This window comes from Monodelphis domestica, chromosome 2 (assembly GCF_027887165.1).
Source record: "Monodelphis domestica isolate mMonDom1 chromosome 2, mMonDom1.pri, whole genome shotgun sequence".
NCBI classification, from domain to species: Eukaryota; Metazoa; Chordata; class Mammalia; order Didelphimorphia; family Didelphidae; genus Monodelphis; species Monodelphis domestica.
The window spans coordinates 292,169,656-292,241,744 of NC_077228.1; the positions used below are offsets into that span (position 1 = coordinate 292,169,656).

General features: G+C 36.8%; 1 protein-coding gene across 1 annotated transcript; it reads right to left on the minus strand.

Moving 5' to 3' along the window:
- Positions 1 to 1,187: 1,187 nt before the first annotated feature.
- ADGRF1 (adhesion G protein-coupled receptor F1) lies at positions 1,188 to 45,898 on the minus strand. Its single transcript, XM_056814716.1, has 12 exons — positions 45,790 to 45,898; positions 45,315 to 45,464; positions 42,967 to 43,140; positions 34,038 to 34,138; positions 25,707 to 25,765; positions 22,171 to 22,322; positions 19,628 to 19,791; positions 16,180 to 16,368; positions 10,534 to 11,907; positions 7,138 to 7,179; positions 4,328 to 4,390; positions 1,188 to 1,265 (listed from the first exon to the last, which is right to left on the minus strand). The coding sequence occupies exons 1-12, from the start codon at positions 45,896 to 45,898 to the stop codon at positions 1,188 to 1,190; spliced, it is 2,655 nt and encodes an 884-aa protein (XP_056670694.1).
- Positions 45,899 to 72,089: the final 26,191 nt, after the last annotated feature.

Consider the following 72,089-nt stretch of genomic DNA (forward strand, 5'->3'; position numbering starts at 1 on the left):
TCCACTGAGCTACCCCCTTCCCCAAGTCAATTAGTTTTGTACAACTGATTTCCCCCCATATTTATTTATTCTTTATTATAAGTGATGGTATTCTGGGAGCAAGTTTAGAGAAGGATATAATAGAAAATATAGGTAATCTTCAAATAAAATGTATGAATAGAATTATTTTTTAAAATAAAAATATTTCCTCTATGGAGTCCTAAATCTTACAAAATAGTCATCATAATGTAGAAGCCAAAAAAACCCTTTTTTAGTAAGTTATTCCTATATCACCTGTCTTCTATCCTATCTCTCTCTCTCTCTCTCTCTCTGTAATTGCATATGTGTGTATGCACATAAACACATGAACACACACATATAATATTTATGGGATAGTTTGGTGTCACAGTAGATAAGGTACCAGACCTGAAGTCAGGAATACTCATCTTCCTGAGTTCAAATCTGTCCTCAAACACTTCCTAGCTGTTTGAACTTGGTCACTTAACTCTGTTTGCCTCAGTTTCCTCATCTGTCAAATGAGATGGAGAAAGAAATGGTAAACCACTCCAGCATGCATGCCAGGAAAACCCCAAATGGGAGCATAAAAGATCAGACATCTGAACTACAACATACAAACATATATGTGAATATACTATATGCATATATGTATACATAACCTCATACTTGTGCGTTTATCAAGACATCCAGCTGAATCATATTTAGGAAGTGATATTGTGCCTTCAGCTGGGATGCTCTCTACCTTATAAGGAGTAGACAGTTGGCATTCTGTACCTAGTCACTAAGTTCAATGAGAGAAGAGACTGACTTTTACCTTGCTTAGAATTACCAGAATTTAACCAAGTGATTAGAAAACAGGTATTTAATAACTGTCCATTTGACTGACAGTCAGGAAAAATGAACATCCACAAAACTGGTCTTTCTAAAAATGAAATGGACTGCCTTGAGAAGTAAATGACAGATTTTCCCTTCCTTGGAGTTTTTCATGCAAAGGTTGAATGAGCACTTGTCAGTTTTGTTATGGGATGCGATAGAGATTTCTTTTGGCAATGGGTAAGCAAGATGGTCACTAAAGTCCTTCCAACTCTCAAATTCTATGATTGTATACATTCTAGGGTAGTTTATTTAAAATTTTCTTCACAGAATACTATTGATGTCTAGTCTCCCCCTAGCATAGCATAGCCTTGGGGTTATGTGAACTCACCTGTTTTATTTAATGGACTAAATGTGTTCAGGAATTTAGGTCCCACTGCTAAATCTGATGTACTCTGAAAAAGAAAAAGAAAACAATATTTGAAAAAATATTTTCCTTCTTTTCTTATCGTCCTTCTCTTTCTATTTCTCTCTTGCCTCCTTTATTTTTTCTCTTCTTTTTCCTCTTTTCCTCCTTTCCATTTTCCTTCTTTTCCTTGACCTTCCTTTTCTTCTTTGAAAGAGGAAGAAGAAAAGGAGGAGGAAGAGAAGAAAGAAGATGGCTTGTTAATGACACTATGCTAGTGGAATTCTACTTATCCTAAATATTTGTAACAATGACTTTATCACATTTCTACTGTACACTAATCTCTTCTTTTTGAGACACCAAATTGTAAAAATCTTTTCCTGGGTGTGCCCTTGAGGTTTTCTGATCACTAGAAGGAGGCTGTAAAAGGATCAAATTATTGTTTTCTTTCTTATGAGTATCATATCAATGAATAAACCCATTTATTATTTGTCTTCTATATTAATTAGTTCTAGAGAACACTGGAAGAGATCTTTTTTCATACCAAAATCTTGCTTCACTGCATTCCCAGAATACTTGGACAGTATTGATACAGCTTTCAGACAAATTAAATGCTCTTGTACTTTTTTATATTTTATTCTTATTTGCTAGAGACAACTTTTTAGAGCTATTGTTTTGGATTCTGAACCTAGTCAATTGACTCTCTGTGCATCTGTTGTCAGACAATCATGAAAACATATTAAGAGAAGGCATGAAAATGTCTTGATCTCATGTGCTCTGATTGTTTTCTCAGTTATTGAGTAGTAGGTACATTTTAAGTATTTTGTTATTACTAATATAATCAGTGGGCTACAAACTAATTAGAGTTGCACAGCCTTTTATGCCTAGAGATAAAAGAGATAGAGATAAAAATGAAACGACTCTCCTTCAAGATCTCTAGGAGTAATCTAAACACATCATTCAAACTGAGGTCTTTTGATGCTAAAGCTGTGCTCTTTCTACAATACTATATTTTCTTTCTACAAGATAAATCACAAATTAATTTGCTAATGATATCCTACTTAGAAAAATCTAATCCTTCTATATTAGGAATATGCATTTTGACATCAAAATGATGCAGTGGATAGAGGGTCACCTAAAGTTAGGAAGATTCAACTTCTTGAGTTCAAATCTGGTCTTAGACACTTACTAGCTGTGTAACTCTAAGCAAGTTATTTAACCCTAGTTGCCTCAGTTTCCTTATCTATAAAGTGAGTTGGAGATGGAAATGGCAAATGACTTTAGTATCTTTGACAAAAAAAAAACCTAAATGGAGTCACAAAGAGTTGGATACAACTGAAATAACTCAAAAACAACAGCAATTTTGACATGGCCAGGACAAGAATTCATCTTTCTTGACTACACGTTTGTAGCAGGGGATTTTGTTTTTCTCCCTTTCTTAATGGGAATGCGAGAAAATATAGAACTTCACTGAAAAAAATAATTTCTAAAAAAGTGAAATTATTTTATTTGATTGCAATTAAAAAAAAAACAACTCTTTGTGTCTCAGAACGAACTCTAGGACAAAGGGACAAGGGCTAGGCAAATAAAATTAATTGACCTGTCTAAGGTCACATAACTAGGAAGTGTCTGAGGCCAGATTTGAACCTTGGTCCTCCCATTTCTAGGCCTGGAACTATATCTACTGTGCTGTCTAGGTGTCCCTTGGTTTCAGTTTCATAGATGCCAATATAAATAATGTTAGACCCTTAGAGTCATAATAGAATAATCCCAATAATAATAGATTACAATAACAAAGAACTTGTAAGAGCTAAAAGGAATCTTGGAAACCATCTGTTCCAACTATTTCTTTTAAGGATGAAGTAATTGGAATGCAGTTTGATGAAGGCTTTTACCCCAAGTCATATAAATGGTGACAGAGCTAGGACTAGAGATAGGGTGGTGCCATGGAGAACACAGTGGATTTTGATCCAGAGAACCTTAGTTCAAATCCTGCCTCTGCCACTTGTTTAATTTATGACCATAACTAGATCTCTAAACATGTTTGCACTCTGGTTATTTCTTCTATAAAAGAAAAGGGTTCAACTAGATGGTCCCTAAAGTAGCATCTCTAAATCTATGGCCCTATAATCTTGGCACCTAATCCTTTGTTCTTCTTACTCTACAATTCTCCTTCCTATGCTGAATAAGGGATTTGAGAATGATAACTAAGTTAAAAGCAATTTTTAAAAAAACTGACATTTAATAAGTATGAAATAGGAATTTAAAAAAATTTTCTAAAAGCAACAACAAAACTACAAAGATTTAAGTAGCTTTCCATGCAACTGAGATCATTGATTTATGGGAAATACTGGGAATTTCTCACTTTAGCAATCAGGCTCAAGGGCAGGAGAGACTGGGCCTAATTAATTTCCCCAAGGCCAAATTTCAAAGCCAGAGTACAAAACCCCAAAACCAAAACAAATATATTTGTTTCTAACTATTGTGTTTAGCTGACACTCTTTTGGCAAAGAAAGAAATTAGAACCTTGTGTTTCTATAAAGAACTTTCAGTCTTCAGTAATAAGAAAAAAAATCTGTCAGAGCTGAAGTTAAGTGGGACCAGTACCAGTCAGGAACCCTAGTTAGCTTTTTCTTTTGAGATTTCAGATAGTCAAGACCATCTCTTGACATTTCTTCCTTTTTTTAACCCTTTGTCTTCTATTCTAACATCATTTCTAAGATAGAAGAAATGTTAAGGGCCAGGCAAGTAAGTTTAGTGACTTGCCCAGGGTCACCCAGCTAGGAAGTGTCTAAGGTCAGATTTGAAGCCAGGTCCTCCTGATTCCAGGACCTGATTGCCTTATATTTCTGGGAAAGGAAAATGGACTATGGAGAATAGAGGAAGAAAAAAGTAAGGGGAAAAAAAGTCTACACTGAATCCTGGACAATAGGCATTAAGTCAGCTGGTAATGAGTGACATTGATGTTGTTCAAACCACTAAACTTAAGACTTTTCATAACTCCATACTAGACTCTCATCTTCAAAAATGTTTCTGGGACTGTATAAGAAGGGTCCCTATTATACTCCATGAAGACCCTTCCTGCAATTCTACATCATTATCACAAGTTACCTTCATTGGCTGCATTGATGATGAGCTTATTGGAAACAGCTTCTTGAAAAGAAGTTGGCGAACCTATAAGGACAACAAAGAATATTTAAGATAATATATGCACACTTAAGTGTTTTTTAGTCCTTGTTGATTACTCCCCCACTTTCATAGTCTTTGAGCAGAAATTTAGGAGCGTAACTCTACAGATAGAAAGAACCTTAGAAGTCATTTCATAGATGAAAAAACTAAGACCTATACAAGTTGTAATATACCCAAAGAGTACCCTAAAGAGACCCTAAGGAGTAACGGGCAGAATTGGGACAAAGAGGTGGACACAATTTCTCTGCTTAAAGATAGACTGGTCTTTAGGGGCAGTCATTATCTTATCTTTTATAAATGTTTATAGATATCTTTTGGTTTTATATCATCTTCCCAAAATGTCTCTCTCCTTTGCCCTTCCAGAGTGTCTTTTCTTAATACAACATATACAAAAGTTAGAAGGAGAGGAGGAAGAAGCTCAGGAAACTAAGGAATGTAATATATTTATCAAGTCTAACATTTTATGCAGAGTAGTACCTACCACCTGTGCAAACCAGGAAAGGAGTTATAGTCTCGGGAAGGGAGAGAGTAATGAACTGGGAATAGGAAAGAGCTGATTTCAAATTCTTCAGTTGTCTTTTACTTATTGTGTGATCCTGAATGAGTCATTTGCTATTTCTGAGCCTCAGTTTCTTTATCTGTAATTTTGAGGAATTAGACCAATAAATCCTTTTCTACTGTAAACCTATGCATCTACAATGCACATCTCTTCAGAGGGGAACAAACCTGGTCACTTTAATTAGTTTTCATTTTTGTTTGTTGCTATATTGTTGTAGGCATTATATTTAAGTCTTTGTGATTTGAGCATTTTCAAAAATTGTATTATAGGAGGTAGCTCAATGGTTAAGTAGATAGAGAGTCAAGCCCAGAGATGGGAGGTCCTCAGTTTAGATTTGGCCTCAGACACTTTCTGACTGTGTGACCCTGAGCAAATCACTTGAACCCTCATTGACTAGTCCTTATTGCTCTTTTGTCTTAGAACTTAGAATATACAGTATTGATTGTAAGATGGAAGATAAGGGTTTGTTTTAAAAATTGTAATATAAGTGATTCAGCATGGTATTATAATCAGTGGTTATTGTTGGGTTCAATTGAGTTTTGTCTTTTCCCCTTTTTAGAGCTTAGTAGTGTGAGATTTAAAATAGTGAAGCCCATAAACTGTAGTGAGCTAAAATGGTGGAAGATATAAATTGTGATAGATATAAGAGAGGGTGAGTAAATTTGACCACAGAAAATATGTTTCACTACAGTGTCTTGGTTTTTAAATCAAATATAAGGTGGTCGCCAGGGAAATATTCCCAATTATTCAAATACCCAAGTCAACTGGGTTTTATAGAGATTTTAATTAATACAAATGTGGAATTAAAGAAAAGAGAGAAAGAGAGGAAAAGGAAATAAGTATGAAGGGCCTTAAGCCAACATGGCCTAGACCTGAGTCTTAAGAGAGAGAGATCAGTCAGTCAGTCTTTTAACACTCACCACAAGGTCTGCCTAAGCAAGGATTCTAGTGACACCAGCCCAGCTCCATCTCAGCTGACTTCACCAGAGAGCCTTCCAGGCAGAGACTGATCCAAAGGGCCTCTCTCCAGAGCCTCCAGAGGGACAGAGTCCCCTTAGAGGAGCTCCAGCGAGACCTCCTTAGAGATTGTCCTCTAAGAGCTTCCCTTCTCCAGAGCCTCTCTCAAGAGATTCTTCCCAAGCGATCCTCATCAGAGATCCTCCAAAAGGATTTCTCCAAAAGGATATATCTCCTCAAGAGATTCTGCTTTTTCTTATATAGGGGTTTTTCTCCCATGTCACCTCCCCTAAGTCCCTACATCTACCAATCACTGTAGACACTTTCCAAAGGACTGCCCATCTGAATTCTTGCCAAGTTGACCAATCTCCTCAGTAAGTCTGAATCAGAAAAAATGCTGCTGTGTCAACCAATTTCCTCAGTAAGTCTGAACGAGAGAAAACATAGCTGAGTCAACTAATCTCATCAAGAGAAAACTTGCCCGACCCTTTTAGGTACCTAGCATCCCATTGTATCAATTCTAAAAACAGGCCTGGCTCAAAGAACTCCTTGCTTTATTATAAGCATGGGTCCAAGTACTTTCATTGTTTAGCAAGGAGTTTTCTCTCCTAAAGCAGTCTTAAGTACGGTTGGAGTAGAGGTCCTCCCATAGCAAGGAGTTTTCTCCCCTAAAGCAGTCTTAAGTACGGTTGGAGTAGAGGCCCTCCCATTTCTGATCCTGGCAAGTTCTCACATCAAAATGGGGAATGTTTCTCAGTAGGGAATTTGTTCCAATTAAGAATTCCCCATGGGGAAATTTTTAACATTCACAAGTCTGAGAGATTTCAAGATTTACAGTAGAGCAGTTGGGTAGTGCAATGGATAGAGTGTCAGGCCTAGAGTCAGGAAGATTCATCTTCCTGAGTTCAAATCTGGTCTCAGATGCTTACTAGCTATGCGACCCTGAGCAAGTTCCTTAGACTTGTTTGCTTCAGTTTCCTCATCTGTCAAATGAGCTGGAGAATGAAATGGCAAACCACTCTGGTATCTCTGCCAAGAATAACTCAAATGAGGTCATAAAGAGTTGTACGCAACTGAAATGACTGATAAACAAAAGAGCTATTGGAGCTGGGAGAGGCTAATCCTGTCATTTTTCTAGATAAGGAACCTGAGACTTGGGTGACTTTGGATGATAATGGAGAAGAGTGACCAAGGATGGAGTAAAGAATTCACGTACCTTGCTATCAAAAAGTATTCCAAAACATAAGATGAAAAACCCCTAGAAGATAAAAAGATAATAAATCATATCTTTCATTTTCCTTTTTCTAAAGAGACTTTTAAAGACCTATAAAACTTGATTCTCCTTCTAGTCACTTGGATCTATCTAAAGTTCTTCTATCTGTCTGTCATCTATCTATCTATCTATCTATCTATCTATCTATCTATCTATCTATCTATCTATCTATCTAAAGTTCTTCCATCATCTAGGTGTTCTGCTAACAGAGAGAAATGTTAGATCTCACAGAGCACTCTGTTTTCATTAGTTTTATCATTTTTTTTACTTCTTTTATGCCATATTCTGGTTGGTTCATTCTAATTATTTGTGCATGTAATCTTTCCCTGCTGGATTGTAAGCTTCATGATTCTCTCTTTTTTTTTTCTCCAAATAAAAGCTGGGTATTTCTTTATTAGGGAAATTGTTAAGTGAATTCAAGTTGGGGTCTGGGTTGGGAGAAATAACTCCTTTTTTATAGAGTCTTCATGATTCTATCTTATTTATCTTTACATTAACCTGATATCCCTCCTATGCCCTGACATAATGTTATGAACATAGAATAGAAACTGACTGAGACTGACATTTCTTTGATATTGAGAACACCAACAACCCATTTGATCCTCACTACAACCCAGTGTGGTAGATACAGATAAGAAGCTAGTTGGCACAGGGGATAGACTACCAAGCATGGAGTTAGGAAAATCCGAGTTTAAATCCAAATCCAGTCTCAGACACTTACTATACTAGCTATGAAACTCTGAGCAATTTGCTTAACACTGTTTAACTCAGTTTCCCCTTCTGTAAAATAATCTGGAGAAGGAAATGGTGAATAACACTTTGCTCAAAAAAAAATGGTGTCATGAAGAGTCAGACGTAACTGGAAAAAAAAAAGACTGAAGAACAAAAGCCTTAGAATTCTGATGCGCTCATACCAGGAAATACCATGTAGAAATACTATCTGGCAACTACTTTGCAAATGTTCTGCAAGTCTGCACCCTACTGCTTCACCTCAACCCACCCCCTTCAAGTTCCTTTTCCCTTTGACTTCCCCTCACTATAGTTTACAGGTGAATAATCACCTCCCAAATATATGCTGATATATTGAAAAAGAAAGGAAAAGAGGGATTTTTTTAAAATTATGGTCTAGCTAGAGTGATAGAAGACATCCCAGAAATGGAATAGTAGGCACTTAAGAAAAGCTGAATTATTGAAGTATATTTTTAGGGCTCTCAGTAATTGCTCTGATTTAAGTCTAACTCTGTCTATGCCCCATTCATTCGAATCCATTTAGTTGACTGCTTAACAATCTTACATTATACTCTAGGAATCCCAAAGTTCTTCTCACCCCTAAATTCCACAATTCACACTTCCTTTCTATTCTGTTGCCTTGTTTCCATGACAAAGATTTTATGAATAGGGAATCTCTTCATTTTACTCCTCAATTATCAATGCCTTCATTTCCTCTTCAGCTCTGTGTTCCACGATTTAAATGAGATAAAGAAAATTTGGAGAATGTGTTGAGAGTGGAAAATAATACTGATGTTAAAATTCAACTCAATGGATACTTATTCATTGCATTTAAATGAAATTTGTATACAACAATTTAGAAAAAAATATCATATGCATTTCTTTTAACAAGGACAATGCTCAGGGAAAAGAAGGCATAACAAGTGAAATAGACAAAAAAGTCTTTTTCAAAAGAGAAAAATCAAGCAAATCAAGCAAACTGTCCTTAATCATCAGAAGGCAGAATTTAGATGAGTTATATAGAACTCCCTCAAAATGATGGGGTTCTTGCAATGGATTACTAAGGAAGGTGATGGAATTTCTTATTTGGGAGTAAGGGCAAGCACCAATCTTAAGTGTTTTGCCATCAATTTCTCCTTTTAAAAAATCATCTTTCTGGATAATCTGAGGTACAGAAAAATGGACTGGGTAGCACTTGAAGTTATATTTTGACCTCTATGTCTTTAAACTTCTCTCCATGCCTTTGGCCTTATTACCCTGGAACATCCTTCTATCCCTGAAGCCTCTTTCAGCCATTGTTGAGTTCCTTCTAGGGTTTCCACTGGGGTATGGGTCCAGGCTTTTCCTGATTGCTTCTGACTCTAGACTTTGCCACGAGGGACTCCTCACACAGCTTCTTCATCATGGCCCCAGGAACATCATCACCTTGTAAAACTAAATTAGCCCCTTAGACTAATAACTCATAACTCAACTGTACCTTCTGCCCTTGGGACTCCTCTGATTAGAAATAAGCTCCCACTAAATGTTCATTTAAGGTGGGACAGCCACCCATTCATTTTCCACTGGCTACATTCCCTTGGATTCTTCCAACCCTGAACTAGATACTTTCTCTCTCCCATTCACTTTTTAGCTTTCTTTTGTGTGTTGTCTTCCTTTCCCCACCTCATTAGATCATAAAGTCCTCAAAGTAAATGACTATCTCTTTTTCTTATTTGCCTTCCAGTGCCTGGAAAATAGTGGGTAATTAATAAATGTTTGTTTACTGACTGACCTTCACCCCTACTCCCACCTCTGTTTTTATTTTTTTAGCTCCCTTTTATTCCCAGTCTCTCATTCATTAGAATGGAAGCTTCTTGTGGTCAGGGACTGTCAATCTTTCTATTTCTATTTGTATCTTCAATGCACAGTATGTGTCTGGAACATAGTAATTGCTTGGCAAATATTTATTTACTTTATACAGACTGTCTGGAATTTACTCCTTCCTCACCTCAACCTTTTGGAATCCTTGGGTTCCTACAAAGCACAATCTAGGTGCTTGTTTCTTTTATTGGAGTCCTTTTCTGATTCCCTCTACACACACATCAAAGCTTCCTACCTCCTAAAATCTCTTTGTGTTACTTTATATATGCTCTGTATTTAAATAATAATAATAATAATAGATAGCATTTTTACAGTACCTCTTATGTTCCAGGTAATACGCAAAGAGTTTTACAGATATTCTCTCATTTGTTCAAGAACTCAAGGAGGTAAATGCTATTATTATCTCCATTTCATAATTGAAGAAATGAGGTAAATAGATGTTAAGTAACTGGCCCAAGGTCACAGAGCTAGTATGTGTCTGAGGCCAGATTTGAATTTAGGTCTTCTTCACTCCAGGCCTAACAATCTATCCACTGCACCTTGAGGTCAAGAACTCTTTTCTTTCTTTGTCTTTTTGTTTTGTCTTTTTTTTTCCATCTTGATATTCCTAGAAACTAGCACAGGACCTTGTACAAAGCAGACACAATAAATGTGTTGAGTGGAAATTAATTCCTTGAAACCCTATGATTTCTATTATGCTATGATTATAAAAAGATTATTAAATCTGAACTGTACTATTGTTGTTCTTACCTGGAATGCATTGAGCAGGGCAAATATAACATGCCAAGTCAGAGAGTGGCTGTCAACCATTGTTCCTATGCCAAATCCCCAAGTGAGCCCTAGCAAGGGCGTTAGAATGACTAATGTCTTTCCAATGCGAATGGCAGTGACCTTGTCTTCTCGGTTCAGTCTTTCTCCAATGGTAGGTCTGCGCAGTTTAAGTAAGACCACCAGGACAACTATCAGATTCACAGCCACAATAGTCAGGGCTGGAACCACAAATGCTAAAAGTGGTTTGGCACCCTCTGACCAATTGAGCCAGCACACATCTCTCCTTTGGTAGCTATTGCTTGGTTGGCTGGCAGCAATGGTGATGATAGTTATAAGGAGAGGACAACCATAGCCAAGGGAGAAGCCAATGGCCATCATGGTGGGTAGAGTCATGTGATGAAAAACCAGAACTATTCGATAGACCATCAAGATGCCTAATGTCAACATCCAAAAAAATAAGGACAGATAGAAAAAATGAGTAAAAAAGATAGCCGCTACACAAACCCCTGATCCATTTCCCTGGGTATCAGAAGTAGCTGCAATGATAAACCAAATATCAGCTATCAAAAGGGACAGGGCTACATTCACCATGCAGATGTGGCGGGTATGGGAGGTTTGGTTTTTCTTGACCTGCTTCCAGAACAGAGCCTCTATCACAAGACATAGGATCAAGCTTACAATGGAGACACTAAGGCCCAAATAAGTGATCCATTTTACCACAGGGATGATGGTAGGAGGAACAAAGGGTGACATAAGCATGGAAAAGGAGGTCAAGTGGGTACATCTACATTTCACAGTATCATGAGTTTCTTTCAATAGGTGGCAACCAGCCTCATTCCATTCCAAGTGTCTGAAATCCCAGAACACACAGTATGGCTTGCTCAGGTTGGAGTCTATCTTGGAAAAAATGAGAAAAATTTCCTCTAATGAATAGTTTGGAATAATGGTTGATATCACTGGCCCATTCACTATAGCATTTTGCTTTGAGATGCTGGGTAGTATGCTTCCCAGAGTTAAAGAGGCCATACTGATGATAGTTTGGGGAAGAGATTTCTGGAATTGGTCTTTGCCTATTGACAATGTCCCTCTGATGGGCACAGAATTATTTTCCTGTAAGAGTTCCATGTGATAGTTGTAACCCTTCTGTTTCTGGTTTTCTGTTGCTTGAATTCCATCCCAATTAATAAATTTTCCTGAAAATGTCAGAGGCATAATTTCAGAAGAAACCAGAATGCTAATGTCTTCCAGTGTCTCCAGCAATTGTGAGCTGGCATTCCGTTCTTCCTGTAGCAACATTGTCCAGTTACTTATAGTTGTAGAATTAAGGAGGTGGTCTACTATATTTAGGAAATTCTGAAATACAAAGTGAGAATTTAATTAGTATTTTGGACCAACAAGGAGAACTCTTACAAGTACATGAAAAAATGAAAAAAAAATTCCAAAGCCAAAATAAGAAATTTTGTGCCCAGGGCAAGAACCACAAATTATGCCTGGAGCAAGCTTCTCAAAACCTTTCTCCATTTGACCCCAATTTGATGCTATTTGGGGGAAACAGTTGAGTGAGAACAGGACAGAGTAGAGGAAGAGCTCACTTTGGACTTGCTATCTTGTACCTTCCTATTTTAACTAATAATTCTGGTTAACTGAATGCTAAAATTTGTTGTTTCTATGGCTAATGAAGGACTGGAAGTGCTATTTTAATCTTCTATATTTGGGGTCCTGGGGAAAATCCCAATTGCATAGTTTTGTTTCTGATAATAATACTCATTCAGAAAAAAGGCATAGACAAGAAGGAAGCCAGTGGCCATCATGATGGGAACAGTCATGTATAGAAAACCAGAGTTATTTTATAGGCCTTAAAATTCATGACATAAAATTTACCAGCTCAAATTAGCCTCATTGATGCAGACAACAAGAACTCTGAACTTAGTGGCTGACATCAGCAGAATTAAGGGATTGAATGACATATGACTCTGGGTCTCTTATGAGGACACTGGAGAAAGAGAGAATATGTATATGGAGGAGACATGCACCCAGTGAGTAGTGTCTATGTGTGAGCATCACGTTGAAGTGGCAGTGGTGACTGGTGACTGCTGTATTACTCACACCATAACTGAATGATTAAGGTAGGTCTTGAAATCCTTTTCCCATATTGGACTCATTTTACTAACAACCGGCAGGATGAATCCATGACCTCTTTATTCATGTTTCAGTTTGTGTTTATTCATGTTTCCATGTTTACTGCAATAAGATAGCAAAATTCCATGCTAACTAGGAATGCATGCTGTGCACATTCTGGATTTTCCTGAAGAAAAGGGATTGGATCAAAATATCTGATTTTTGCAAACTCGCTCTCTGTTCTTTTAATTCCCATATGTTTTCCTTTCCTGCAAACATTTCTCCTTATAGCCACTGCTCCTGAATTGCCCCCATTCTTTGTTGTTAGTTTGGCTCTTTGATTCCAGTTCTGAGGGCACACTCCTTCCATAATCCCCTTGACACCATTCTATGAAGTTAACATAAATTGTACAATTTAGAGTTTGGGAATTTGAGGAGTGGGGGAAAAAACAGGCATGGGGTTTTGTTTCTCTTTCATCCTTTGCCTTTCATGCATTCATCTATATTAGGGTTGCACAAATCATCTGTTATATAATTTTTAAGTTCTAGAAACTGGGGATACAAATACAAAGAATGAATCAATCTCTTCTTGCCAAGAATTTACACATAGATGTGGGAGCCAGTAAGAATAGAATATGAATCTATTTAACAAATGTAATATGAGTAACACAAATATCTACAAAGTAGTTGAATATATAAATTTTCTGTTTCTTGGCAATAGTTTCTTATACAATTACTTTTACTACCAATGTTTCCCCTCAGCTGTCTGCCCCAATACAGTAGGAGGTATGTGTGCACTTTAATCTCAATTTAGAGGCCTGGTCAAGGGTGTGCTAGAACCAGCTCAAACTGACTTGTGAGAGCTGATAGCTAGCTTTTCCCTGTGAGCAATTCCACCTCAGAAATTAGAAAATTCTACAATTAGGGCTTGACGTTGTTTTGTTGATTGTCTAGATTTAAGAAAGTGACAGGAAAAATGTTAATAATTTAGATTAAACTTAAAAGTGGGGCAGGCATATACTTAGTTTTAAGATACTAATTGTATAACATTCATGAGTCTAGCTAATTACAAAGTCAAAAGTCTAAATATCTATTTAGGTAATTATAAGGAGGAATTATAATTACATAGATACATACATATATAAACATATATATATATATATAATTATTGGAAGGGGCAGCTAATTGGCACAGTGGATAGAATACTGGGTCTAAAACCAGGAAAACATCTTCCTGAATTCAAATTCATCTTCAGACAGTGACCCTAGACTAGTCACTAAACTCCATTTGTCTCAGTTCCTCATGTGTAAAATGAGCTGGAGAAGGAGATGATAAGCTTATGTCTTTGCCAAGGAAACCCCAAATGGGGCCAGGATAAGTTGGACACTACTAAAATAACTAACAACAAACAACAACAACAACAAGACAAGGAGGAACAAATAGCAAGATGCAGTTTGGGTAGAAGTAAGAGATAAGGCTTAAATAAGACTCATATGTGTTTCCCATCCTCCTCAATTCTAAGTTGGAAGAGGATTTCTAGTGTAGACAGGGATTATGTGGAGTATAAAAAGGAGGACCTGGACAACTTAATAGGGCTAAAAGATTAGGCTTTTAGTTTGTCTCCTTAGAACATCCCCATTGATCACCATCCCTGAATAGGATGATCCATTTGATTATATATCCTTGATGGTTGAGGACTCTGGTTATATATGGTCCTTGAAGGCAGTATCTGTCTCATTTTTGTCTTCCAATCCCTAGCTCATCACTGATCATTAATATATATTAAGTATTTATTAAAATCCTGATGAATATTCATCAGTATAAAATACCTCACTGACAATAGTAGAAGTGTATTAGCATAATCCTCCTTCTCCCTCTTTCCCAAAAAATCCACTCTCAAGGCTCTGGTCTCTGCACAATTTAAATCTCTAACCAGTAGACCTTTATTGATACAGATCCAAGCTCCACAATGCATTTCATAGATAGAGTCTTGAAAGGGACTTTAGAGGCTGTCTAGTCCAACACATTCATTCCACAGATGAGGCTAAGAGAGATAAAATTAAAAAATCATATTTAGAGTGAGGAGGAGCCTTAAAGACAATATAGTCCAGCATATTTATTTTACAGATGAGATTTTATAGGTTAAGTAACTGAAACCCAGAGAAGTCTTGTAAAGTCATATGGGTAGTACCAGAAGTGAGAATTCAACCTAGCCTTCTATCTCTAGGTCAGTGCTTTTTCCATTATATTATGGAGCCTTTTAATGATTTGCTCAAGACTGAATTAGTACAGTTATCCTTTCCATCTCACAATTTTTCCCATTGTGGTTTCAATGTGTCATGAGTCAATATAAGAAATTTAATGGTAATTCTTGTTGAGTTTTGCCAAAGCCACAGATAAAACATGAAGGCCAACAGATGACAAAAGAAGTTTAGAAGCTATATAGCCTATGACCAAATAATTAACCCATTTTTATGACAAGATAGTGTAAACACTCCATAAAAGAAAAAGAAAAAATTCAGACTTCTTCTCTGGTATGAAGGGAGGATCAAATCACAGGGGTGCCACACAGTATGGAAGGAATACCGATAGTGACAGTATGCAGATTTGAACTCATATCATACCATTCCAAGTTCAGTGTTCTTTTCAGAAAGCTATACTCCTTCCTAGTAGCTTGACCCAAATCAAATCATCCCACCTCCAAAGCTCAACCAATCCATGGGGATGTTCACACTAATCAAAGTAACTAAGTAACAAAGTAACTAATCAAAGAATCAAAATTCAAATGAAGGCCTCATCCTTTAACTTCAACAAGTTCCAGGGTCTCCTGGAAATATTTCCTATATAAGTATGCTTTATCCAAGTCAGAGGTCATAGCTCAGTTCACAGTCTAACAGGATTATACATGAGACCTAGAAGGGACCTTAAAAGTCGTCAAATCTAACTCTCTCATTTTATTGATGTGGAAATTGAGACCCAGGGAGATTAACAGACTTATCCAGAAAGGGACAGATCCTCAATCTGATTGCAAAATCAAACATCTTTCCCATTATGCCATTAGGCATTAGAATGAAAATTAAAAGATTAGAAGGGACCTTAGTGACCATCTAGTCAACCCACTCATTTTATAAATTGGGACAATGAAGCTTAAAATTGTTAAATAATTTGTTCAAATTTACAAAAATAGTAAATGTCAGGGACAAGATTTGAACTCAGGTCTTTCTGACTTCTAGCACTCTGTCCAGCTAAACAAGCTTGCATTGAATATGCAGTTGTAACTCTAATTCTCTTTCTCATGTGTCTTATAGACAAACAACTTAAAGCTACTTCTAACTCATTTCCAAGTGCCAGAGTTTAGTTCCTGAATTCTTTCTCCATGTTGAAGAAAGTGGTTAGCTTCACTGTGGTTCCTTTAGGTGCTTGTTACAGTCTTGCCAAATAGTTCTCAACTGTTGCTACTCAAATGATCACTTGGAATGAGTACAGTCAGGCACCAGGGCAAGATACCTTTGTTGTTGGGGTTGACAGCTTGACATGGCTGGATAATGACAGAGATGAAACACTCCTCAGAATTGAGACCATGGATCCCAAGCTCCCAGCTGTGGTGGATGGGTTTTGTTGAAGGATGGTAGAAAGTTCTTGCATCACAGTAAACACAGCTGCCTCGGTGATGTTGCCTTCAATGGCATTGAGATTCTAAAAAAAAGGATAGACAAAGTTTTAGAAAACAAGAAAATGATTACCCAACATCCAGAGTCCATGAGATTTGTTGACTGTCTTCCAATAACTTAAAATTCAAGTGAATTCTTTGGGATAAGCATAGATTAAATACCTTCTAAGAACAAGTTACAGGGAATAGAAACACACACAGAGACATACAGTTAAGAAATAGTCTCTTTGATCACACTAATGCACATATTAATAATGTGGAGATAGGTCTTGATCAATGATACATGTAAAACTCAGTGGAATTGCTCATTGGCTATGAGAGGGGGGGTGTGAAGAGGGGAGAAAAAGAATATAAATCATTTAACCATGGAAAAATATTATTAATTAATTAATTAAATAAAATTTTTCAAACAAAGAATAGTCTCTTCCCTCAATGAGTTTATATTCTATTTAGTTGCAAAGACAGTGTTTTATATACTTTCTTTTTTAAATCTTACCTTCTGTCTTAGTATCAATTCTAAGGCAGAGAAGCACCAAGGGCTAGGCAATGAGGATTAAGTGACTTGCCCAGGGTCACACAACTAGGAAGTGTCCAAGGCCAAGCAGGTCCTCCTGCTCCAGGCCTGAATCTCTTATCTGCACAGTACTACCTAGCTGTTCTATATGCTTTCAAAAACTATATATATATGAATTCATTTTTATTGTTGTCCTGCTTTTAGGTTTTCTTGTTGAGAACTAAGCAACCTAATTCAGGTCAACTTAGTTCAATATCACAATCTGTCACATAGTTATTTAACACCTACTGTGGGTAGAAGATGGTGAAAGAAAAGAAAAAAATGTAGCTAATATATAGTCTCTGTCCTCGTTGAGCTCACAGTCTAGTAAGAGAACATATAAAAAAGTAGGAGTAAAACAAATTGTTATGTGGGTCTGTTTGTATCTTCCATCCTTAGTCAGGTTTAATTTGTTTCACTAGTTTCTCAGTTTTGCTTGCTACCCAAGGCCCATGTCTTTGGCCACTGAGTCATGTTCTCTTGGTTAGCTGGTATGAGGAAATAACTCATTTCCAACCTATTAGAATCATCCAAGGGAACTCAGCTCTTGCACTGACCCATTTCCTCTTCCCTTTAGATAACAGTAACATTATTTCCCATTAAACATTAAACACTGAACTGTGTCAAGATCATTTCTTACCACTGCCATTCACCCTTTCTAGTCTAACCAAGTATACTACTTTATTTAAATATACTTGTAGGCTTCACCACATAAATGGCTTCAGTCAATTTATTTATTTATTTTTAAACCCTTACCTTCTGTCTTAAATGTCATGCTCAAGTGTTGGTTCCAAGACAGAGGATCAGTAAGGGCTAGGCAATGGGGTTTAAGTAGCCTGCCCAGGGTTACACAGCTACAGAGTATCTGAGGCCATATTGGAACCCAGGATCTCTCATCTCCAGGTCTAGAACTCTATCCACTGTGTCACCCACTTTCCCCTTCAGTCAATTTATAAAGAAATTCTCACAAAGAATGAGGTTTGCCTCATTATCAAGGCCTCTGTAGCCTTAATGCCCTAAGCCTATTGCCATATTGGGTTTCTTCTGTACCTTAAGTTATTTTAATTACTTTTTTAAAGTATCAAGAATTTATTTATTTTTTATTTCCTACTTCTCTCTTTCCCAAATGGGCGTGGGGGTACAGAAGGAAAAGTAGAGGGAGAAGAAAAAGAAAACCTTTGTTTTCCCTTCAATTATTTTTTGGTTTCCTGGTTCTTGACTATTATCTCAACCTACTCATTCATTCATTCAACCATTCATAAAGCCTTTATTTTGTACAAAAGCTTCTGGGCATAGAGATAAAGTGACAATTAAGACAGTCATCTGAAGCTCTCTGTCTTTGACCATGGTAATACCAATATAGAAGAGTGACAAGGTTGATGGAAGGGACAGGTAAGTGGTTCAGTGGATAGAGTGCCAGTCCTGAACTTGAGAAGACTCATCTTTCTGAAGGACAGCTAGTTCAATGGATTGAGAGCTAGCCTAGAGGTGACAGATACTGGTTCAAATCTGATCTCTGATACTTCCTAGCTGTGTGACCTTGGGCAAATTACTTAACCCCAATTGCCTAACCCGTACCATTCTTCTGCCTTGGAACCAATATATAGCATTAATTCTAAGATAGAAGGTAAGGGTTAAAAAAAAAAAGACATCTTCCTGAGTTCAAATCAGTTTTCAGTCACATATCAGCAATGTGACCCTGGGCAAATCAATTAAGTAATTAACCCCATCATCCTCAGTTTCTCATCTGTGAGATGAGCTGGAGAAGGAAATGGCAAGCCACTCTAGTGCCTTTGCTAAGAAAACCCCAAATAGAGTCAGTCGGGCATGATTAAAATGACTCAATAGCAACAAGAAGATTGATGAAGCTGAGGCACACATCAGTTAAGAGACCTTCTTAGGATCAGTCTCATAGCTAGTAACTTTCTGAGACTGAATTTTCAATCAGATGTTCCTGACTGCAGGCTCAATGCTCTATCCAATGTACCACCTAGCAACCTGGAACACTGCATGCCACAACCATGCTTTGTCTGAACTTCAGTTAGTATGTGATTCTAATTTCTAATTATCAACTTTATTGGAGATGTCCTACCTGGCTTAGACTCTTTTACCTCAGGAATTCCAAATCCAAAATTCTAGCCTTGACTCTGAGGCTGCCAACCCTGAACTAGGCACTGATAAGAGGAAAGGAATAAGCATTTATATAGTGCCTACCATATTCCAGCCACTATGTTCAGTGTGTTTTACAAATAAATGACTCTTTTGATCCTCATAACACAACCCTAGGTGCTATTATTATTCTCATTTTACACTTGAAGAAACTAGGGCAAAAGAGTAAATGATTTGCTCAGGGTTGTACAGTTTTTAAGTACCTTAAACTGGATTAGAACTCATCGTCTTCATTCCAGGTCCCATGTTCTTTTCACTATACCATCAGCTACCTCAATATACTGTTGCTTCATGTTGAGCCCATTATATGCCCTGGTAGAATGACTCTGAAATTGATCTATTTATCCTTTATAGCACAATTCTTTTGAGGGTCAGGACCATTTTCATATTTGTTATAATACCCACAGTACCTGCAACCTCCTATGTACCTTACAGCTGCTCATTCAATTAACGGGATTATTTAGACCTCTGCTGAGGACAACCAGAGTTGTCATCTTCTTTGAGGGCTGTTTAGTGATGAAACCCAAACCTGGGATGAGTCCCATCATATGGAAATACTTGACCTTCTTCATTTCCTCCAACTGAGAGGGCACACACATTTCCTTGACCAGTTGCCATGCTGAAGAGTGACATCTGGCAGTGATATTTCCCACGTAGCCGGCACTGCAGGGCAGGGTGTACTCATCATTCTCAGAACCAAATCCAAAGATGATGCTGTCACAGTCAGCTGGCCAAAACCAGAAACAAATAGGGGTGAAAAGAGTGAGAAGAGAACTGAGTTCAAGTTTAAGTTTGCAAACATGCAAGTCCCCTAGGAGTTAAAAGAAGTCATCATAACTATATAGCCATAGCTAGCCTTAGGTAAGGCTATAAAACAGACATGGTTGACCTTTGGACCTCTCTTTCTTCCATGTTGCTTATCCCTAATAAAAGTATGCATCTCCATTGATCCCTTTGATATGATCATAGAATGTTCAAAGTTAGAAGGGACTTCATAGACCTTCTAATTCAAACCACGGCTATTCAGGAGGCTTCTCTACAATGTCCAAGACAAGTAGTCACCTAGTGTGAGGCAGGATTTGAACTCAAATATTGGCTGATTTCCAATCTGTCACTCTAGCCACTGTACCACCTTGTTGTCTCATTGCTTGATGACATCTGCCATGCCCTCCACTATTAGTGTTTCCTATTCCAGGTTAAAAAGTTCCAGTAACTTCAGATAATCCTTATATGATATGAACTTGAGGCCATTCACTATCCTGATTAGCTCCTTACTATACTCTGTAGCTTATCAACTTCCTTCCCAAAACAGGGTCTCTTAAACAGAACATAATGTTCTATATTCTAAATAAAATACAATGTTCTCTACTCTAGATGTGGCCTGACCAGAGCATCATATAGTGGGGCTATCATCTCTGTAGTCCTATACTTATTTAAATTTGTCTAAATTAACATCAGGACTTTTTGGAGTTCCACATCAAACTATTGACTAACATTGAGCATGCAGTTCTCTAATACCTCCCCTCTCCTCCTGATCTTTCCTCCATCCAAGGATCACATTCCTTCCCCCAAACTCCTTTCTTACTCCAGATACCTATCCTATGTCCTGCTGTCCTCAGATAGCTGTCACGTAATCTCTGCAACTCTTCTTGGATTTTCAAACTCACTATCTTCAAGACCCAAAGAAATAAAGCTAACTGAAGTGGTAACATGGATGGTTACTTTGGCATTTTGGAATCAGGGGACTCTGCCTAGTTAATGAGACAACAATGGGACAACTAGTTAAATTAGAGGACCATAGAGGTGGAACAGATTCCTAAAGTCAGGTAATCAAAACCCCTTATTTTACAGATGAGAAATCAGATGTTGGTAAGTAATTTGAGTTACTTGCCCAACATTGTATAGAGAGTAAGTAGTAAAGTTAAGATTTGAATCTTCATTTTCTAGCTCCAAATCCAGCTCACTTTTGACTGTACCGCACTACTTTCCCATATCTCAAACAAATCCAACTACTATTTTCTTTAGTGGATACATAAAAGGTGAGACAAGATCTGCTTGGTTAAGTATAAATTCAAATGACAAAGCCTGAGGGGGAAAAAGTGTCCTGGGAAAAAGAGTAAATTTGTTGGGTTCAAATTTAGCTCTGTCATCTCCTGGGAAAGAAAGAAAGTTGAATATTCTCAACATGTTCTCCTCAGGGGCAATATTATTGTCACTAGTATGCAGTCATTCTAACTACAACTTCCAGTGATACCATTGTCCTTCTGCATGAGAGGAAAACACTGGATCAGTGAGCAGGAAAAATCTGACTAAGTCAGTCAAGGTCATACTGTATCAGTCATCCTAATCTAATTACCTGGCCCAGAAAACTCATTGCGTGTCCTAGGCCAGTGATGTCAGACTCGAATAGAAAGGGGGGTGAGTCAGGGAACTAATCCCTAATTCATAAAGACTTAGTTTTAAAATATGATATTATCTATATTTGATATTTTTATTTATTTTGTTAAATATTTCCCCAGGGGCAGGTAGGTGACACAGAGTATAGAAAGCTGAGTCTGGCCTTAGGAAGACCTAAGTTTAAATCCAGTTTCAAACACTAGCCTTGTGACACTGGGCAAATCACTTTTCCCTTTTTGCCTCAGTTTCCTCATTTCTAAAATGAGCTAGAGTAGAAAACAGGAAAACTACTCTAGTATCTTTGCCAAGAAAATTCCAAGTAGAGTCATGAAGAGTTGGATACAGCTGAAAGAACTGAACAATAAATATTTCCTAATTACATTTTAATGTTTCTCTGCTGCACTGGGAAGTTTTGAGTCTTTGATTGACTGCCTCAGCAATAGACCTTTAATATTTGTTGAATGCATGAATAAAAAGTATTATTAAATTATAAATTATAAATTATAAAATTATAAAAAATATATAATTTCCCATGTGTCTATGAGTTACATGAAAGCTCATCTTGTGCAAGTCAAGATACTTGTGTGGGCCTCCATTTCCTCATCCATAAAATGAATGAATGAGACTACACAGCTTTTAAGATCCCTTTTAACTCTTTGATTCTCATGAAAAAAGAAAAGCAAACTATTGAACAGAGGACTAGTGTTACCTTTTCCAAATACCCTTAAAGAGTTTTCTTCTATTAGATAGTACTTTTTAAGACTTGATTTCACCTTCCCAGAGACCTGCATGACAGCAGCCAAAAGCTCAGAGGTGCTGCTAGAACCGATGATTTCATAACCAACAATTATGTTTCCTTCCCTGGAAGAATAACAGAAGAAAACCCAATATGAAATAGAAAATAGAGTATCATTAAACTGAGATACAAATAGTACAAGGTACTGGGTACTCATCTCAAGCATTGCTATTTAGAGTGATGAATTTCCTCTCCTTAGGAGAGATGATTCTTTCCTTCAACCAAAGATTATCCACCCAATTATCTCCTTTCCCCATAACCTGAGGGGCTACTTAGGATTGTATGGCTATCAAAACCTCTCCTGAGTCCCACCAACCCACTAGAAAAAAAGACTGTCTCAGTGTACACCATCATGTGAGCAAGACACTGGAATCAGCAGGTGAGAACAATTTCAGAGCAGCACATGATGGTTGCTTTAAGACTCCTTCCCACTCCAACTTCCCATATCTAGCCCTCTCTAATCTGTCTCCCTCTGTCCTTCCTTTCCATTCTGTCTTCTAGAACCTCCTCAATTACTAACAAAGTCATCTTCATCTTTGCATCTTCTGGTGCTGAATGAAATCTACTGTTCTGGAGATACCAAATCCTGTTATCCCAAGATAACATCTCTAGGCAATAAATATTTGCTTCTCTCCTATACCTTGATACCCAGAGTTAGGAGAAGGAGCTGATGGATTCCTTGTTCCCTAATGCTACCTCCAGACCTTCTCCTTGCTATTATCACTCAGCAACTCTTTTTCTTCCCCAAAAGATCACTCTGTCCTGTCCAGGTTTTTATGGCTGCTATCTTTAGACTTCCAGATCATGAACTTTCTTCCCCAATAAGTTCAGTACCTGGCTTATAATCTTTTCCAGTGCTGTCAAACTCCAATAGAGACATAAGGACCCTTACAAGTTACATATATGACATTTCATGATGCATTTCATTGTTTTACTGTATTTTTACATATTTTGCTCAATTTTTCCCAATTACATTTTTATCTGGTCATGCACTGGTCTGCCTGTGAGTTCTGTTTTTAATACTACTGTCTCCGTACTAGTCCCTGCCTTCTTTGAGTACTTTGGTTTCTCAGTTCCTCAACTTCTGACACCCCTGATCTGTCTTCAGTGTATACCAAAAGGACAAGCCATTTCATTAGACCTCTCTCTGACTCTCCTGAATTTGCCCCAGATGCCACGATTCCTAGTTAATGAGCTGTCAATAGTTATTATCATTGGGATTGCCTAACTGAGATGAATTACCTTATCTCCTTTATATTTCCTACTCAATAACAACATACACATCTCAGTATCTACACTGCCCTAAGAAAGATCTCTCTAATGAAAGAAATATTGCTTCTGGATTAATATGGCTTTGAAGCAATTTCAGTTGATAGTAGACAGTAGTTGAAGTAAAGTTGTTAAGATACTGGGCATCAGATTTATTATTCCAGTTCTGCCATTTACAAACTTGTGGTATCGGGCATTTAATTCAATTAAACTAAGCAACTAATTTTTAAATGCCTAATATAAACATTCTTATTGTTTAGTCATTACTCTTCATGACCCCATTTGTGGTTTTCTTGGCAAAGATACTAGAGTGCTTTGCCATTTCTTTCTCCAGTTCATTTTACAGATGAGGAAATCGAGACAAAATGAGTTAAGTTACTTGTCCAGGATCACACAGCTAGTCAATTTCTCAGACTGGATTTTAATTCAGGTCTTCTCGACTCTAGGCTACTATCTACTGTGCCTAAGTAGGTGTTGCATAAGCATTGTAGTTGGAGTTTTAAACAGAAAAGTAAACCTGACACAATTGCTATGATTCGGGAACTTATAATTGAATAGCAAATCACTTAGCTTCTCTGAGCCTCAGTTTCTTTGCTTGTAAATTATGAGGTTCCATTCTTACTATAACATCCTAAGAGATTCCTCATTTGTCAATCTATCTCTTAAAATAATTTTTAGTCATTTATCAAAGGTTGTTCAAATGTGCCTTAATTCTAAGGGAATTTTAGCTTGAGATACAATTCAATTGACAAGAATTTATTAAGCATTTACTATATGCCAGCGAAGATACAAGAACAAATCTAAAATGATCTTAGTTAACAAATAGAATGCCGTTCTATTGCTACACAGATGAGTCAATATATAACATATTCAAAATTAGATGCAAAGTCATTTCCACAGGGAGAGTACTCATAATGATGGAAGGCAAGATGGGCTTCCTGTAGGAAGTAATACTTAAATTGAGTTTTGAAAGAAGTTAGGAATTCTATAAGATAGAATTAAGGAGGTGGTATATAGGGATCACCCAGTATAAATGAAGAAAAGTAGGAGATGGTATATGGTTTGCCTAGAATATAGGGTGAGTCAAGGAAAGTCATGTATAGTAAGCCTCAAAAGATAGGCTAGAGTCAGATTAGAAAGAACTCTAAATGCAAAGTTTATAAGCCATTATAATAAGGATGAGGTACACCTAGGAGGCAAAGCAGATAGATTTCTGGGCCTGGTGTCAAGAAGAACTGAGTTCAAATATGGCCTCAGACATTTACCAGCTGTGTGATCCTGAGCAAGTTAATTAATCCTGTTTGCCTCAATTTCCTCATCTATAAAATGAGCTGGAGAAAGAAATGCAAACCACTCTAGTATCTTTGCCAAGAGAATTCCAAATAGGGTCATGAAGAGTCACACATCTAAAAGGACTGAACAAAACAAATTATAAGGATGAAATGGAGAGAAATTTATGAATACGTATATGTGGCCAAGGACCAACATATCTAACAAGGCAGGATAAATGGCAAATTGATGAAGCATCTCTCTATCATGAACTAAATAATCCTGTATTTCAGCTTCTTTTATTTTATAGATGAGGAGACTGGGGCACAGAAAAATTAAGTGGCTTACCCAAGGTCATGCAGATATTAAACGATGTTTTAAAAGAGCTTGAAGTATAAATCTTCTATCTACACTAAGAAAAGATTACAAACTTAAATATTTAGTGCAATTGATTCTCCAAGCTGTAGTCAAAGATGAATCTTGAATGACAAGGAAGATGACAAGATGGTGCAAGATCTGTTGAAGCTTTAAATCTATAATCTTGTGATCTTAGGAATCTCTAAGCCTTATGTCCCCTGTCCCTATCTCACTGAATTTTCCTTTTCCACAAAATGCCATAATTGTTAGTGCATGCATTCCTTCTTCCCTATGAGCTCTACCATAGCAAAATCCAGGTCATAAAAATCTTTTGTAGCCTTCTGAACACTTAGCACAAGGTTTTATAAATAGTGGGCACTTCATAAATATGTGATGGATAAGTGAATGGCTATATAGGTGAATGTGCAAATAAATAAATGAAAGAATTAACCTCTTACTACATTCTGTTAAGTCCTCAGGGAATGGCAATAGACATTTTGCAGCCCATTATGCAATCCAGGGGCCTACCCTTCTGAGGCTATTGTGTTACTTACCGAAACTGGGTGACACGGACAGAATCAAAACCCGGAACCCCTTTGTAGGCTTCCTTAAGCTGAAAAAGAGAACAGAGGGCAACACTTTGATCTCATTCCCTTTCCCTGGGAAAGTCATTTAAGCAACCAGTGGAGACAGACAGGATATTATCTAGATGAACAAGAAAAACCTGGAGAGTGGGCAGAAGCTAAAAGTCAAACAAATAAGTCAAACAGCAGTTGCCCTTTTACATTTTTTATTTTAGGTTGTGGAAGGAGTGAGCCAACAACAGCCTAGGATGGGAGATGAATTTAAGTGGTGTATACTCTGACACAATGAGGCCAAATCCCTTTTCCCTGACACAAGGTAGTAGTTTTCATCTTATGATTAATTAAATTCTAGAAAGGGACATTAGCAGATCATCTAGTGGATCCTGACTGCCATTATATCTGAATTGTCCCAAACTGCAAATCCAACAAGTGATTTCTAAAGACTGCCATAAGAGATTTCATACTTTTTCTCAGAACTTAAGTTCAAAGTCCAGGGTCTGCTCTGGGACAGTTTTCCAGACAAAATCATATTATCAACACATGTAAAACCCATGGAATTGCTCATTGGCTAAAGGAGGGGGGTGGGAGGAGGGGAGGGAAAGAACATGATTCATGTAACTATGGGAAAATATTCAAAATTAATGAAATAAACATTAAAAAATCACATTATCTAAAAGTTAGAAAATATATCAGAGACCATCTACATCAAGCCATACCTGAGACAACATTCCTGAAAAGTACTTGGTCAAAGATACAGAGAAACAAAATTTCAATTCCCTGAAGGTTACTGTTACTAGAGATGTAAATACTTTGAAATCATTCACAGAATTGCATGACAGACCACCAAACTCAGTTAATTCTTCAAATAGCTATATGGTACATAAGCCCTTAGGGGGAAAAATCTACTCTGAATCCTGAAGCTGAAACTTCCCATCCAGCAATGACCGATTTAGATAATACAAAATTTACTGAAAGTGAAACTGACATTACATTTGAAAACAATAATCCTATTCAAAGTAATGGAGGTGACGTGACAGTTGAATTTGAAAAGAGGAATGGAATGGAAGTCTTAGTAACTGAAAGAACAACCAAGACTTCAAATGGCAGACTTTAAGTCAACATTCTAAATGGAAGAGGGGAATTTGGCCACATAAATAGCTATAATTTAAATTCATGTTCCAATGTAGTAGAGGATATAGTACAATCAGCCTCATATGAAGACTTCATAGGAAATGAGTTAAATCAAGGAGAGTTAATTGACCCACAGCTAGCAGAGGATAGTAAAGAAATGAAAAATGGCTCAATACCTACAAACACCTTACACAGCCAGAAACATATGTATGTACTACTGTGGGAAAGAATGAAGGCACACATCCTACTGATGCAGGGGGAAATGCAGATGTACTACACTTATTCCCAGTACAAAATAACAACATAGAGGGACAGATTTCTATCTCTACACAGTCAAAAGAGAAGGGAAATGAACAAAACCTCCTAGCTGATGATAGAGTAGAATTTATAAATATTAGTAACACCATTAAATATCTGCAAGAAGAAACTAACCCCATACCATCAAGTTTACCACCTCAAAACAAAAATCTAAAGCTTAGCAATGAGAAACAATCAGAGACTGATTTGGGAAATATAAAAGCTGGTGACTTAGGCCTAGATCAATACACAAAGCCAGAGTTAACAACATCTGACACAAGTTTATATGGCACTGAACAAAAACCAATGAATAACTTAAGGATTGCTGATTTCAGTGAGTCAGATTCAGATGCAGAGTCAGAAGAAATACCAGAGGGCGTAATAATAATGGACCAAGATGATTTAGAACAAATGCCTCACCAATTTTATAAGCTTCATGAAGAGGTAGATGAAGAAGGGGATGTGTGGGACATAAGTGAGAAAACTGAATACCTGAAATCAGTACAATCAAAATCTTACCAAAATTATGATGTTGAGATGTTCTTTGAGCACAGAACAAGTTGTATACCATTAGAAGAACTTTATGCAAGAATAGGGATTGATAATGAAAATGACTTTATAGAGAGATTGAATTACATGGCTTGTACAGATACGGATTTTGAATGGGAAGGAGGATATCAAGGAACATATTAAAGAACTGGAGGAGGAAAGATAGATATACAACTTCACATCTACTCTCTAACTTCAAGAACATGACAAATACCATTCATACGGTAAGATTGAAACCAGGATTAGTTGAAGTTCCAGAGGGTAACATACAACACAAGACCTTATGAGAATGAAGGCTAGTTTTTGGTAGAAAAGAAGATATTCCAGAAAAAGAACAACTAAGTAATTCAACAAGGACACTCCTAAGCTTGTAGCAGAAAACTCCATCTTCATAACTATGATGGACACAAACACCTAGAATGCTATGGAAGATTAGATTCACATTGGATGGATTTGTTATCAAAGACTTTAACATCAAGTTATAGTTTAGAACTGAAACAGATTATCCATATCTCTCAACCTTCCACCTAAGCAATCTCTACTGGGGGAAGGAAGTGAGGGAGGGTATACCATGGAGATATTACCTCATAGTTTCAGATACCTCACAAGAAACAACAATGTGATCATGTCATACAAATGACATTTGAAAAAAAAAAGCCCTGGTCATGAGCAGCAACACGAGTAGCCCTAGGAAAATAATCAACAAAAAATAACAGTCCCTATGAAATACAAAGGAAAGCAAACATGAGAGTACATATCAACAGATAGTACAGACAAGAGAGCATTGCACATGTTAAAATGATAGCCTGTGAATGGAAACTATGAAAGGAAAGCACTGCAAAAACCAGTAAAACAGAATAAAGGAAAATATACATTTAAAAGATTAGCAGCCAAAGAAAAGTCTCTACAAATTCTATACAAACCATCTGCCTATATTAGTAACAGAAAAGAAAGAAACAATGTTATTTCAAATGAATATGTAACTCCATGACCAAAGGAAATACATCATATCCAAATTCTGTCTCCAAGATATAACTAAAGACAGAATACAATAAATCTCCTTGTGAAAAATTAAGATAAACAAACTTCAAATTTATATTCTTGACAAAATTCTAAGAATTTATATTATTATGCTTACACACACCCATGAAGATGAACATAAGTAAAGCTTACTTCCATGCATGAAGATGTATATATGCAAAGCTTACTTCTACTCATGAAGATAAACACATGTAATGCTTACTTCCACACGTGAAGAATAACTGATGAATTCTGACAAGCATTCATAACTTACTTCCATGCACAATGAAAATTTAAATCTTACACACATGCACATGTAAAAACCTTACACACATGCATGTTCCTGATTATTCTGGTTTGTTCCTGAATTGAAGAACACAGGACTACAATCAAGAGTGACAGCAGACAAGAGTGGTATGCTAACCAGATGATGAAGGACACACAGTTTCTACAATCAACATCAAAGGACATGGAAGGACTTTGAAAGTTTAGACTTATGATCATGAGGTTATGTAAGAATGTGTCATACATGTTAACATCATATATGTGTATATACATGCTACATAGAAATATAATGTAGGAAGATATCTCATGGAATGGGTAAATATACAACATATGCATAGTTGTAAAACACAAAAGTCACACTGATATAAATTTCTGTGGAAAATTCAAACAGACAAAGATATTTCTTTGAGTTTGAACAGAAATCAAGAGCAATGGATAAGGATGTACATATGTAAATATGTATAAATACAACCTATATACACATGTAAATACTAATGTGCTAACAAACTAACTATATTAGAATGAGTTATTAACGTTCTAATAACTAAACTATAGAGACAGCTGAAAGAATTTGTTCAAAGTCTTAGAGAAGTCGGGATAAATAAAATTACTTATGTATAGAAGTTAGATTATGTTATAATTGTAGGTTAGCAATTGTTAGTAATAGGAAATTTTACTTAGTGAATTTATAGACATTAGGAGATAAGACAGTTACATATTCAAAAAGCTGTTGAAATTGTTTAAAATTGTTCCATGATTTGTTATTATGTCAAAACTTTCATGTACAATCCCTATTACCTAAACCATTTTCCTATACCCAAACTTAGCATAAAACTTGATAGACAGAATAGCTAAGATAATAGGATTCATTATTTTGGGAGGGTAAAGAAATATTTGATATAGTACAGATTTAAGAATTAGATAGTTAGAAATATCCAAAAGGTAAGTATCATTATAAAAAAATGCAGGGTGCATTTTTTAAGACAAAAAAGTAGATGTTGTGGTATAGGAATGCATGCAAAGGACAGAAGCTGGAGATGGGCCATCTGTCAGTCAAATGAAGATTCCATTTGGAATGTGACTGGGAAACAGTTTGTAGACAAGCCAACTGTTTGAGTGGATTTGGAGATCTTTGGCTGATGGTGGTGACTGAAGCAAGAAGCTGATTTTATCTCTGGGACTTAGGATAATCAAGTTGGAGGTGACCTGGCTGATTTGAAGGCAGAAGAAAAGAAGGACAATAGTCCTTATATCTCTCTTTGACTGGCTTTGTTTCATAATAGTGACTGAATTGCCACTTCTCTCAATATCCTCCACCCTAACACTGTAGATAATAGGGAAAACCCTATCCCTCTTACCTCCATCCTCCAGCCTTGTCCTGTCTTCCCCAAATAAGCCCCTTGTTTGACAAAAAAGATTAAGAACTATTTCATTGAAACCTCACAGCTCACACTGAGTGACTTGAGGGAGGCTGAAGAAATGGGTAGGGGGGTGCTGAAAGGCTTCTGAAGAGGGAGGTACAAAAGGGAGGTTAGGCAAAAAGAAGATAACTATTTGAGCCATTAGTTATCTAGTATCCATCAAATATACCCTCAAAATATCATCTATTACACTGATGACTCTTAATGGGGAATTCATCACTTCCTGAGGCATCCCATCATACTTTTCCTGTTGTTCAGTCTTTTCAGTTGTGTCCAACTCTTTGTGACTCTCAGGTTTTCTTGGCAGAGACTGGAGTGGTTGGCCATTTCCTTCTCCAGCTCATTTGGCAGATGAAGAAACTGAGACAAATGAATTTGAATAATTTGTCCAGAGTCATAGAGCTAGTAAGGGTCTGAGGCTAGATTTGAACACAAGTTTTCCTGAGGCTCTATCCAGTGACCCATCTAGCTACTTGCTTTTATACAGCAAAAATTATCAGGAAGAATTTCCTCATATAAGCCCAATTCCCCCTATTTGCAGCTTCCTTCCATTGTTCCTAGTTCTATCATCTGGGAAGAAGCAGAGTAAGTATAATACCCCTTCTATGTCACTCTCAAATAAATGAAGACAATTACCAAGAGTATTCTTCAGGCTAAATATATCACAGTCTCTATTCTTGTCATAAACTAGGATACTAAATGCTGCAAATTTATATCCATTTCACCATCCTATAAATTGAGGAAGCTAGGTGACAGTAGAAAGAGTGCAGGTCAGAAAAATGTGAGCTGAAATTCTGCCTCTGATGCTTACTAGTAGTGTGAACTTCAGGTCACTCTGTTTACCTATTTCCTCAACTATAAAATAGGGATAATATTATCATCTGCTTCCTGGTGTTGTTGGGAGCATCAAATGAGATAAATATTTGTAAAGTGCCCAGCACATAATTATTGCCAAGCTCATGAAAAGTTCATTGCTCTAGATCAGTGGCTTTTGAAGTGTGTATTTTGGTATTAATAAGTCCCAAGTTTGGACTACTAGATATGCCAAAGATTGTATGGAATCTCATTTGCAATGTATGTCTCCTAAATGTCTTGGAGTCTGCTCCCATTCTTTGCTGCAAAAAAATCATAATGTGCCATGAGAAAAACAATTTGACACCACCGTGAATATACTCCCCAAATGTCAAGATGTTTTTGTTTAATGGCACTCAAACTTACTTATCACCATCTCTCCCATTCTGCTTAGCACAGCATACAGAATCATAAAATTTAGAACTGGAAGCAAGTTAACTGAGGCCCAGAGAAAGGAGTTAAGCTATTCAAGGTTACACAGTAAGCAAAGTCAGAGCCAGAAACTTGATCTCTTGGCCTCCAGGATAGTATTTGAAAGAGAACTATTATATATAGTCTTCCCAATAAGTATTCAATAATACTTATTAAATGAATAAGTAAATGAATGAAAATGTGCAAAAATAAACTGTTTTCAAAATATAAATAACTGGGTAGAAAAAATTGAACAATCAAAAAGTATTTATTGAGTACTTATGGACAAGGCTAAGAACCTATCAAGAGCTAGGCAGTTTAGTGAATAGAGAGCCAGGAGTCAAAATGGGACATCCTGGGTTCATATGTGGCCTCTGATACTGTCTTCCTAGCTGTGTGACCCTGGGAAAATCACTTGTCCCCAATTACTGAGCTCTTACCACTCTTCTGCCTTGGATCAATATTTAGTATTGATTCTAAGGCAGCAATCAGGGGTTTTTAAAAAAGAAAAAGAAAACAGAGATGGACACTGGATCATTTTTTTTTAAGAAAAGCATCCTAAAGCATTAGAATATATCATGTGGATATGTTTTCTTTAGAAATAGATACATAAATTAAATGACTATGTTTATTCTCCAAAATATATCACAGAGAAAATAGAAGCATGGCAGTTATCCAAAAAAGCTTTTACTGAGATTTTAGCCTAGAGAGTAAAGAACAGGCAGTGGGAAGAGGATGTTTTCCCCCCTATGGCTTCCATATTTGCTTCCATATTAGGGACATTTGAAGCCTTTGTTTACTTTCTTTTTTCAGTAATAAAGCTTATAAAAATAATAATTAATGAAAACTTATAAAACTTCATACATAATTCCCTGATATTATTATCTTTATAAAATCACAGACTTTCAGAACTAGAAGCAACCTCTGGATCATTTTTACTGGTTCTTTCATTTTACATGGAAGGAAAATGAGACTCTAGATGACTCACCAAAAAGACTTCTCTTCCTGAGTTCAAATCTGGCCTCAGTCACTCAAGAACTATGTGACCCTGGGCAAGTCACTTTATCCTGTTTGCCATAGTTTCCTCATCTGTCAAATGAGCTGGAAAAGGAAATGGCAAACCACTCCAATGTCCTTACCAAGAAAACCCTAAATGGGTTCACAAAGAGTCAGATACAACTGAAAGACGGCTAGACAACAAACAACAAACTGAGGTTCAGAAAGCTTAAGCAATATTTGTAAATCTCACAGAAGAAAAGAAGAATTGAAACACTGGTTTGACTCTCAAACTAAGCACTATTCTAAATACCTCTTGCTGCTTCTCCTAATTCAATCTTTCTGAAGCATCTAGTGGAACTTACACTCTAATAGCTTATATATGGAGTACTCCAGGCCATGTCCATGCATGAAACATCAAAGTTTTCCCAAGCCAGGTTACCAAACTAAACGAAAGCTTGCATGCAGTTTAATCTCTGTTTTCTGAGCTATATTTTCTGAACTGTTATTTCTCAGAACTGAGAACCAAGGCCTTCAAATATTACAGGAGTTGAGTGGGTGAGGAGTTATAATTTAAATTAACTTATGTCTGGGCAACTTCAGCCTATAAATAGCTATGGAATTTTCTTATCTTACATTATTTTGGATTCAAAATTCTGAAGGTTAAAAACTCCCATAACAAAGAATGGCTCAACAGAGGGTTCAGAAAAAAAAATATTAGTTTAAGGGCATTGTATTTGTGGGCAGATCAAACTGTTTCTTTTTATTATTATTATTATTTTAAGAGGTCAAAGAAAGCATTTCAAGGGGTTTCTATGGACTTAGATCTTTCTTTTTACTAACCTCTAACTGCATCTAGAGGAACAGCCAGTAAATGCTTGTAGAATATATTCTTGTTGTGTAAGAGCAAAGTCAGCCTTCTTTTGCTAACTGCTCAATGGCTTGAGATTTATTTCTTCTCAAGATCAAACCTGAATTGATAGGGTACTGAAGTTAGGTCTGCTTATAAGAGATACAAAAAGTGATTAAGAATCCCTGCTGGTGTTGCCAATGTATAATTTAAAAATAATTAATAAAAGGCTGACATTTCAATAAAGATTTAGATATAATCACAGATAAAAAACTAAAGATAGATACAGATAAACATCAACATGTTTAACTATATAGAGAGAGTTATATATGTATCTATACATATATCTCAACTATATTTGGAGTCACTTCATTATATAATGAAAAGTCACAAAGTCTCAAAAATGGAAGGGACCTAATCTAGTCCAACCAATACTTAAATAAGAATATCTCTATATCCTCCCTTTCAAATAAGAAAATGCTAACTTACTTGGATTTCAATGCCAGCTGTGTAGTTAAAGTATAGTTCAGATGATGAATTCAGGAGTTCTTTTCTAAATTTCTTGTTAATTTTAAAAGTGCCAAAAATTTCTGTGAAATTCAGAGAAAGAGAGAAAGAGAGAGAGAGAGAGAGAGAGAGAGAGAGAGAGAGAGAGAGAGAGAGAGAGAGAGAGAGAGAGAGAGAGAGAGAGATTTGAATAAAAATTTGTAGACAAAATAACTGGAGTTTAGAATTAACACAAAATTGAAACAGTTGGTTCCTGAACACACCTGTTCAATGTCTACTGACCTTTGTGAGCCATATTTCAATTTCTTTGGATGATGGTCCTAAAGTCAAATGAATTCTAACAATAAAAACCATAATTTCTAGTTTGCTTTACAGTTTTGAAGTGTTTTAACAACAATTATCTAATTCAAGAGCCTGATTCTAAGAGGTTTTTTACTTTAAATTTTCAATCACATAGGGATAATCTTTAAAAAAAAATCCAACATATTATGAAATAATGTTGTTGTTTAGTTGTACCCTACTCTTCATGAATCCCATGGACCATAGCATTCTAGGCTTCTATCCTCCATTATCTCCCAAAGTTGTCCAAGTTCATGTTCCTTGCTAGGGATTAGAAGAAGAAACTCCTACTAATGCTGGACAGCTCCTTTCCTGCAATTTATAGGTATCCCTTCCAAATTGCTGGTGTGAAGAATCTGGCATGATCTGGAAAATCCACATGAATTTTTTGTCCCTCTTTTTGTCCCTTTTACCAGAGAAAAAAACAACAATATATTATGAAATTGTAGCCAGAGACAGATGTTTTGGTCTGAGAAAGCAACAGGGCAGTGATTATAACAATAGGGCTTTGAAAACAGATTTCAGCAAGTGGAGATAGATGCAAAGGGAGTATGTTTCGAGTATGGATGTTGATAAGCTAAGGATATGGTCATGTTGAATGGAAATGATATTAGGATATCTAGGTAGCACAGTAGATAGTACTGGGTCTGAAGTTGAAGATACTCATTGTCCTAAGTTCAAATCTGGCTTCAAACATTGATTAGCCATTTGACTCTGGGCAGGTCATTTCACCTTGTTTGTCTCAGTTTCCTCATTAAAAATGAGCTGGAAAAGGAAATGGCAAACTACTGGAGCATCTTTACCAAGACAATTCCAAATAGGGTCACAAAGTGCTGGATATGATTGAAAACTACTGAATATGAATTTATGTGACCGTACACAGGTCACTTTCTTTCTCTAGGCTTCACTATCCTATCTATCAATAAAATGAGAAGGTTGAACTAGATGATCTCTCAAATCCCTTCTGACTCTAAAGCTATGATCCTCTGAACTCTTTTGATAGTTAACAAATGATAAATCAGAAAAGTAGGGATTTGTATCTGGAAAGAGTCTATTCTCTGGGGGTTATTCACCCAGATTCATCTATGTAGATGAATACCTTATCAGACCATTTATTTGTCTGTTGCTATATTTTCTTCTTTATTGAGGTAGACAGTGCTAACTGCTGTGGAAGAAAGTTGGAAAGCATGCAACACGACAGTAGTAGCTGAGACTGATGACCTGTCATTAAAATGAGAATGTTCTTTTTGGAATGTTACTGGGAGAAGCTGTTGAAGAAAGGAACAGACCAACTGAAGGGTTATGTCTTTTAATCTTGAAGATAGAAAGGAGAGGTTGTCTTTGACTGTGAAGATAGAAGAAAGAAGGACAAAGTCCAGCTCTCTCTCTCTGTCTCTCTGTCTCTCTGTCTCTGTCTCTCTGTCTTTGTCTCTCTGTCTCTGTCTCTCTGTCTCTCTGTCTCTCTCTCTCTCTCTCTCTCTCTCTCTATCTCTCTCTCTCTCTCTGTCTCTCTCTCTCTGATTTGTTCTGTAGTGATAGTGACTGAACTTCCAGACCCATCAGCCCATTTCTCCAAATTGCAATATTCCATCATCCTCCAACCTGAGACTCATTGTAGTATTAGGTAAATCCTCAACCCTCTTACCTCCATTTCTTATCCTCTTATCCTTTCCCATCTTCCCCAAATATTTAAGATAAAGATAAAGAAGAGAAAGAGTATTTCATTTGAGACCTCATAAACTCACCCTGAGTTGATTTAGAAGAAGAGGGAAGAAGAAGGAAGGGGGAGGGGAGAAGGGAGGCTAAAGGGAGGAAAAGGGAGGAAGGGAAAAGGAAAGTAGATAACAGCCTGATCTGTTAGTTATCAATTAACAATCAAAATAGTCCCTTATTACACTGCCTAGAAAGTAAAAAAAAAAAAACAAACTATAAGAATCTCACTTTTAAAATATCACAATTCCCACCTTCATAATGAAGGATTGCAGCCATATTTCCAGAATGCTACTCCATCATTATGAGAGGGGAACATACACAGCAGACATAGTAAATATAGGATTTTATAGATGTTAGTGAATATAGAGGCTATCTAATCTAAAACTAGCTAGGTGGTACAGCTGATAAAGACCTGGGGCCTACAGTGGTGAAGACCTGAATTCAAGTCAGATATCTCTAGCTAAGCAACCCTCGGCAAGTCACTTAATTTCTTTCTACCTCAAATTTTCCATCTGTAAAATGAGGATAAAATGCCCCATGGTAATGGTGAGTATGTATATATATGTATATATATAAAGTTCATTGCAAACCTCAAAATAATATATAAATGCTAGCAATTTTTAATATATTTATAATATATGACAGGTCACTCAGTTCCCTTTCAGTATCATTTTCTTAACTGCAAAATAAAGGAGTAGGCAAAAATGGATGAGATGGCTTCTGAGGTCCTTCTTAGCTCTGGATCTGATTATGGGATTGAAAAAGACAAGACAAAAATAGAGAATTCTGAATATCACAGTAAAGAAAGGAAATGGATAGGCTTGAAAACATCAGAAGGAAGGCAATCAGGACAGTGAAGAGGCCTGTATCCATCACTATCTAAATGTATGGAAGAAGCAAAAAATGTTTAAACTGGAGATGTCTCGAGATGAAGGACATAATAGCTGTATTTAAGTATATTTAATTCCAAACCATTTCAGTATCTTTGCCAGAAAAAAAATAAAACAAAACAACAACCCAAATGGGGTCATGAAGAGTTGGAAATGACCGAAATTACTGAATAGTAACAACAACAAAAGAACAAATAGAGGCATTGCGGGATTGGAGAAGAGAGAATCTTGTTCTGATCTTCAAAAGAAAAAAAGGGAGAGAGTGGTATCTGAAAATTCAGGACAGTGAAATTGTGTTTGGTCTTAGAAAAATTTCAAAATATATTATTGAAGGGAATAGCTAGCTAATACTTAGAAAATAAAGTAATGATCACAAAGAGCCAGCATAGTTTTATTAAAACCATGTCTTACCACACCAACCTCATTTATGTTTTGAGAGTTAGTAGCATGATAAATAGGGAAATTCTGTAGACAAATACTTTCTAAAATTTAGGCAAGCATTTGACAAAGACTTGCATGCTATTCTTGAGGGCAAGATGAGAAGATGTGGGCTAGATGAAAATATAATTAGATGTATGTGCAGCTATTTCAATGGCAAGATTCAAAGAGTAGTCATCAATGATTCAATGACTCAATGGAAAAGAATTTCTCAGAGTATTATTACTACAATGAATTGTCTCATGTTGTATATCATTTCTATCAATGAAGAGGGTAAAGATTATCATATTTGTAGATTGTAAAGAACATATAGAACCCAACAAAATATCTCAACAAGCTTGACTATTAAATTAAATCTAAAAAGATTAAATTTAATAGTGATAAAATGTAAAGCTTTATAAACAAACTTCCCAAGGACACGATCAAGAGCTATAGCTAGACAATAATTCATCTGAAAAAAGTCTAGTGGTTTCAGTGGCCCACAAGCTCAATATGAGTCAAGCATAATATAGGAGACAAAAGTAACTAATTCCATGTTAAGTTCCATTAAGAAAAGTGTCAAGGACAAAGAGGATGATAATCTTCCTCTACTTTGCTTGGGGTACCATATTTTAGGAAAAATGCCAACAAGCTGGAGAGTGCTCAAGGACAATACCTAGGGTGGTGAAGGGCCTTAAGATTGTGCTATGTAAGAATTGTTTGAAAGAATTTGAGACAGAAAGAAGAAAACCAAAAGGCAGGGAAACTTAAAGGCTGCCTTTTGAAGTGCTATTAAGTCTGAGAGAGAATAGCCTTATTTTTCTGACTTGAGTTATCAAAAATAGGAGCAAGACATTATTTACTTTGAGGCATATTTAGGTTTGATACAAAAAAAGGTTTCCTAGCAATTAGAACTATCCACAAGTAATTCCAAATCAGTGTTGTTGTTAAACCCTTCATTTTACAAAGAGGATCGATGATATTATGAGGTATAGATATATGTGTTAGTTTGATTTAAGTGAGGCAGAGTTGCACAAAGTCTTTAACCTCACTCTCTCTTCCAAAGTCATTGAAGACCATTGGCAAAAGTAAAAATCAGAAGTTAAGACAATTGGCAATGGCACAGGATGCAATAGATGATCTTGACATCTGTGATATCTAACCAAGTTCTAAATATTCCATTGCACGTTTTTCAGCTGCATTCCAGTTGGGACAAATTGTTCTCATTAATAGCTTCTTTTGGAGAAAGTCCTCACATGCCTGGTGTGGACCCTTGATGTGTTTGAGACTTATTGACTGCCTTCATCCTGGTCTAGCCCATCAGTTGAGATGGTTTTACCAGTGTATGACCTCTGCATATGTTACTGCATCTTAGCAAGAGTTGAGTGTCAGTTGAACACTGCAGGTAGATGCAGGCTTCCTGAAAAGGAAGCCCTCACACCCAGAGGTTTAAATCTCCTCTGAAAAGCCCATACATTTCAAAATCAGTTCTGTCCAGGAGAGTAGTAGGTTCCTTCTCATTAGAGATCTCTGGCCAAAGTCTGGATGAGTCCTGCTCAGGGCTTTGGTAGGTGACATTCTTATTCAGTTAGGGATTGGGCTCTGTGATCTCTGAAGATTCTTTCCATTCTGAGTTTCCGTGATTTTGAGCTGTGAAATGAACTTGCATTAAAATAGGGATTGGCGAAGAGCAAGGTTTGGAATCCAGTTTTTTTTCACTACAAATACAATAAATCTTCTCTGATACCTCTCTGCTTCATGGGAGTGGCTCAAACCAGAGGTATTACCATTCTAACATAAAGAAATTCTTCACTCAAGTACTAACAAATAATATTGTAATTCTCTTAGAGTCATTCTAATTTGTCTGTCACATATAAACACATATATATCAATGTATATGTGAATTATATATACATACATATATATCTGTAAAGTGTATTACTATATATATAGTGTATTTATACATTATATGTATATATGTGTGTACACAGTATATATATATACATATTTCACACACCTATGTGTATTTAATAGATAAGTAGATAACATACAAGTAGATAGATAGATACAATAGATAGAAAGATAGAAAGATGATAGAAAGATAGATAGAAAGATGATGGAAAGATGATAGAAAGATGATGGAAAGATGATAGAAAGATAGATAGATAGATAGATAGATAGATAGATAGATAGATAGATAGATAGATAGATAGGTAGATAGGTAGGTAGGTAGGTAGGTAGGTAGGTAGGTAGGTAGGTAGGTAGGTAGGTAGGTAGACAAGGATCAAACCTATAATTTCTTAGGAAGTATCCAAGTAAAGAAACGTTATCAATAGTTTGGCTCTTCCTCCATAACTTTATCATCTTAGAGAATTGTGTAAAGAGAAATTAGGTGACTTGACTAAGGCCACACAGCTACTATGTATCAGAGACAGAAAGATATGATATAAGAAAAACAAAAGTAGACATATGTATATATATATATATATATATATATATATATATATATATATATATATATATATATATAGCTAAATTATGGCTATTTTATCCAAACATAGAAAATTGGGGCCTGAAGAGGTTACAGCTTTGCCCAAGATCATATAGAAAATAAGTCAGAGATGAAATTTGAACCTGTATTCAGAATAGAAATGGTTGTTGATTTTGATTTTTCTTTAAATAAACCTTTTCAATACATTTAAATTAGGGAGTTGGTACCAGCTTAATGGGTTTTCCCAAAGTTTCTGGTTGGGAATTTGAGCTAAGAAAAGTATGGGACTCCTAGAAAGCCCTGAGATTTTTCTGGACTTCCCATATCATAAGCCTCTGAACACAAAGGTTTCTTTTAATTCAATGCTTTCTCCATATTTATGAAGGCTAGCTCTTAGATTTTATAGCATCTATAGCAAGGTTGGATTCAGATGAGAGGAGAAGTAGTCAATGATTCATCGCCATTGGGGACAACTTTGAAAGACAGGAAAGGTTTAAGATTAATTGAATAACTTATTTTTAAATTCCTTCAATTTAGCTAGAACCAGGTAGTAAAGGAGCAATATTTCCTTTTTATCTCTATTTCTCTCATCACTATAGTAGTTCTTTCTACCATATTGTTTGTGATGAAGCCATTAAAGAAGCCTCCTACTCACCCAAAATAAACACTTAAATTACTGAAATAACTCTTTAATTGCTCTTGTTCTCCTCTACTTTCCCAAGTCGCTAGTTTATTTTAATCCAGTCTACATATTTTTGCAAGATTAATCTTTCTAAAACACTACTTTTATGATGTCACTCCTTTAATTTCAAAAATAAAAGTATAATGACTTCCTACAGTCTCTTAAAACAAATCAATGCTTGGCATTTAAGGCCTTCATTTGACTGCCCCCATTCTACCCCACGTTTTACTGTTTTCTGTTGTGTCCCTTTCATTTCAGTCAGGAAAGTCTCTTAGCTGCAGAAGTGGATTATTTTTCTTTTATCTGAAGACCTAGAGCATTTATATTTTCTTTCATTAAAAGAATATACACTTAAATTATGTGCTATTATTCTATTGTTCTTTCATTTACGTGAGCTTTCTTGTCCACCAATTAAATTGTAAGCTCCATTGAGGACAGGGAAAATCTCTTCCACCTCTGTCTCTCTTAACACATGGACATAGAGTTTAGAAACTTAGAACTAGAAGAAGCCTTGGAGATCCATTATTTAATTTCCTTAGATCTTTTCTTCATCTGGTAAAATAATGAGATTGGACTACATGACCTCTCAGCTCTCTTCCAGTGCTACATTCATGTTCCTAGTTCAATCCTTTCATGGATAAGAAAGCCAAAGCCCAGAGAGACTATGAATTGCTTCATAGCTAATTAATTGTCTAATCCATCAATTTAAAAAGCATTTATTAAGCACTTGCTATTTGCCAGGCATTGAATTAGAGAGAACAACAAAAAATGAATCAATCACTTTTGCTCTCAAGAATCTTATATTCTATACTATTGTGCTAAAAGGAATAATAAAGTGGAGGAGTTCCATGGAGACTGGAACAACCTCCAGGAAGTGATGCAGAGCGAGAGGAGCAGAACCAGGAGAACATTGTACACAGATACACTGTGGTATAATCGAACGTAATGGACTTCTCCATTAGTGGCAGTGTAATGTCCCTGAACAATTTGCAGGGATCTAGGAGAAAAAAATCACTATTCATAAGCAAAGGATAAACTATGGAAGTAGAAACACTGAGGAAAAGCAACTGCCTGAATACAGCGGTTGAGGGGACATGACAGAGGAGAGACTCTAAATGAACACTCTAATGCAAATATTATCAACATAACAATGGGTTCAAATCAAGAAAACATGTAATGCCCAGTGGATTTATGCGTCGGCTATGGGGGGTGGGGGGGAGGAAAAGAAAATGATATATGTCTTTAATGAATAATGCTTGGAAATGATCAAATAAAATATAAAAAAAAAGAATCTTATATTCTAATAAGGGAGACAACATGCCCATGTATGATTATCTAAATAATATTTTCAAATGAACATAAAGAAGTGTGGGGAAGGAGGGTGCTAATAGCTAGGAAGATCATGAAAAGCTGCATGTAGAACAAGGTACTTGAGCTGAGTCTTGAAGTAAACCAGGAGTTCTAATACCTATTAAGGATAGTCAGCATAAAGAAAGAGAGACAAGAGATGGAGCACCCTGGATATGAAACACCAAGAAGGTCATTATGGTGAGATGGCAGAGGTTGTGGAGGAAAGGAATGGCAAGAAGAATGAAAAGGTAAGAAATGGCCAGTAGGAAAGAACTTAAAATGTCCAAGTGAGGAGTTGATATTTGATCCCATAGGTGATAGGCAGCTAATGGAGTTGAGTAGGTGGCACAGGAGGTTGATATGAAACTTGTATTTTAGAAGAAAAAATTACTTTGGCAGCTGGTTGAAGGATGAATTGGAGTGGGGAGAGGTTGGAGATAGAGAGATCAAATAGGAGGTGATTACAACAGTCTAGAGGAGAGATGATGGGGATGAGGTGTCTGTGTAAATGGAGAAAAGAAGATAAATGTGGGAATTGGGGTGATGATAAAAACCACCATGAGGACAAAGATGCCAGCAGACACAGTAACAAAATTGAAGCGTTTTCCTGGTGGAGCTATATCTATGCAAGGTCACAGATTTAGAGCTTAAAGATACCATAAAGATTCTTATTTTATAGATGAGAAACCTGAGGTGTAGAAAGGCAGAGTAACTTGTCCTCAATCACTCTTATAGTAAACAGGAAGAACTGAGATAAAAATCCGTTTCCTTTGACTTTCAATCCAATATACTTTGTGGAAACCATTCTGCCCAGCTATGGCTCTATCTTGACATTTTCAAGCTACTGCATTCTCTAGCTATCAATTATCCTTTAGGAATCACTGGTAGAGTAAGGAAGAAAATATTCTTGTCAAGGGCATCACAGGAAGAAAGAATATGAGCATTCTGCCTTCTCCCCCCCACAATCCTTCTCATATTCTTCCCACCAAGTGATGCCTCAGTGTTTCCTACAGAGCTTTATAGCCTTACTTGTCCTCTCACAGAAGGTGATGCTATCATGGAGATTGTTTGACTGACAGTCACAGCTTGGATGTGCCCCTGACTTGTTAAAATGGCATTTCCTGGGGTCCAGGCAAGTGTGAGAGAACCAGTGGTAACTGTCTTCACAAGCACATTGAAGGATTCCATTCAGGCTGCTACAATCTGCACATAAGGGGAAGGAGGAAGAGAATAAGAATTAAATATATTTTATTAAAATTAAATGTTTCCAAATTGTATGTAAAAACATCTTAACATTTTTTTTTTATTTTTGAATTCCCAATTATTTCCATCCCTTCCCCATCTCTTGGGAAGGTAAGCAATATGATATAGTTTTTACATGTGAAGTCACACAAAACACATTTCCATATTAGCCATAGAGCAAGTGTTTCTTAATCACCTATTGCGAATTTGTTGTTTAGTCATTCGATCATGTCCAGTTGTTTATACTCCATGGACTATAGCTATCCATAAGGTTTTCTTGACAAGGATACTGGAACGATCCTCCAGGGGATTCTTTTGTCAGACAAAGAGGTTAAGTGCCTTGCCTAGGGTCACATAACTGGAATGTGTCTGAGATTGGATGTTAACTCAGGCCTTCCTGACCACAGATCCAGTGCTCTATCCACTGAGCTACCAGATACTTACAAATATTATCTCATTGGAAGGAAAATTAGATTTTTTCATTAGGTCTGATATGCACAGCTCCAATCACTAATCATAGAATGTTTCATATGAACTGAATCAATGAAGTGGAAAGTCAACTAATTTTGGAGCCAGAGGATGAAAATTCAAATCCTGGCTCTTCCACTTACAACGTATGACTTCAGGCAAGCCCCTTAATCTTTCTGCTCTTCAGTTGTCTTAGATGTAAAAAGAGGATACTGGAATAGATGGCTTCTAAAATTCTTTCTAGTTAAAATCTGTGATCTTATGTTCCACCTAACTTAAGGAAGGGAGCCAGTTATCAAAGAAAGAAGGCTTCAAGGTAAGTAAAAGCTCAACTTATCAGATGCCTTTTTTACAACAGAGAAATCACAATCTTAGGGCAAGAATACATATATTCATTGGATATTGCTTGCCATGAAGGGGTGATGGACAAATGATTTTTATTAATTATGGGATTTATTTGGTGGCATCCAGATAATTTCTCTGCAGATAAGGAAATTCCCTTTGGTCATGAGGATATTCTCCATTTTTAGGGCTGACTTTGTTTCTAAGCAGAACAATCAGTTCTTACACTGTCTTGCCATGGTTTTATTGATCTCTACTTCTACTTGGCTCAGAATTCCCATGATTAGAGTTATTCTCTTAAGTCAGGCTATAAAAGTTGGGTTTTATAAGGCAAACATAAACATAAGCATAAGGGAAGTACCTGGAGGATCTCCTCATATATATTGCCATTTTCATACATTAATAATGAAGTAGTTTACTTATATTGACATAGAATACTATCCTTGCTATTAGGATATTGAAAGAGCAGCTTGGAATAGTGAAAAAAGTGTCTGATTTGGCACCATGAAGATTTGGGTTCAAATTTTCCTGTTAACTTTTACAATGGTGGAGGCTGGGGCAAGTTCTTCTCCTTGCCAAGTCCCAGTTTCATTATTTGTAAAATAGAAATTGAAGTACCTATTTCTTAATCTTGTTGTGAAATTCAAAATGATGTGTATAAAAAAGCCTATCACATAGTAAGGGCTTAATAAATGTTTGGTGATTATAAGTAACTAATTATATAAGGTAAAGAAGTTTCAATGGGGAAAAGAATGGAAGAGAAACCAGGGCTTGGCAGTCATAAGACCTAAATGATCAAGAAACAAGAAAAGCCACTACCTGGGAAAGTCAGGCCTTTGCAGGGCTTAGTGCCTTTGGGATTTGGGTAATCCTGGGGAAGTTGGAATAAAGTATGAAGGTTCTGGATCAAACAGTTGAGGCTTTGTAGATTAGGGTTCTGGAAGTGAAGAAGTTCACTTAAAATGTGAGAAGGGCAGAGTATGATAACTTAAGAACTGGAATGTTTCTTGGAAGTCATTAAGGCCAAGCTACCTTTCAGGTAAGAAAACTGAGCTGAAAGAGTTTAAGTGATTTATCTAAGGTTACATATTTATTAAGTTTGTAAGGCAGAACTGGAATTCACATCTTCATACCTCCAATCATGATGATCTGTCTACCATGCCACATAATAGCAGGTAAGTTTTATCCTCCTCTAAAGATATAGATAGATAGATAGATAGATAGATACCTATATCTATAAATATATACAAATGTTTAGGATCACCCACACTGATCCACCTCTACCCCCACCCCAGACCAATGCTAAAAAAAGAGTTTTAGCTCACATGTAGTAGCTTTCTTTCTGATGATTTCCAATGTCCCATTTGGCCAGGAATATTGTGATTTCAGGGACTCCAGAAAATTCTGTAAGTCCCTTTTTTCAGCTGAATGTTGATAGACTACTTGAAGTAGTAGTTCATATTCCTGTACCATGCCTAAAGGAAGAAAGAGGAAAGATCAGAATTTATTCTTGTTTCAGTCGAGATGGAATAAAGAACTGACTGTGAGGCATTTCATAAATACAAAGGGATGTTCAAAGATGATGCAATAATCTCAAAGAATCTTAAAATGTAAGATTTGAAAGAGGTCTTAGTGCTCAGCTGATCCAACTTCCACATTTTACCATTAAGGAACATGAGGTCATAAAAAGAGCTCCTTGTAATTAGACCTTCTCTAAATACAGGTAACCCTGCCTTTAATTAATGAGTTGAACTGGTGGCCCAATATGAGAAGGATGATCCAGACTTTTGCATTTCTCACCTCTGATGGTCATGCGTTGCCATCCCTGATCTGCAACATCCTCCATTAATCCTAGGTCACCACTCCTAAAAACCCCAAGCCACCAGACCTGCCATCCACAGGACACCATCACCCTGAGGAACCATTCCTAAGGTCTGCATTCTCCCACTATTGTTCCTCTGTTCTTGAATCTGGGTAAAATTCATTTGAGAGATAGAAGGGAAGGATGGTGCAAAGTTAGCAATACTCCTAAATTGTCTGTTATTTTATTAGGCTCTTGGAGATTGTGTACATAGCCTCATTAGTGCACTATTTTCCACTGCTACAAAATTTAATAGAGAAGGTAAATTTCTTGAGGGCAGGGATGACGGTGTTTTTATTTTCATGTCCTTAATTGTCAAGCAAATAGCCTTGGGATAGGTTGTTTTTCATTAATTCCTGATTCTTTGTGACCCCATTTTGGGGTTTTCCTGGGAAAGATGCTGGAGTGGTTTGCCATTTCATTCTCCAGCTCATTTTACAGATGAGCAAACTGAGACAAGAGTTAAATGACTTACCCAGGGTCACACAGCTACTGTCTGAAGTCATGTTTTAATTCAGAAAGATGAGTCTTCTTGACCTCAGACCTGGTATTCTATCCACTGTGCCACCTATCTACCCTATGCCAAGTATTTTTTTGCTTGTGTCATTTTAACAGTCTCATTAATCCTATTTCAGAATCTCAAAATTAAACCACCTCAGAAAAATGTTTTAAAATGCATAAATAAAATATATATTATTACAATAATCTAGTTATTTTGAAATATAATTATCAAAATAATTTTTAAACACTAGTTCAGTGGGCAGCTAGGTGGCTCAGCAGATTGAAAGCAGGACTGGAGATGGGAGGTTTGATGTTCAAATCTGGCCTCAGATACTTCCTAGCTGTGTGACCCTGGGCAAGTCACTTAACCCCATTGCTTATCCCTTAATTTTTTCTGCCTTGGAACCAATGTAAAGTATTTATTCTGAGATAAAAGGTAAGGGTTTAAAAAAATATTGGTTCAGGGACCACATAAGAACCCTATCTTTATGCCAATGAAATTGCAGATCCAAGTTGTAGCCCTATGCCAATTGCATAAAGATTTCTTGTTATATTTCTATGGCTATCCAAGAAAATATGCTAAGCCTCATCCTCTTATCTCCTCTCCAAAATGGCTTATTAGAAATGCAATCATTTTAAGCATATAAAGACAATTGGCTTTTAAAACAAAAAAAGATCTGCTAGACAACAAAAAATCCTAAGGACTGGGATAGCTTAATATACTGAATTCTAGGTCTCTGGCATATTAAGTGTTCATTCTCTGCTATGTTGCACTCCTGGATACTCACTGTACACTCTCTGCTCCCCAAACACACACTATTTTTGACCCCAAATGAGAATATTTCTAAAAGGACTTGACTTTTAGTGGGATGTGAAACTCACCTTCATGTGATTTCTTTTTCACACCAAGGTCCTTTTTGGTTTTGAGACTCTTGTTTCTCTGAAAGGAAAGCATGATAAAGTTTTTAAGTCATGCCTTAGGGGCAGCTGGGTAGCTCAGTAGATTGAGAGCCAGGCCTAAAGACAAGATGTCTTGGGTTCAAATCTGACCTCAGAAACTTCCTATTTGGGTGATCTTGGGCAAGTCACTTAACCCCCATTGCCTAGCCTTTATCACTCTTCTGCCTTAGAACCAATACACAGTATTGATTCTAAGATAGAAGGTAAGGGTTTAAAAAACAAAACAAAAATAAATAAAAGTTATGCCTTTAATTAATTTTCTATGTTCCTTGACTCAGTTGAAATTATGGGTTCAACCTCTCAACAAAAGCAGAATCGAGATGTCCTTGTCTACTAGCAAGCAATATCTATATGGTCCCTCTCTACACATATTTGCCTCAAATAACCCCCACCAAACATGTCTGAAATAATAGAGTTTTATAGATAAAAGATGAGAAAGAAGTAATAATTCTCTTTCTCTCTGTCTCTCTCTCTCAATCCCTTTCTCTCTCTTTCTCTGTCTCCCTCTCTCTTTCCTTCTTCTCCTTCTCCCTCTCTCTCTGTCTCTGTTTCCTCCTTCTCCCTCCCTCTCTCCCTCCCCCTCTCTCTTTCTTTTCCTCTTCTTCTCCTTCTCCCTTTCTCTCTTTCTCTATCTCCATCTCCCTCTCTTCCCTCCCTCTCCTTCTTCCTCCCTGCCTCTCTCCCTCCCTCCCTCTCTCTTCCTTTATCTCTCTTTACCTCTTCTCCCTTTCTCTCTCTGTCTCTCCCCACCCTTTCTCTTTTTCTTCCTCCCCCCCCCTCCATTCATAATGAGAAGCTTAGAAGCACATTCTCTGACTCTAAGTCATGAGGTTGAAGTTAACTCAGTATTAGCTCTTGACCTCCATACTTTGGCCAACCAACTTAGTACCTACTCTGAGTCTGTTCATAGAAACCAAAATTTACAAAGGAACTCTACTCTTTTGGGGAGAAAAGAAATATTATTTATTTCCTGATTTAGAGTCCCAGATCATATGATTATCAGAATACAGACTTTAAACTGACAGGAACTCAGATGCTGGCTCCAAATAAGTGACGCTGGCTCACAACATGGGAGAAAGCACCTCCAGACACTGGACACTGGAAGAATGGGATTCTGTGGGAAATCTGAGCTTTCATAGAACTTTGTACCTCTAAGACATGGCTCTGTAGTAGCTCCTCAGCAGAAAGGAGAATTGACTTGGTCTCTTTAATTGGCAGACATAAGTAACTTGAGTTGGGTCTTATAGAAAGGTTTAGCATGTCATGGGGAAAATTTTGTTAATATACTTTACATATATTATCTCATTCATTCCTCATCCCTGTAAAGTAGGTAATATTATTGTCTTCATTTTATAGAGGAGGGGACTGTGGCTCATAAGAGTTAGGGGCTTGCCTAGGGTAACACAGTTGGGAGACATCTGAGGCAGGATTTGAATTCAGGACTTCCAGTCAAGATGGCGGCGTAGAAGCAGCGAAAGTTCAGACCTCGGAAACCCTTTCTTACTGATCGCAAACAGAGTGCTCCTAGGACACTGAAATTCAAGCTTAACAACAGGATAGACCTGGGGAACCCTCCTCCTGGACCTGGATCAAAAGGTACCACACCCCAAAAGCCAGAACCCTAAATCACTCGGATCTAAGGGGTAGGCAGAAGGAAGGTCCAGGACCCATCCCCCCCAACCCAGAGTGCTGAGCTCACGGCAGCAGCAGGAACCTCAGGGCTCTGAGGACTCACCTTGAAAGCAACCTGAGCCAGTCTCCGTGGCGCCCAACACAGACAGCAGGGAAACATAGAGAGAAGGGGGAAGCCTGTAGCCCCCTGGCTGGGTCCTTCCATCTGAGTCTCAAGGGAGGTCCCAGCTCTAGGGCACCAGCTGAACCCAATCCCATCAGGAGCTCTCAGAGCTACTGAAAGGACAGAAAACTCAGGGCTGGCAAAGGGGTTGCTCCGAAGAGCTTACCTTGAAAGTAACCCGGGCCAGTCTCCGGGCATTCAACACAGACTGTGGAGGAGGAGGTTGTTTTTTTTTTCCTTCCTTTATTTGGCTCAGGGATCATTCGACCCACACCACCTGAACCTAATCCCATCAGGAGCCCTCAGAGCTTCTGAAAGAACAAAAACCTCAGTGCCGGTGAAGGGCTTACCTTGAAAACAACGCGGGCCAGTCTCCAGGCATTCAACACAGATTGTGGAGGATGAGGTTTTTTGCTTCAGGGCTCATTTGGCCCAAACCAGGTGAACCTAATCCCATCAGGAACCCTCAGAGCCCAGGCAAGCCACCACCCCTCCCCACTTAGAGAGCAGGGTCTCCTGAAAGAACCAGCTGAACCTAATCCCATCAGGAGCCCTCAGAGCCCAGGGAGGCCATGCACCTTCCCCCTTAGAGAGAAGGGTCTTCTGAAAAAACAGAAACCTAGAGGCGAAGTCAAGATGGCAGCCTAGAAGGAGCATAGACCTGGTAGCCTGGCAAGACCTTTGGAGATCCTCCATATTTGCTCCAGCCATCCAGGAAGTTTAAAACTCAGAGTAAACCCAGCCCAACTAAGCTGAACTCAATCCCATCAAAAGTCTCCAGGACACAGGGAAGCCCAGGCTCCCCAATCCATTATCATTGACTGCTGGACTTTAACCCAATCAAAAGCCTCCAGAGGACAGGAAAGCTCAAACCCCCAACAACCCTCCCCCAGAGATTACACCAAGAGATCTTCTGTTAAAGCTCCAAGAGGGGAGACCAATAGAAGTCCCAAAAAAAACAAAAAAAATGAGAGGAACAAGAGCACAGACAAATACGGGGAGGAAAGAAGGGGTGAATTTGAACAAACAACAGAAACAGAAGAAAGAAACTACAATAGACAGCTACTACTCAGCAAATGGAACAGAGGGGGAGAGATCAGCAAACGATAAACCAGAAATCCCAGCGAATTGGATACAGGCTGTGGAAGAACTCAAAATACAACTAAGAGAGGCTGAAGACAATTGAGAAAAGAACTTAAAAACTAAGATAAGTCATCTGGAAACAGAGGCACTTGAACTAAAACAAGAAAATAGTGTCCTGAAAGACAAAAACATCCAGCTGGAAAATGAGGCAAAGGAGATGAAAGATGAGGCAAAGGAGATGAAAGACAAGGTAAAGAGGATGAAAGACAATCTTCAAAGAAAATCAGACCAGAAGGAAAAAGACGACCAAACAGCCAGAGATGAAATCCAATCTTTAAGAACCAGAGTAAAACAACTAGAATGAAGTGACCTCACAAGGCAGCAGGACACTATAAAACAAAACAAAAAGAATGAAAAAATTGGGGAAAATGTGAAGCATCTCATTCACAAAACAGACAATTTAGAAAATCGTTCAAGAAGAGACAATTTAAGAATAATTGGACTACCAGAAGATCACGACAAAAGAAAAAGCCTGGATATAATACTATAGGAAATTATCCAGGAAAACTGTCCCGAGATCCTAGAACAAGAGGGGAAAATGGAGATTGAAAGAATCCACAGATCACCCCCTGTATTTAATCCCCAACTGACAACACCAAGAAATGTTATAGCCAAATTCAGAAACAATCAGATGAAAGAACAGATATTACAAGCTGCCAAGAAGAAGCCATTCAGATACCATGGAAACACGGTGAGAATAACACAGGATCTGTCTGCATCCACACTGAAGGACCGAAAGGCATGGAATATGATATTCCAGAAAGCAACTAGGTCTACAGCCAAAAATAAAATACCCATCAAAACTGACTATATTCTTACAGGGGAAAGTATGGTCATTTAACACAACAGAAGAGTTCCAAGCATTCATAAATAAAAGACCAGACCTGAACAGGAAATCTGAAGTCCAACCACAGAACTCAAGAGAATCATCAAAAGGTAATTTAAAAAGAGGGGAAGCAACAACAACAACAACAACAACAACAAATTTTTAAGAGTCTCAATAAGTTAAAATGATATGTATCCCTATAAGAAAAGAGGTCATTGGCAACTCTTAAAAACTGTTGCTATCACCTGAGCAGCTAGAAGAACTACACTCAGAGGGAACAGTGACAAACTGTATAGGATGAAAGGACAAGACATAAATAGGTATATAGATATATGCATGCATAAATACATATACATGTGTATGTATATATATATATATATATACATGACTAAAGATAAAAAAGAAAAGAGGTTATGACTAAAAGAAATGGGAAAAGAAACAAATGAGGGTAAATTTATATGTCACAAAGAAGCTCATGGCGGGAGGGGGGAGAACATTGATACACTGGAAGGGTAAAGAGGTTGGAGATAGGAAGTACCCAACTCTTACGTACTTTGAAACTGACCCAAAGAGGGAAGAACAATCCAATCCATTGGGGAAGAGAATAGATTTGTGCCCTATAGGGGAGTAGAAGGGTGAAAAACAGACTGGTGGGGAGGGAAGCAGTACAAGGGAAAGAGAGGGTGGGGGGGATTTAAAAAAGACTACAGGGGAAAATAAGGGAGGGAATAAGAAGGGAGAGGGGTAGAAAGGGAAGTACAAGGGGGACTGATTTAAAGTAAATCACTGGACTAAAAGGTAGAGCTGAAGAAGAAAGGTTAGAATTAGGGAAGGATATCAAAATGCCAGGGAGTCCACAAGTGACAGTCATAACTTTGAACGTAAATGGAATGAACTCACCCATAAAACATAGACAAATAGCAGAATGGATTAGAATCCAAAACCCTACCATATGTTGTCTTCAAGAAACACACATGAGGCGGGTAGACACCCACAAGGTCAGAATTAAAGGATGGAGTAAGACCTTCTGGGCCTCAACTGACAGAAAGAAGGCAGGAGTGGCAATCATGATATCTGATAAAGCCAAAGCAAAAACAGACCTGATCAAAAGGGATAGGGAAGGTAATTATATTTTGTTAAAAGGGACTTTAGACAATGAGGAAATATCACTAATCAACATGTATGCACCAAATAATATAGCACCCAAATTTCTAATGGAGAATCTAGGAGAATTGAAGGAAGAAATAGACAGTAAAGCCATATTAGTGGAAGACTTGAACCAACCATTATCAAATTTAGATAAATCAAATCAAAAAATAAATAAGAAAGAGGTAAAAGAAGTGAATGAAATCTTAGAAAAATTAGAATTAATAGACATATGGAGAAAAATAAATAGGGATAAAAAGGAATACACCTTCTTCTCAGCACCACATGGCACATTCACAAAGATTGACCATACATTAGGTCCCAGAAACATGGCACACAAATGCAGAAAAGAAGAAATAATGAATGCAGCCTTTTCAGACCACAAGGCAATAAAAATAATGATCAGTAATGGTACATGGAAAACCAAATCAAAAACTAATTGGAAATTAAACAATATGATACTCCAAAATCATTTAGAGAAGAAATCATAGAAACAATTAATAATTACATCAAGGAAAATGACAATGGTGAGACATCCTTTCAAACCTTTTGGGATGCAGCCAAAGTGGTAATCAGAAGTAAATACATATCTCTGAGTGCATATATTAACAAACTAGGGAGAGCAGAGATCAATCAATTGGAAATGCAAATAAAAAAAAAACTCAAAAGTGACCAAATTAAAAACCCCCAGCAGAAAACCAAACTAGAAATCCTAAAAATTAAGGGAGAAATTAATAAAATCTAAAGTGATAGAACTATTGATTTAATAAATAAGACAAGAAGCTGATACTTTGAAAAAACAAACAAACTAGACAAAGTACTGGTCAATCTAATTAAAAAAGGAAGGAAGAAAAGCAAATTGACAGCATCAAAGATGAAAAGGGGGACATCACCTCTCATGAAGAGGAAATTAAGGCAATCATTAAAAATTACTTTGCCCAATTATATGGCAACAAATACACCAATTTAGGTGATATGGATGGATATATACAAAAATACAAACTGCCTAGACTAACAGAAGAAGAAATAGAATTCTTAAATAATCCCATATCAGAAAATGAAATCCAACAGGCCATCAAAGAACTTCCTAAGAAAAAAATCCCCAGGGCCTGATGGATTCACCAGAGAATTCTATCAAACATTCAGAGAACATTTAATCCCAATACTATACAAACTATTTGACATAATAAGCAAAGAGGGAGTTCTACCAAACTCCTTTTATGACACAAACATGGTACTGATTCCAAAACCAGGCAGGTCAAAAACAGAGAAAGAAAACTATAGACCAATCTCCCTAATGAATATAGATGCAAAAATCTTAAATAGGATACTAGCAAAAAGACTCCAGCAAGTGATCAGAAGGGTCATCCACCATGATCAAGTAGGATTTATACCAGGGATGCAGGGCTGGTTCAATATTAGGAAAACCATCCACATAATTGACCACATTAACAAGCAAACCAATAAGAACCACATGATTATCTCAATAGATGCAGAAAAAGCATTTGATAAAATACAACACCCATTCCTATTAAAAACATTAGAAAGCATAGGAATAGAAGGATCGTTCCTAAAAATAATAAACAGTATATATCTAAAACCATCAGCTAATATCATCTGCAATGGGGATAAACTAGATGCATTCCCAATAAGATCAGGAGTGAAACATGGATGCCCATTATCACCTCTACTATTTGACATTGTACTAGAAACACTAGCAGTAGCAATTAGAGAAGAAAAAGAAATTGAAGGCATCAAAATAGGCAAGGAGGAGACCAAGTTATCACTCTTTGCAGATGACATGATGGTCTACTTAAAGAATCCTAGAGATTCAACCAAAAAGCTAATCGAAATAATCAACAACTTTAGGAAAGTTGCAGGATACAAAATAAACCCACATAAGTCATCAGCATTCCTATATGTTTCCAACACATCTCAACAGCAAGAATTAGAAAGAGAAATCCCATTCAAAATCACCTCAGACAAAATACAATACCTAGGAATCTATCTCCTGAGACAAACACAGGAACTATATGAACACAACTACAAAACACTCACCACACAACTAAAACTAGACTTGAGCAATTAGAAAAATATTAACTGCTCATGGATAGGACGAGCCAATATAATAAAAATGACCATCCTACCCAAACTTATTTATCTATTTAGTACCATACCCATGGAACTCCCAAAAAATTTCTTTACTGATTTAGAAAAAACCATAACAAAGTTCATTTGGAAGAAAAAAAGATCAAGGATATCCAGGGAAATAATGAAAAAAAAACCACAAATGAGGGGGGCCTTGCAGTCCCAGACCTCAAACAATATTACAAAGCAGAAGTCATCAAAACAATTTGGTACTGGCTAAGAGACAGAAAGGAGGATCAGTGGAATAGACTGGGGGCAAGCAACCTCAGCAAAACAGTATATGATAAACCCAAAGATCCCAGCTTTGGGGACAAAAATCCACTATTTGATAAAAACTGCTGGGAAAATTGGAAGACAGTGTGGGAGAGATTAGGAATTGATCAACACCTCACACCCTACACCAAGATAAATTCAAAATGGGTGAATGACTTAAACATAAAGAAGGAAACCATAAGTAAATTGGGTAAACGCAGAATAGTATATATGTCAGACTTTTGGGAAGGGAAAGATTTTAAAAGCAAGCAAGACTTAGAGTCACAAAATGTAAAATAAATAATTTGGACTACATCAAATTAAAAAGCTTTTGTACAAACAAAACCAATGTAACTAAAATCAGAAGGAAAACAACAAATTGGGAAAAAATCTTCATAAAAACCTCAGATAAAGGTTTAATTACTCAAATTTATAAAGAGCTAAATCAATTGTACAAAAAACCAAGCCATTCTCCAATTGATAAATGGGCAAGGGACATGGATAGGCAGTTTTCAGATAAAGAAATCAAAACTATTAATAAGCACATGAAGAAGTGTTCTAAATCTCTTATAATCAGAGAGATGCAAATCAAAACAACTCTGAGGTATCACCTCACACTTAGCAGATTGGCTAACATGATAGCAAAGGAAAGTAATGAATGCTGGAGGGGATGTGGCAAAGTAGGGACATTAATTCATTGCTGGTGGAGTTGTGAACTTATCCAACCATTCTGGAGGGCAATTTGGAACTATACCCAAAGGGCGATAGAATGTCTACGCTTTGATCCAGCCATAGCACTGCTGGGTCTGTACCCCAAAGTGATAATGGAGAAAAAGACTTGTACAAGAATATTCATAGCTGCACTCTTTGTGGTGGCCAAAAATTGGAAAATGAGGGGATGCCCATCAATTGGGGAATGGCTGAACAAATTGTGGTATATGTTGGTGATGGAATACTATTGTGCAAAAAGGAATAATAAAGTGGAGGAATTCCATGGAGACTGGAACGACCTCTAGGAAGTGATGCAGAGCGAGAGGAGAAGGACCAGGAGAATATTGTACCAGAGAATAATACACTGTGGTATAATCGAACGTAATGGATTTCTCCATTAGTGGCAGTGTAATGTCCCTGAACAATCTGCAGGGATCTAGGAGAAAAAACACTATTCATAAGCAGAGGACAAACTGTGGGAGTAGAAACACCGAGGAAAAGCAACTGCCCGTCTACAGCAGTTGAGGGGAATTGACAGAGGAGAGACTCTAAACAAACACTCTAATGCAAATATTAACAACATGGCAATGGGTTCAAATCAAGAACACATGTGATACCCAGGAGAATCACGCATTGGCTACGGGGGGTGAGGGGAGGAAAAGAAAATGATCTTTGTCTTTAATGAATAATGCATGGAAATAATCAAATAAAATATTATAAAATTAAAAAAAAAGGAAAAAAAAGGATTTGGATTCAGGTCTTTTTTATTCCAAATCCAATGGTCTACTCACTACACAACCTCTGAGAACATGTGATTTGGGATCATGAGGCCTGGGTTTGAATGCTACTTCTAGAACTCTACCTATGAGATCTTAAAGAAGCTACTTTAATGTGAATGGCCACATTTTTCTCATATGTAAAATGAAAGGATAATTTCCAAGAGCTTTCCTTTCCAGATCCAAAGCTTTGATCCCAGTTCCAGATGAGAATAGTGGCTACCTTGCAATATGTCATCTCAAGGAAAGTAAGTGACCTCTTCTAAGATCCAAGCTTAATCCTGGGTGTTATAAATTCTATTTGTGACCTCATAAAGTCTCCCCCCACAGACATAAGAGCTCTGACCCTCTACTAACAATGTACCAACCCCTTCATTGTCCAAATGAAGAAATTGAAATCCAGAAAACTTTGTCACTGTTTAAAGTTCTATTGCTAATTGGTGTCAGAGCTAGGACTAGGATCTACTAAGTCTCTTGACTTCCTATTCAATGTTCTTTCTTCTAATCTTTAATTGCTTCTCCTCTAAAGAATCCTAGAAGAGTGAGGATGAGAGATATTGGAAGTGATAAGGGATAGGGGACAGAAGATAAACAGACTTACCCACAAGAGGACCTCAGATGCCATGGCCATAGTCAGGAGGGAAACCAGACAGAGCTCCCCAAATTTCATCTTTTGCATCCTAGACTGAACATAAATAGCAGGGCATGTCTATTGGAGTTAAATTGCAGGAATATGGCAGTTCTTTGGATAGATGAGGCCCACAAGATAAATTCTTCTATTGGGTCATTGAAAGCATTTGAAAAAAGCATTTGCTGAACACAACGAAAATTGAAATTTCTACATTGATCAAATTCCCTGGATAGCTTAATAAATTTTCTACTTCTACCCTTTTCTAGTGAGAGGAGAGCACTACTCTGGGGTCTGCTTTATAGAAGGTAATGGATTTTTAGTGGCTTTGCAGTCTTAATAAGAGATCACTCTTCAGCCCCTCAGTAGCTATACAGTTATGACTAATATGATCTCTTGGGCTTTATAAAAAAAAATGAGCTACTTTCCTTTATAATTAGGAGCATTGATCATCCTGCCCTTTATATTACACTGGAGGATTTTTGTTTTTTAATCATCCCAGGGAAGATAAAGTTAAAATACCCAGGCACTGGATCATTTAGCATTCTGAATTTCATTGCATAAATAATAAAGAATTTCATTATATAGAGAAATAACTCCAAGTTAGAGGAGGATGGTATCTGAGATGTAAGCTAGATAATTGAATGAATTCATTAATAGTTGAACTGACAGACTCAATAATTAGCCACAGTTCAATGTTAATTTGAAAGTTCCTGTTCTCTTTAATATTTTTATCAGTGACTTCTCTCCAAGAATCCTGTGAAATAGGTATCTAATTAAGTAACTTTTTCTACATGAGGCACAAAGTGAAGTGACTTGATCAGGGTCACACACACAGTTTGTCTATTATAAGATTCAAATCCAGATCTTCATGACTCCATTTCCAATGCACTATCCATTTCACCCAGGTCCTTTACCATTGGCACCCTTTTCTACTAATGCTCACCTGGCCCTTCCTCTCCCAATATGAATACTCTTATGATTAGATTGTCTCCAACATTTTTGTCCCAAATGACAAATTTATTCATTGTGGCCCTAATAAAAGTTAATTTTGTTCAGTGAGTGAAAGTTCAAAGCTTGATGTGGTTTCCCCACCCTACTCAATTGGAAGTTTTCTCTTTCTCTCATTGTGTTAACTGTTACTTTGATTTTCTTGACTAGCACTGAATGGAGAATGAAAAGAATGAAGAGGGATATTGGGATACCCACCTTTCCTATGGCTTCCAGTAGAATGTAAGGTCCTTGAAAGCAGGAACTATTTTATTAATTGAACTAAATTTTAAAGACAAAAATGGAGAAATAGGGAAAATTTATTTGAAACATATGCACAATCTTGACACAACGCATCTTAGACATCTTCTGTGACTAATCAATGTGACACAATAGATAGAATACCATGAATGGAGTCAGGAAGACTCATCTTCCAGAGTTCAAATATGACCTCGGACACTTGATGTATGACCCTAGAAAATCATTTAACCCTTTGGCCTCTGTTTCCTCATCTATAAAATAAGCTCGAGAAGGAAATGGCAAACCAATACATATCTTTGACAAGAAAATCCCAGGTGAGGTCACGAAGAATCAGATATGAGTGAAACAACCAAACCAAAACAACAACTGATACAATACAGGGAATTCTTAACCCAAGGTCTAGAGTTTGGTTTTGAGAAATAATTTTGGGGGCATCTGGATAACATAGTGGACAGAGTACCAGGCTTGGAGTTGGGAGAATCTAGATTCAAACCTGACTTCAGACACTTCCTAGTCATGTGATTCTAGGCAAGTCATTTAACCCCAATTGTCTAGCCTTTGTCACTCTTAGAATTGATACTAAGACAAAAGCTAAGGGTTTAAAAATATATAAAACAAAAGCTAAGGGTTTAAAATATATATGTATCCATTGTTAACTATATTTTAGTATAATTTTTTTTGTAATCCTATGTATTATTATTCTATCCATTTAAAATTAATATTCTGAGAAGGGATCCATATCTTCCTCCTATCTGCCAAAGGGATCCATGACACCCCCCCATGAAAGGATAGGAATACCTGCCCTAAACTATGCCAGTCCTGTTTATTATATATTCTCAGATTCCACCAACTCTGTTTCCTTCAACTTGCTTAGCGTCATTAGTTGCTGTAATCAGGATGCTGAATATTTACATAGCATTATTCTCTGGGCCATCTGTGGGCTCTGTGTGGAATGTTCTACAGCAGTACTGGCAGAAACTTTGGTCTGAAAGATTAACCATGGCAGATAGTCCCTCATTTCCTTGAATTCATATGGATAAATTAACTTTCTGATCATTCTTATCTCAGCTTCTGTGAACATTCACCAAGGTTTGCTTCCCAGCCTTTGGAGAAGGACTCCCTTTTGTCTAGGTAACCTTCCACTGAGAATATTTATGGCCGAGGTAGTTTATTTATGTCAACATTTGTCACCTTATCAACAATAATCCTTAGTTTAGATTCCTCACACCTACCCTACCCATTTTATCCAGAATTTTAAAAATAGCAATAGTCTAATTTAAATCACACTAAACTTCCCATAATTTAATTTGAGGACCAGAGATATTGTGACTTATCCCAGGTCACACAGGTAGTAAGAAGCAAAGCTAGAATTGGAATGTAGGTTCTCTGGGGCCAATTCCATTGTTTTTTGGATTTTTAAAAAAATACTTCTATCAAATAGGAGGCAGAAGCTAAAAGAATAGAAAATTGCATGTGTAAATGTGGGTTGGAAGAATGTAGATTTTATGGCTCAATTAGAGTTTTTATCTAAGGATTTAGAAAAAAAACATTTACTAAATTAGATCTGTAATTAATTTTTGATGACTTGCATATTTATATACAGGTAGCATTTATATAGCCATTTAAGGTTTAGGAAGTGCTTTACATATGTTATTTGATCTTTTTAAAATTTCTTTGAGATTACATGTAGATTTTTTTTATATTTATACATAACAAAATACTATGTAACATAGTAACATAATGCATGATTTATATAAGCATGTCATGAATAATAATAAATATGCTTATTGAAGAGAAACAAATTTCTCATATTTTTTTATGTCCAAAAATGTTTCATTCTTTTTTTTCTCTTCCCTTTCCTCCCTCACCCTTCCCCAAAAAGGCTGGCAACATGACATAGGTTATACACATATTATCATACAACACATATTTCCCTGGGGTTGTGTCATGTTGTGAAACAAGACACATATTGTTACACTAGAGAAAAATTCATGGAGGAAATAAAATGTAAAATGGTATGCTTCAATCTACATTCAAACTCTATCAGTTCCTTTTGATCTTATTGGATCTTCATAACTACCCCGTAAAGCAGTAACTATTTTTATCTCCATTTTGTAGCTGAGGAAAATGAGTCAGAGAAAGATTCAGTGAATTGTCCAGAGTCAAGGATAAAAGGAAAGGCAAAAAACAGTTCCTACCCTCAAGGAGCTTACAATCTAATTGAGGAATCAAACATTCCAAAAAATATGCACAAACAAGTTATGCATAATATAAAAAGGAAATAATCAACATATAAGGCACTAAAATTAAAGGGGGTTGGCAATGACTTCCTGTAATTGGGGAGATTTTGTCTGGGATTTGAAGGAAGTCAGGGAAATCAGGAGGCCAGTGTCATTGGATTGAAGAGTACATTGTGTAGTGTCAGGTGTAAGAAGCCTGGAAAGGAGGGAGGTATGGGGAATAGATTATGAAGGGCTATGAATGCCAAACAGAAGATTTTGCACATGATCCTGGAGGTGAGACGACATCACTAGAGTCTATTGAGTAGGGCAGTGACATTGTCAGACCTATGCTTTAGGAAATTTTTTTTAGGCAAATGACTGGAAGATGAATTAGATAAGGAGAGACGTGTGGCAGAAAGTCCACCCAAGGATATAGAGTAGTAATGGTAATGTCAAAGAAGAGAAGAGGGTCTATTGGAGAGATGTTGCAAGGGTGAAGTCAATAAGCCTTAGCGACAAATTGAATTTTGGGGAAGAGAGATAATGAAGAGTTAAGGATGATACCTAGGTTGTGAGCCTAAGGTGTAAGAGGATAATGTTGCCTTCTATTGTAAGAGGGAATTTCAGAAGAGGGAAGGATTTGAGGAGAAAGATAGTGAGTTCACTTTTGAACATGTTGAGTTTAAGATGTTTACTGGCTATCCCATCAGAGATATCTAATTGACAGTTAGAGATACCAGACTGGAGGTCAGCAGAGAAGTTCATGTTAAATATGTAGATTCAAGAATCATTAGTAAAGAGATGATAATTAAGTCCATGAGAACTGATAAAAAAAAAAACCAAGTAGTATGAAGGAAGAACAAGCATCCAAAATAAAGCTTTGCAGGAAACACCTAAGAGCTTGTGACATCAATTTAAATTCTTTTATATTTTTATTTTATTTTTTTACCAGTTACATGAAATAAATTTCCACACAAGTTTTCCCAACATATATGATCCAACTTATCTCCCTCCCTCCTTTCCCTTCCACTTCCTGGTGCTGGCAGGCAACTGAATCTGGATTACACATGTATTATCATGCATAACATGTTCCATATTGTTCATTTTTGGAAGTGAGTAATCTTTTAAAATCAAAGCTCCCAAGCATAAAACCAAATAAACAAGTAAAAAATCATATGCCTTCATCAGCTTTCTGACTCCAATAGTTCTTTCTCTGGAGGTAGCTAGTGAATAGACCATTGGATTTAGAATCAGAAAGACCAGGGTTATTGTGAGGATGAAATGATTTAATCATTGTAAAGTGGTTATAAAGTGCCTGGCACTATAAAATGCTATAGAAATATTAGCTGTTATCATTATTTCTTTGATTTTTTTTATTTATCTCCACATAATTTTGAATGTTTTTTGTTATTGTTTGATTTCCTTACCTGTTTTCATTCTTAAATTGAAAACTTTTCATGCTATTTCTATAGGACCACAACCTCTTATGTTACTTTTGTCATTGCTTTTCATTTCCCTTTGAAAATATAAGTTGATTGTTGAATTCCTTGTGTAACCATATTATTCTTTTTAGACAATTCTCCCTTTCATTTTCTATTACAATTATTCTGTTAGTAGATTCTCATCCTTCCTGGACTAAATACCCTGAAGAATTTTAATTTATGAATTCTTACTTATCTTTCTTCTACATCCTTTGAAATCTACTTTTTTCAAAATCCATTGTGCATATTAGATTCTATTTCCAGGGCTTTATCTTTATTTATCACAAATTCTGCATCACATAGAATACTATTTGTAAGAAATGATGATGGGGATGATTTCAGAAAAATCTATAATGACTAATATGAACTGATCCAAGGTGAAGGGAGAGAGAATAATCTATACAATAAAAGCAATATTGTAAAAAAATTAATTGTGAAAGATTTAGTACTCTGGTTAATACAATAATCCTCTATAACTCCAAGGAACTTATGATGCACTTCCAGGAAGAGAACAGTTGGTCCCAGAGTACAGATTTCAGATTGAAGCAAATGTTTTTTCCTTATTTTTTAAAACTTGGATACTGTGGAAATAAGTTTTGCATAATTTCATGTGTTTAATTGATATTATATTTCTTGTATTTTCAGTGGCTAAAAGAGGGAGGAAGGGAACTTGGATAAAAATAAAAATAAAATGTAAAAGCTTTAATGAAATAAAATTATCCTTCACAAATTGAGATTGAGTGGTAACTTCCTCTCAACTTTCCTGCAATTTCTACTGAGGGAAACAGTTTTTCTTTGATGAGAACCCTATGCAAAAATGATTCATTTTTTAGGAATAAGTTAATTATTTAGGCAAGTCAAGAGAGTATTAGCTGCTATGTTTTGGGCATAGAGAGTTCCAGAAGTTGGATATTGAATAACTCAAGCCCATCATCACTGCTATCATGTCATATTACTATGCTGGACTTGGGATGACATATCCCTAAATTTCCTCCCTTCCAAACCTACTCTCTTCCAGAGCCATATTGCAATAATGGATCTTTTGCCAATAAGTATCAGTGATAACTGTGAAGTCAAATAGATCTCTGCCTTAGGATCTCCCTCTAGTTCTAGTTCTAGTTCTAGTTCTAGTTCTAGTTCTAGTTCTAGTTCCATTTCACCCTACTTGTTACTTATATTTGGTGCATTTGCGGATAGGAATTTGAAGCTATGATTTTTATGCCTAGACTCTTTCTTGGGTTCTGTCGCCTGTGAATTTCTAAAGTTTTCTTCTTTCTACATTGTGCCCATTCCCCATATCATTTAGAATAGTGGTAAATTTTTACCTTTATTCTAAAAAGTCAAAGGTAGTGTTGTACTTTCACAACTAATTTAGAAATGATTCCCATACTGGTAATCAGTTACTTCTTGCCTTTTAAGATAAAATCAATTTCTTTTTTGTGATATTATTCAGTGCTCACTGCCCCCAGAACTTCCTGACTCTCTTAGACAAAGTGTTCATGTCATATAGAGGCTTAAGGCTTCTTGGCACAAGTTTCTGGACTTTCTGTCTCTCTTTTCTCTTGTCTCTTTCTCTTTCTTTTTCTCTACATATATATGTTTTCCCACTCATCCCCTATGTGCATTTTTGTATCAAATTCAGCATATGTTAAAGTGTATTTTAATTTAATTCAGAAGGTTTTAGCGAGCACTTTTAAATAATTTCTTTACCTCTTCATCTTCTGCAAGAGAAATTGGTATATAATCCATAATCATCTAGTTCAGCAATTCTCAACCTGTGGGTTGTGACCCCAGAGGGGTTCGAACGACCAAAATACAGGGGTTGCCTAAAGCCATCAGAAAATACATATTTCCGATGGCTTTAGCCTCTGAGAAATCGCGCTACTTTACAGCAAGATCTCAGAAAGAAAGGGGACCCTGCTGCCTGCACATTGTACTAATATTAGTTACCTATCAGCAGCCCTCCCCCTATGAGGGGTGATGGATTTACCCTGTTGTCTGGAGACCAGACTCAAACAGAGACCCAGAGAGAGCACCACAGCGCTGGCTCTGGAGGGGTTAAGAATGAGTCCTGGAGTGGATAACTCCTGGAGCAGATAATGGAGCCGAGTAACCCCAGCAAAGTGAAGCCTCAGCTTGAGCTGGAGGGAGCCAACAGGAAGAAGAAGGCAGCATCTGTGGACCTCCTCCCCAGGCAGGACTTACCTCCCACCTCAGAGCTCAGGTTGCCTCCTGCTGGATTAATATTTCTCAACATATAATTAAATATTGTTTTTGTGATTAATCACTATGTTTAAATTATGTTTGATTTGTAGCAATGAGAATACATAATGCATATCAGGTATTTACATTCTGAATCATAACTGTAGCAAAATTACAATTTTGAAGTAGCCACCAAAATAATTTTTTGGTTTGGGGTCACCCCAACATGAGGAACTGTATTGTGGGGTCACAGTATTAGAAAGGTTGAGAACCACTGATCTAGTTGGTGAGTTTGGGGCAAATATTTAGCAAGAGTATCTAACTCAGGAGTCCCATCAAATGGTATATGGACATATGAAGACATTGCCAACTACTTTAGTTGTTTCTCCAAGAGAATCTGCAAGGCATACTTGTGTTTAGCTGTAACTTTGTTTGTTGTTTTTTTTTTTGGGGGGGGGTGGTTTCATAAGTAGTTAGAATGTGAAATTTGGCATGATTTAGTTTCTCTAGTAGTATGTCAATATACTAGTCACAGAACATGGATCTTATACTATTTAGCACATCATAATAATAAATTATAAACATATGTATGAAATATATACATATAAATATATAACATACAAAAATAATCAATTAAATGAATTGATAAATGAAATCAGACCATTTAGAAATAGTCTGAAAACCATGATTCTTTGTACTCTCTGATTCTTTCTGTTTCTCTGGAACCATTAATACAGAAATGGAAGGGGCTCACACAGGATCAAGGGCCATTTGGTACTGGTTTGCTTGTTTATTTCACTAGTTGCTATAGCCAATTGACATGGGCACTGTACCCCCAGAAACCCAGGCGGAACTATTATCAGGGAAACTCCCTTGCTCCCTTGCATCCTCATGACTCTGAACCTAGAAACACCCAATAATCCCCCAGGGTCCTGAGATGTTTATCCTCTTTAATTGTCCTCTAAATTTAAGATGGACAAAGAGATGAATCTTTATGCATCCAGGCAGACCTCAGTCAGATGACCACCCCCACCCTACCAAATGCCTGCCAGAGCTATTTTAAAGAGTATAAAATCCCCAGAACTGATGTCATCTGGAGGACAGCCTTTTCATCCATGCTGTCCTCATGGGGAGGGGGCAGATTTTCCATCCATGCTGTCCTCATGGGGAACAACCTTTCCATTCATGCTGTCCTCCCAGGAACTGCTCCCCATCTTGCTGTTCCTCCTGGCTATTCTCTTAAATTAATAAATTTTTCTTTTTGTTTTCAAGCTAAGTTTTGGAGTCTTGCATTCTTGCAAAGGGTATCCTTCCCAAGCCCTAGGGGTACACACCTGAACCCCCATAACACAATGATTTCATCCTTAAGTTGGGAGTAGATTGAAGCTGAACCTCTATGTTAGTTAACCTTCCTCAGAAATTGGTCCTGGTCAGTTCCTCAGGTCCTTAAAACTTGAAAAAATAAAACAAAATAAAACAAAATAAAAAAGACTCCTGGTTTAAGAATACATTTAGAACTGAGATAATAATAAAAGTTCTACAATGTGCTCAGCATGGCAATAGGACAGAATGGAGAGCAGTTTTCTATTATTTTTAAAGTTCATGTCTTAACGATAGAAAACTGCTCTCATCATCACATGGATATTTATTTTGTGAAAAGTCTTGTGTACTACAGTGAAGGCTCTACTGGACAACTGCTAATACTGAACCATTTTCAGAATTTGCCTATGGTGCCCCAATACATTTCTCATCCCTTCTTTGAACAGAATCATCAACAAAGACAGAGAGTAAGGAGTATTCTCAGTCATGTGATTTAATAGAGTAGCCCCTGTCAACTTGAAATCTAAAAACCCCAAGTTTGTAGCAATATAAGATCTGAAGACTCCCAAGTTTGACCTTGTCACAAAAGTTTCTCCTGGAGGGAGATCCCAGACTCACCAGTTTCAGACTAATAATAGACACTATAAATACTTGGTGGTTCCCTTTAGGCAGGGTTAGGAGACTCAATCAGATGTTAAGTACCCTTTTGTCCTGGTAGGTTCCCTCTTACCCCTCACCTTGAGTCAAAGTTCTTTCTCAGGTAGCCGAGCCCTTGGCTGGATCCTTCTTTTTGGTATCCCTTGTAAAACAATGTCTTGAACTTCTCTTTGCTTTGTAACCATTGTAAAGCCAATCAACCATTCTCCCATGTCCCCCAGTTCTAAGAGGTAAATAAGTTCCCCAAATTCTATGGTACTTCCCAGGGATAGTGTGCCAGAATGCTGGGGCTTTTGGCTAGGTGTGGTTTTAGGCACTTGACTCTGGGTGGAGGCCTAAATATTGTACACTATCCCTCTCCTGATTAAAGACTTGGTTTTTCTGACCATTTAATAATTCTGTGTTTTTTTCTAAGTTAAAACCTCAAAACATATGATTCTATAGGTGTAGGGGAAAAGTTGTCAGATACGTGGCCCTGGGGTCACATATAACCTAACTGTGGCCCAAACCAGATTAAAATGTATTTCCTATCTGATTTTAGTGTATTGTTATATTATTATTAAAAATAGCAATAAAAGAATACATAAATGTGTGGTTTTTCAGGTCAATATGTGGTCCAAAGGGATTCTTAAGTACATTTAAGAATCCCCTGTTTTATATCTGAATTTTATACTCTTTATTTAGAAGATTCCAGATATAGAAATTCCCTCCATTGATGTCAATTGGCAACAAGTTTATAGCTTATTGTTTTAGAGTTTTCTTCCTTGAGATTAAGTGACTTGCTTATTGTCACATAGCTATAATGCATTGGGGCAGATCTTGAATTTGAATCCTCCTGACTTCAAGTCCCTCCTTATATCTACTAGAATTGTTCTAAAATATAGGCAAAATTTATTATTTTGCTGATCACCCAGTTTATCAACCAATCAATATTTACCAAACACTTACTATATGCCAGGTACTATTCTAGGTATGAAGAATATTTTTGTCTTTTTCATTATATCTCCTGCATTTAGCAGCATGTTTGGCATAGTATGTACTTAATAAATGCTAAAATCAATTGATGGATTAAAAGACCAAAAATAAATAGTCCCCATTCTCTCAGTACTTATATTCAAGCATTAATAAATATTGAGAAAATATCTATATACACATATATACCCTGTATATACCATATATGTTTATTATTACATGCATAGATACATGTATATAAAGACATATGCATTGTGTATATATATACTCAAGTTCTTCCTTTTCAGTGATATTCTAAAGAAATGGCTCTTTGGAAGATGGTAGGAGAAGACAGCAGGAAATATGAGTACTACAAAAATATAAAAATATATATAAGTACTATAAAAAAGACATTAATAAGAAACTTAAAATTGATGAAATTGAAAAACATTTCCTTAGTCCCAATTCTCTTTATGATTCATCCTACTATGGTTCAAATGACACCACTGACTTCAAGAACCTATTTGTGAACTTGCCTTCCAGTCTAATGATCTACCTTATTTTTCAGTACAAAGTCAAGGCTTACATCTTTGCTTCTCATTAGCCTTTCTCTCTGTTACTATTACCTCCTAGTTACTGGCTTCTATTCTTTATAGATACAAATTGTACTTCTTTCAAAGCTCAGCTCAAGCACTATAGTATAAATTATGTTTATTTATTAACATTCACTTTCTGATTTTGAGTTCCAAATTCCCCTCCTCTTTCTAGAGTTTCCCCCCAAACTTTTGAGAAAGTAAACAGGCTCTTGTTGTTCAGTCATATCTGACTTTTCATGTTCCCAAGGACCACAGCTGTTTATGGAGTTTTATTGACAAGGATACTGGAGCAGATTTGCCGTTTCTTTTTCCAGTGGATCCAATAGATCTTTCTGGATCCTCATAGTCTTCATGAGTCTTTCCTAATCTTCTCAGCTTTTGGAACCCTTCTCTCAAAATGAACTTTTATTCCTATATTGTGTATTTTGTAGAGTTTGGTACCTTTTGTCTCCCCCTGATAGAACACAAATTTAAAGGAAGGGGTTGATTTTAATTTTATTTTTTGTATTTCCATCCTTAATATCTAGCACAGCAATTGACACATAGTCACTTAACAACTGATTGCTGGCTGATTGTGTATAGACATCTTTGAAGGGTTTCCTTTGCCTGCTTTTAAAAAAAATTCCCCCTTCCTTCTCACCCAGCTATTGCTCTATCATTCTCCTGATGTTCCTCCCCAGCATATGACAAGCCCAGCCCATTTTAGTAGGGTTTTTTTTGGTTTTGTTTTTGTTTTTTTTATCTGGCTTCAGTACTTAGAGCCTGGCTTCACTCCAGATCCCTGTTACCAGAGATTTTTGCCTCCTCACTTGTGGTTTGGTATGGCCTGAAGTTACAGCAGATTCTCTCAAATGAGAATTAATAGCATTTCAACTAAGATGCCAAGCCTTTTGTTCCCAGCCAAGCCTTCAGCCTAACAACAAGGACGTGACACTCCTAGAAACTTCAAGTCATGCTTATTTCTAATTTTTCCCCATTTGATTTTGTTTAGTCAGTAACACCCCCAGAACTTGATCTTCCTTTTAAATTATTTCTTTAACAAAATTATCTGAATAGTTATGGTGAAAGGGACTTTTAAAAGGATGATGGACAGCTAGGTAGAATGGTTCATTTTAAATAAATATAGTCATAAGAAATCCATCAAAGGAGCAGTTAGGTGGCTCAGTGGATAGTCAGTCCTGGAGATGGGAGGTCCTGGATTCAAATTTGACCTCATACACGTCCTAGCTATGTGACCCTGGGCAAGTCACTTAACCCCCCTTGCCTAGCCCTTACTATTTTTCTGCCTTGGAACCAATACTTAGTATTGATTCTAAGATGGAAGGTAGTAGTTTTTTTTTAAATCCATCACTTTCATTCACATATGAAGGTGGAGTGTGAGTTGATTGAACTGCCTGGAACTGTGCTCATCTATAAAATGAGTAAGTTCATCTAGATGGCTTCTGAGGTCCCTTCCCTTGATCTATGATCCTATAATCATTTTAATTGATAAAAGATTAGAGTTACAATAAATAGGATTATAGGTAGGCCCTCCATCCAAGCCCCTGAGAAGCCAATTTTCCCTCTCTAAAGAACAAAAATATGTTTCCAGGCAGAAAATATACATCCCTCAATCTATTCATTCACTCTGTGACCGTCAAATATATGTTCCAGTGCTCACTTTGGCAGCCCGTATACTAAAATGTATAAAATATATGTTCCACTCATGGCCTCTTTTCACTAGATCTAGAAATTTAAGGTAACAGAGTAATAGGGATTAAACTTTTCAAAGAAGAACCAAAGAGCTTTACTGACCCAGATGACTCATTCCAAGCATAGAAATAAGGACAAGTACACATTCACTAACCAACTCTTCTCTCCAGGATTACGTGAAATCTCTTATACCACATTTTCCTTTGTTGTATATAGTTATTAGACCATTTTGCTCCAAATTACTGTACATCTAAAACTTCTCCCACACTGGGTAGTCCCAACCATTTCATCATAAATAAGATTTGTTTGTTTGTTTTTTCAGTTATGTCCTCTTTCCATGGTCACCACTCATGGTCTTCTTTCAATCAGTCTGTGTCTGCCTCCTTTCTCTACCCCATCCCCTGTGGTCTGAGAACTAGTTACCCATTAATCCTTAGAATATTGCCAAAACTCCTACCAAGCAAAGAGGAGCAGGAAGGGAATGAAAGAACCATTCTCAGAACTTCCCTTAAGTTACTAGGTTGTTGTATCCTTAGGCCTGAGACACTTTCTATCTATTTTAGACAGTTTAATTCCTTGCCCATTATACCTTCATTCATTCAATAATTACAGAGTGCATACTACATGCAAGGCACTCCATCTTTTTCTTCCTTCTTTTTAAAGACTTCCAAGGTGGGAGTACAAGGTTGCTTATGGGTCCAGTCTCACTACTGATTGTAACAAGAGCTTTGGCCTGAATCCTTTCTGATTTTGACAGGTTCACTCTTTCTTAGGCAACCTACAAGCCCCCAGATTATTTTTTATAATAATAGGGGCTTTAATAATTCTTTTTCATAAAAGAGGCTTTTTTAAACCCCTGGAGCTTATTTTTTATTGAATCAGTTCAGTCTTGTCTGACTCTTTCTGACCCCATTTGGATTTTTCTTTGTAAAAGAGTGGTTTGCCATTTTCTTCTCCAGCTCATATGATAGGTGAAGAAACTGAGGCACACAGGGTTAGGTGACTTACCCAGGGTCTCACAGCTAGTAAATATCTGAGGCCAGATTTGAACTCAGGAATATGAGTCTTATTAAATCCAGCATTATAGCTCTATCTATTCTGCCACCTAACTGTCATCCCCAGAGTTTAATTAATGCCAAATAGTGTGAATAGAAGAATCTGCATAACTCACTGCAGCCCAGAACTCCTGGGCTTGAGATCCACCAGTCTAAGCCTCCTTAGTGTCTAGGATCACAAACATTGGGTACTCCCTGAGCCAACTAATTGTCTTGGGGTTATCTGTTCTTGACCTAAATTGTACGGTTGAGTAAGCACAAACTCATCATCACACTGGAAAGACAGAAGTGCAGGTCTTATTAGTGAATGGCCAGTGATATCGTCCTCATGTTTGATGGCTTTAGCAATTAAACAAGCATCTATTAAGTGGCTTCTGTGTGCAAGGCATCCTGCTAGGTGTTAAAAATACAAATATCTTTGACAGTCATTGCTTCCAAAGAATTTAGACACCATGCTTCTATCATGAAAATAATCTTGACTATCAGGTATGTGTAAATAGGAATCATATTTCTCAGTTTTATTTTTGTACTGGTCTAGGTACTTTTATATTCAACATCTATTATCAACTTTACCTTTAAAAATCTCTTCATACATAATAAATATAATTATTTTCTGATGATAAAATATAAGCCTGAGCTTTGAAGTCACTCTCTGCCAAATTATTTCATTTTAGAAATGGAACTAGTAGCTACTAAGTCCCAACCTCTCTGGTCCCCAAAGATGTGCCATATTATCTGTTCTTTTTAATATAAAAGATTGCTTTTCTCACTGGATTGGTTCAGGAATATAGAAGGGTGTTTCATGATCAATAGCTAGAGACATGCTATTGTAATTCAACTGTTTTCAGTCATGGCCAACTCTTTGTGACCCCATTTGGGGTTTTCTTGGCAAAGATATGAGTCATTTGCTGCTTCCTTCTCCAGGTCAATTTAGAGATGAGGAAACTGAGGCCAACAAAGTCAAGTGATTTGTCCGGGGTCACACATCTAGCAAGTATCTGAAGCCAGATTTGAATTGTGAAAAATGAGTCCTGACTCCAGGCCCAGCACCATATGCTTTATGCCACTTAGCTGCTCAGATAGAGAAATACATAAATATACATAAAAACATAGATCACAACCAAGAAATTTATTATGAAGCTATGTTCTGCCTCTAAATAATTAACCTACTTCTAACTCATAGTTCAAAAGTTCATAGGCTTTTGAATTCAGAGTTAGAAGGAAGAAAAGAGGTCATTTGATCTAATTCTTGCACTTTATAGAAAAGAAAAAATTGAGATCCCAAAAGAGAAATGACTTGCCCAAGGTCATAATCCTATCAGGTAAAGGAACCAGGACATGAACCAAGAACTCTAAATCTAGTGATCTTTCCACAATATTACACAGGAATGTCCCTATTGCCATAATACTGGGTAGGACACAAGCACAAATAGTAATCACTTTGGGGAAAAACCAAGGGAGAAGATGGAATCTGCTTCATGCAAGGCTACTTGCCAGCAAATTTAATATTCCATTAAGGAAACAATACCCATAGTGGTAAGCATATCTTTTATTTACAGTCAATTTTGTTTGCTTGTCCATAATCCAGACAATTTTAAAGTTTGGCATGCTTTAGTAGAAAGAGAAGTCAGCTAGAAATTGGAAGCTCTTGCTCAGGGTTCCCACTCTGTTACTTATGGCTATTGGTAAAACATGTCTCTAAGCTTCACTCTCCTCTATAAAATAAGGAGTGTAGACAAGGTGATCTTTAAACCAACTCCTAACTTGAACATTCTGTGATTCATTCAACTGGATTTAATTTTCTCCATTCTAATTTTATGAGAAAAACACAGAATACTAGCTTTGGGATCAAAGGACGTGGATTGAAGTCCTTTCTCTGGCATTTATTATCTGTGTGACCATGGGCAAAAACTTTATTTCCTATAT

Excerpts from the sequence above, each read along its gene's own strand:
- ADGRF1 (XM_056814716.1), bottom strand. The coding sequence starts at position 45,898 with ATGGTGTCCTGTGGATGGCAGGTCTGGTGGCTTGGGGTTTTTAGGAGT. Across the intron at positions 11,908-16,179 it reads TGTCAACCCCAACAACAAAG|AATTTCCTAAATATAGTAGA; the intron begins GTATCTTGCCCT and ends TTTGTATTTCAG. Across the intron at positions 1,266-4,327 it reads CATCAATGCAGCCAATGAAG|AGTACATCAGATTTAGCAGT; the intron begins GTAACTTGTGAT and ends TTTCTTTTTCAG.